The sequence below is a fragment of the Thermobia domestica genome, chromosome 8 (genome assembly GCF_964235325.1).
Source record: "Thermobia domestica chromosome 8, izTheDome1.hap1.1, whole genome shotgun sequence".
In the NCBI taxonomy this organism is placed as follows: domain Eukaryota; kingdom Metazoa; phylum Arthropoda; class Insecta; order Zygentoma; family Lepismatidae; genus Thermobia; species Thermobia domestica.
In genome coordinates this window covers 27,600,219-27,672,307 of record NC_137461.1, presented here as the reverse complement: position 1 = coordinate 27,672,307, position 72,089 = coordinate 27,600,219, and the positions used below count along the sequence as shown (strand labels likewise).

Genomic DNA, 72,089 nt, shown 5'->3' with positions numbered 1-72,089 from the left:
CCCGTCCAGTGCTGGACAAAAGCCGTATATGTGAAGGTTTTGTCAGGGTTCTGCATCCTCCCACTTTCTCTATTCCAATATTTCATTCAATCTCATCAAGTCTTCTTTAGCTTAGCTGGCATAACCACTACTTAAATCAAATTTTCTTATGGCTCTTGTGAGTTCAGTAGCCCTACGTTCTACATGAAATTTGCCTATAAAGGCTTCGTCTAACATTTACCTAGTTGTAGGGACGTACGCAGAGAGTATGTCCTGGTATTCTGGACACTTCTCTTCAATCCCGACTATTTTGTGACTTTCCCTAATGTTAGGGGCGATTTTACAGATTTTAATACAATCTGTTGTCATATGTAATTTGTCTTCCAAAGTATTATTATTATTACTACTGAAGATTACGTCCTATTCTAATGCAAATGATTATACTGAAGTTGATATGAAAAAGGAAAGGAAATCGATTTGTGCCCTGTCTAGGATTAATTACCTTAGAAGAAGTACTTTGGAAGAATTAGTGTCTGGAAGGAAAAGAGGGGAAAAGAGAGGTGTTGTCAGCTCCTGGACAATAAGAAAATCGAAACATCGGATGCCTTAACAGAAACTAAGTAGGATTTGTCTTCATGACGATACATAGTAACACCATTTCTTTGGGGAACAGACTTTGGATTGTGCATGCGTTATATTGATATTTTAACAAAATATACATACAAATATAAAAAAGATTAGTTCCTATTTATTAATTTTGGTTGAACGGATGTATGAAACGTCGGAAATGGCGAACGAAAATATTATATCTAGTAAGAGTGGAAGAAGTTAAAAACAATTCCAAAATGAAACAACGACGTTCCAGTCACATTTATGACTCATATTAGGCCCTAAGGATAACCTCTATTTATTCACGAATTATTTGCCAAACATGTTACGTTCTCAGACAGTACGAATCAAGACAGTACATATGTGATGTCATGTTGTCAGTTTTTCCTCTGGGAAGAAAGTCGTTTTAACTAACTTGTAAGACCAAGAGAAATTGAATATTTTCATGTTATAATACATAAGAAGTATCAACATTGCAAATGATAAGAATTTCCTTAATTGCCTCACCGGGAATCGAACCCAAGATCCCTAAATTACGAAACGAATGCTCAAGTCATTGCCCTAAGAGTACTCTGTTAAGTCAGACTTAAAAACACTCGTGTATGAAGCAAATTGCTCACGTTTACAATTGCAATATTGTATTAACAATGAAATACTCTGATTTCGGTCATCATAAAATACTGTAGTCCAGTGAATTCAAATTCAAATTTAAAAAAAGACATACAAATAAACAAGGACATGAAGGAAAAATTGGTGTTAAGAGTAATTCGAACTCTTAACTCGAACCTGGTGACACAGAGAACTTTTTTCTGATTCATCGAAAGTATCTTCGTAACTTGTCTCTATTATACTCGGTTATACTCGCTTCACAGTTATTTCCAGTCACTTTGAACGACAGGGACACGAATACATACATCGATGACATTAAAAATTCTGAAGGCTTTTCCAGCGGGAATCGAACCCGGCAACCCAACCACTGAACTATCTAATGGATGGGGTATCTGGTTAGTTCCCATGGCACGTAAGCTATAGACGGACAACATTGTGCTCACGGGTTTTCTCGGGACACTCCCACATTTTCAATCCAACAATTCGTCCATCATAATTCACTTGCTTTAATCATGGTCTTCCTCAACCTAACAGGCATAATCGTGGCACATTAAACTAAAAGATTTAATTTAATTTCATTTTCAAACTGTTAACCCAAACCGAACGGAATCGGAAAACAGTTGTATTTTCTATTGCTCATTAACATGTTCTCACAAAAATACATAGAGAAATAAACATGGGAATTGTAATTCCATTCAAAAGTGAAACACCAGGTTCACAATACCTTAAGCTAAAACGAAATCATTACAGTATCTTTCGGAACTTTTCGAATAATTGTATGAATATTCTGAAAAGTGACAATATAGTGTATATTTTCAAACAAAACTTTACCAAATTACGATTCAGTTTCTGAAATAAAGGGACACATTCTGTTTCAACCTTAAACAAAACTCAAACAACCAGGTAATCTGCTTTTCGATCAAATTTAGTGGCTTGATTGTAGTTGATATTACTATAGTCTCGTGAAATCAACTGCTATTATGCAATTCAAATTTGGAGATAAAATTCCTATAGTCCTCAATTTCGGCCCGTATATATATATATATATATATATATATATATATATATATATATATATATATATATATATATATATATAGCTTGTTCCATATATTCGTGTAATTTTCAACAGCATTGGAAGAAGAAGAAATTTTCATACTATTAATGTGAAATTTGGCATTCTTATTGAAAAAGAGTGAATTTTTCAAATTTGAATAGTGAATGTGAGAAAGTCATTTTGTAGCACTTCATTCATTTTTTAGTAAGCACAAAAATTCATTTTCGTTATGGGAGATTCAATGTTAAATTTTTGAAGTAATTTCGCCAATAATTATTGGTAAGTAATTTGGAACACATGAGTAATATTTGCTACAAAATACAATAACACTCATCCGAAATGTTAGTATAGTCCTCTGGAACATTATTTTTGGTAAGGCTTTTCTTGTTGGGGGGCAAGGAGCGTAAAAAGGTGGTGGATGGAGTGTTACCGAAATCCCAAATTGCATTTTGGGATTGCCGGTAAGCGTCAGATAAACACAGAATTAATATTCCAATGTACCTTGCGTGTGCCAGTGACTGATATTGGACTATAGTTCTCGTCCAAAATTCACATAAGAATTCGGCTTAAATATCCTTAGCAGGGACATACCGGAAGAAACTTTTTTGTCAATTAATGTGAAAATTGGCATTCTTGTAGTAAAAAAGGTAAGTGCTTTTGAAATCTGGATTGCTCTGTTGGTATGGCAGCGCCTTAGGGGACAAAACAGGCATGATTTTTTTTTTTTTTACATAAAATACTAGTTTCTTCTAGAAATGAAAATGAGCGACTGATAGTGAATCTTTTAAGAAAAAGCTTCTAGTTTTATTTTGGAGAATAGAGTGGGTGTCAGATTAATCACAAATGTCATAGGATTAATACTCCGATGCTCCTTGGTTGTGCCAGTGACTAATGTAAGGCTACAGCCTCTCTTCTAAAAATACATGAGCAATTTACCATAAATATCCTTAGCAGGGACATACCAAAAGAAGTTATTTTTGGATCAATTAATGAGATATTTGGTGGTATCATACTAAGATTGTATGAGTTTTTCAAATTTGGAATGTTATTTTGGTAACGCACAGCCTTAGAGGGACACATTTTTTAAAAATATAAAATGCCAAAGTTTATTCTAGAAATGATAATGAGCGTCAGATTAATTACATATGTCGCAGAATTAATATTCTGATGCTCAGTGCATGTGTCATGACTGATATGGGGCTACGCTCCCCCGTTCCAAAGGGCACATCAAAATGCATGATCAATATTCTTAGCATGGATATACGGGAAGAATGTAGATGTCTTATGTATTTTATCTTTATTGCAGAGAAATGTCGTGATTTTCTTTAAAAATCTCAAATCTACTGTAAATGATTATCTTCTATCAGTGTAACAGATTTTATAGCTTTGTTGTCATGGTGTCACTGGAATATAATCAAGGAACTTGAATTTGTTAAAAAATCAATTGCGACTCTTCTTATAGCACAAAATCACACACACAAGTCACCAACGTGTTGTCTGCACACTTAAGCAAAATCAGCTCGAAATAGAAATTAAAATGACAATGGAAGATGTTGCAGGAACTACGAACACACACACAATCGTAATGAAAAGTAACATTTTAAAAATTGCAAGCTTAGTAGGTTAGCTTTACATTTCAATATTGTCTTCTTTATTCCTTAAAAAGGGCGTACCTTTTCCATACTTCTTACACAATAACCGTATGATCCCACTTTCTATAGAACGTCTCACCCTTAGATTGCAGTACAGAAGTAAATGGCAATGCTTTCCCTTATGCCAGTTGTTACCAAACTTAGCTTAAATTTTAGAAATAGCTCTTTTTAACTAGATATGGATAGATTATTGTAGAACATTGTATTCTCTATCAAATAATCTGTTTTTTCTCATATAAAGAAGAAGTTTCAAGCATTGAAATAAATTGAAATAGTGAAATCTTGTTAATGGCAGATTCTAACGCCGCGTTCAATATATCACGTCGTAAGTTCGGAACTATAAGAGATACAACGTTGAAATTTATACAGCTATTAACACCATATTTGGTTCCAATATTAGAAATGCTTGCATTCCAAAAAGTTTTTGAATTTTAAAATAAAAAATAAAATGTAAAAGAAAGTCCATATACTATTGCAATGCAATATGTAAAAAGACTATTATACACTGTAACTGAACAGACTATTATACCTTGAATATTTCAGTTTTATTCCTTCTGGTGACTGATTTGAAAAAATATTACCGTTGAATTGATTTCGAATTTAACGTCCTTTTCAGGAGCGAGGATATATGAGGCGGGACCTACTGATTAACGTGGAATCCGAACGACATGGGCTCCCACCAGGAATCGAACCCGGGTCTCCCAAATTATTACAGTTTTCCTTAATAGTAAGAAATGAGTTGGTATATATATATACAGGGTGGACCATTTTAATCAATCCACGGAAATATCTGAAAAATGATAAAACATAGAAGACATGTTTGAAGTACACGTTATATATTGCTAAGGGGGAAAACCAATTCCGCCAAAAGTACCCCTCTCCGCCCCCCGTAAATGGGGGTAACCGGGGGTAACTTTGAAATGTCAAATGGGAACATGGGTCGAGTAATACCTCGTTCGAAAGATCTTGGGAAACTAAGTAACGCTGTACCAAAGATTTTCCATATGGAGCACCAGTTTCAAAATGGCCGCCATGATATGGTTCGGAAACTTCAGTACCCGTAGTATGAAAACCATGGAAGGTAAATGAATGGAACAAAATTGAAATACGTAAATATCATAGGGCATATTGATCCCTGTGATCATATCGTTGTGATCCCAGTGATCCCAGTGGCCTCCCTGAAGGGGTCTTGGGGGCTAACTTCAAACTTTCAAATAGTAACATGAGTCGAGTGGTACCTCGTTCGATAAATCTTTCAAAATCAAACATCTTGCAGTTGAAAACGATTGAGGTGAAATGACACTGTTCTCGAAAGTCCGCCGAAACATAGTATCCGTGTCAGAGAAGAGGTTTAGTACCCGTAGTATGAAAGCGATTGGAGATAAATCAACAGAAGAAAAACTGGAGTAGGTAACTGACGTACGGCACATCGAAAGGTTTGTCGGGGTGACTCCAAGGGCCAACTGAAGGGTATCCGGGCCAACTTGAAAATTTCAAATAGCAACTTGAAGCGAGAAACATCACGTTAGATAGACAAATTAATATTAAACAGCTTCTGTAAGAATATTTTCGACATGAGACACCGTTTTCAAAATGATCGCCAGGACATGATGCTTGTGTCTAAGAAAACGTCTAGTGTCCACAGTATGAATACGGTTAGAGATAAAACGAAAATTAAATAGGAAAACCACGGACGGCATTCCATGGATCGAGAATGATACAACCGAGATAAAACTGTTAGAGTAAAATTGCCATAATGTATAGAGAGAAACCCAAGTCCTGCAAAATAATCTCTCCCTGCGCTCTGTATGTGAGTGGAGTGGAAAGTAACAGTGAAAGTTCAAATGAGAACTCTACTTTAATTCGCAAATTAAGGCTACCTTACAAATAGGTATGGTGTGGTTGAAACATTTGTTTGTAAGAATGAGGCTGTAGTGACTACAAAAGGTGAAATTTTATTTGAATGGTAACGCATATCTGTATGGCTGAGTATGATTTGATGCGAAAACAGAAGGAACGTTATACGAAAGAAGTTGTCGAATAATGCAGCTGCTGGAACTTACAAATGTGTGAATTTGCTAATCTCCGTCGCCACAGAAACTTTTATGCAATGCGTGCTGGTTATTCGGAAAGCATTTTGGGGATATACGTACGCACCGTTTCATCCCTGAAGCTCACAATATGACATGTGTGCTAATAGTTAATCAAAATATGTAAATGTGGCCATCTGCATCAAGTCAGTGTACCAATTCTCTATCAATGAAGTCTGCCTTCCAAACAGCATTGAGTAGGTCAAGCGTACGCCCGAACCGTTGCCCGGTCGGACATTCAAATTTTGAAGTTAGCCCACAGGACCCCTTCAGGGAGGCCACTGGGATGACAGGGATCACAACACTCGATATGCCCTATGATATTTACGTATTTCAATTTTGTTCCATTCATTTACCTTCCATGGTTTTCATACTACGGGTACTGAAGTTTCCGAACCATATCATGGCGGCCATTTTGAAACTGGTGCTCCATATAGAACATCTTTTGGTACAGCGTTACTTAGTTTCCCAAGACCTTTCGAACGAGGTATTACTCGACCCATGTTCCCATTTGACATTTCAAAGTTACCCCCCGTTACCCCCATTTACGGGGGGAGGGGAGGAGTACATTTGGCGGAATTGGTTTTCCCCCTTAGCAATATATAACGTGTACTTCAAATATGTATTTTATGTTTTATCATTTTTCAGATATTTCCGTGGATTGATTAAAATGGCCCACCCTGTATATATATATCAGTTATACCATAGAAATATGATTTTATTTTTAGGTTCTGATTCACAAAATAAGTTAATAATGAAATGGTCTTTCAAGAAACACGTGTCTAATATTTTCAGATGTATAATGACAAAACGTAGTTAATAGCTCCTAACTGTTTGGTACTTTTAAATACAAAGGAAAATCTCGTATTCATAACACCATCATACAGTAAATAGTGGATATTCTACAATCTTAATATCGTTTAACGAAAAAAATCCTTGATAACTCGAATTTTTCACATTCCTTTGCATTCTCTATAACACTTAATGTTAAAATAACCTCTGTAAGTCGAGTGGTTAAAAATTAAACCTCGATAAGTCGAATTTTAAGGGCTTCATAATCATATTTAAAAACCTCGGTTGCTCGAAGTTTCGTATTTGCGAACCTCTACAAGTCGAAGTTTATCTCTATAACTCGAATTTCTCTTGATGTGACCTCGATAACTCGAAGCCAACTCTATGGTTTTACGTAGGCCTTATTGTCATTGTTGTTAACGTGTACTGTAATCGTGTTTTGTTCATATCTAGACATGAAAGCCCCACTTCCCAAACAATATATGTAAAGTATTTTGTTTTTACTAGCTATCTTATTTAATTTAAGGAACTTTTACAACTTCGAGTTCTGGAGTTTGCACTAATAAACCTTCGAGTTCTAGAGGTTGAACGAATAAACCTTCGAGTTCTAGAGGTTTGACGAATAAACCTTCGAGTTCTAATAAACCTTCGAGTTCTAATAAACCTTCGAGTTCTAATAAACCTTCGAGTTCTAATAAACCTTCGAGTTCTATAGGTTGAACGAATAAACCTTCGTGTTCTAGAGGTTGAACGAATAAACCTTCGAGTTCTAGAGGTTGAACGAATAAACCTTCGAGTTCTAGAGGTTGAACGAATAAACCTTCGAGTTCTAGAGGTTGAACTAATAAAACTTCGAGCTATGGAGGTCATTTAGACACCTTTAATCAGGAACGCAGAACCTTGGTATTTCAACTTTTTGTTGTGGCCACCTTGATAATTCAAACGTTGATTATTCGAAAGAAAATATTCAATAACTCGAATTGTTGTCTATTCCCTTCAGCTTCCAGTTATCAATGTCCCACTGTATTATGTAAATAATAGAAAAGTCATGATGTTAAATTTTCACATTATCTTTTAAGTTTTACGCTATTTTGAAAAGTCTAAAAATTTTCTGCAATATTAAAAAAAAACAGCGTGACCAGTGTGAACAAATAAATAAGATAAAGAGAAATAAAATTATTTTATTAATTAATTTAATGATATTTTCTTACAGTGGTGGATTCTGAAGGTAATACTGAGGACAAGAGTATGAAAACATTATCTCGTGTAAGTAATGGACAGCATTTAAGAAGAACCTTAGATCAAACAGGAACAATTTATTTTGATTTAATGACTGCCATTGCAAAATGTACTAGGAACCTTCCTTTGTCTTGTATACGGGTAAGAGACGATTCAGATTTACCAAGAGGTAGATATTCTGAAACGAAAAGAAGAAGAAGAAGAAGCATGACACCTACATTGATCCCACTTGCGCACCTCGGGGTAATTTCGATCACTAATACTCCCGTAATAACAACTAATGAATAAAAATAAAACAAATGGTTTCTTTTTAACTATAGGACTCGTCGATTGCTGTAATACTTTAGATCAGTGGTTCTCAACCTAATTCCTATCGCGATCCCCTTATAATTTCTGGTTTGTAATAATCTTGTGTGGTGTTTTTAATATACCCATTGGCGAAGATCTCCCGGTATCCATCTATTTCTATAGTACTAGAATCTATTTCTTATATATAGTTGATACATTAGTAACTTCCCTAAGAGCGAATGGATTAAAACTAAATTTGGTCAGTTCATTCATATTACACATATCGAATCCTATCCTTCTTACTGTTTCAAAATGGAGGCCGTTTGAAAATTTTAAAACTTCGTAAGTCCCTTAATTTGCGGTCATATGATAAAAATAATAACGTTACTTTTAATTTGATTTAAAAACTTGGACAGTTGCTTTAAAAGTTATTGAGTAGGCCTATTTTATTTTTTAAGAGGCCGCCACTTTGAGTTACATCATATTGTTGTGAGTTTCATATCGTATCTCTTTCATTTAAATTGATTTTTAAACAATTCTGCACCTGTTGAAAATGTTTAGTAGACCTAATTTTTGTTATATAAAAATAAAAAACTATGCTTATCGGAAAAAATTCAAAATAATATTTAAAAATATTATTCGGTATTAGATCATAATCATATTTATCTCTTCTGCTTATTCGCGACCCTCATGAAACCCTCTGGCAACCCCTAGGGTTCGCGATCTCCAAGTTGAGAAACCCTGCCCTATCTCTAGTTAAGCCTTATATGACGAAAAACCACATTTGTTTTTTCAGTTTCACGTTCCACGATTACGCTTGTAGGCTAAGGAAGACGGTGAAGAAAAGAGTGGAATGAAGAACATGGAAGAATCCCGAATAACCATGCACATGGTGTTTGTCTATCCCAAAGCACTCCTGACGAGAAGTGGGGTTGAACCAGGGACCTTACGCACAAGAGATACCAAGTGTTATACACACACACAAACACACACACCAACACACGGAGTTCTTATATAGCCATATTGGCTACAAACTTTTCGTCCCTCCTGGTTACGCCCATGTCCAGTTTACTCCCACTTTATTGTATATACCTTACTTCTTTTGTTTTAAAAAAAACAAACGGTAAATTCAAGTTCTCCCCTATTTCGCTTCTAGGATATAGGAAGTAGACACAGACTCTCAACAGGTACAGTATTGAGTTTAGTACTTATCTTTAAAATAACTGATCAAACTGTAAGACTATCCTGGTAATCTTGATGATGTAATAGAAACGCCAGCCAGAAGGTGCTCCATTGTGGCTAAATGTTTAGCACACCCGACTTTGGATTGAGAGTTTCGGCTTGGATTCATGGTGGGGAGTCACCAGGGACATTGTTTTGGGGGCAGGGGGCCTGCCCCTGAGTTTAAGAAACACTGGTAAATGCTTTTTGAAATGAAATGAAATCTGTCAGTTTAACGTCCTAAGTTTATGTCCTTTAGGCTAAAGGAGACAATGATTAAGGCAAGTGAATAATGATGGAAGCGTTAGTGGAATGAGAATGTGGGAGGAAATGGGAGTACCCAGAGAAAACCCATGGACACAATGTTGTCCAACAGAAACTTACTCGGCGTGGAATCAAACTAGGGACTCTACGCAGCAGAGGTAAGTGCTCAACTGCTGAGCTACCGTGCTCCTACATGCTTTTTAATAAATTGTATAGGGTCTACTAATATACTAAGAAAAAATACAAACCTCTAGTATCGGTAGACAATGTTGCACCTTTCCACGCATGGTAACATCTAAAATGACGCAACTAGAGCTCATGTGGTTCGAATCCTATGTTAAGCTTAGGTGCACGTCACATATAGCACCGCTGCTGAAAGTGATGCAAAACTTTAATTCAACCAGGAGGCCAGTAGGTGGTGCTCTGTACAGTCACCGAAATTTTTAGTCGAAGGCTGCACTTGATTCTCAGTTTAGCGTCCTTTCACCAGCGAGGCTACATGAGACATGGATGTTTAGCTTAACCCTTTTAGAATTTTTGGTAACTTTTGTGACCATGGCGTAGTATCGTCTTTGACCGCTTATTTAGGTTCTATAACAGGATTTTTTTTATTAATCAACTAAAAGATGGACCATAGAATACCCCAGATGCATTTTGGAACCTGATGGTCAACTTGGCGGCGCCAAGTGGGGGCGGAGGGGCGTGACTTTTTAAATTTCTTCTCAAGGCAAATTAAAAAAAAATTCACAATACCAGATTGAAACTTTGCATACGAATTGTGTCTACCTTCGCGTATTTCTCATTTTTTTTGAGATTCCTACGTGAAACCAGGGGACGCAAGTGTTCCGAGGGGATTATTTTTCCAGAAAAATTTTCGGTTTTTCCAGATTTTTCCAGTTCAGGTATATGATACGGACATGTAAATAATACCATTTGAAAGTGCTCGTTATACTGAAGAAAATAACGTTTGAACCATGACTCTAGGCCAAACAGTAATGACGAAGTGTGTGTGTGTGTGTGTGTGTGTGTGTGTATAGAGAGCCTAAATTCAGACTTTCAACAATTTTTTCCACCCTTTGTTTTCAAGATACAAGATTAAAATTTTCCACACGTAATAAGCACTTAAGAACGTATTTTTACACAAAAATATCAGATCCCTACGTCAACCCAGGCCTGGGCCAGAAGGGCAAAATGTTTTGGTGGGATTAAAAATAAAAAATAATAAAAAAAACCGCCGGGTTCTTTTCCTAATTTTCCGGTTTAGGTGTACGATACGGACATGTGAGTGGTACCGCTGACAAGGGCTCGTTATAGTGAAGAAACTGGAGTTTGAGCCATGACTGTATGACTGTAGGTCAAATAGGAAAAGCGCAGTACATTCCTGAAGTGTATCTATCTATCTATCTATCTATCTATCTATCTATCTATCTATCTATCTATCTATCTATCTATCTATATATATATATATATATATATATATATATATATATATATATATATATATCTGAAGAAATGGGTCAACTTCAGACTTTCAAAAATTTCTCCGACCTCAGTTTTCAAGATTGAAGAATGAAATTTTGCACACGTATTATGTACATAACAACGTATTTTTTTAAAAATTATATTTCTACGTTAACCCAGAAACGGCCCAGAGGGGTACAAAAACTACGAAAAAAATTTCTTCAGAAAATCGTGTATTTTTTTTTCGATTTTCCCGTTTCTGATGTATAATAGGACAAGTAAGTGATATCATTGGAAAGTATGATCTATCCTTAAAAAAAAAAAAAAAAAAGTTTTGAACCATGATCCTGCAATAAATAGTAAGGAAGCAGTAGCTGTTTGAGTGAAAGTCTAAAATTTACCTTAAAAAATGGAAATCCTAAAAGGGTTAGTGTAGGATCCGCCGCCAGGAATCCAACCCGAATCCGCCACGCTACAGACTGCACTTAAACGATACCGTACCTTAAGTATATCCACATTATCATATTTCTTTGTCCACTTACGAATACATCCACTTACTTTTATGGTTACTATATAACGATTCTGTTGGAGATAGATTACATTGTAGTGTATTGTAGTTAGTATGTATTATCAAGTAAAGCTAGTTCAAGATAAAATGCTATTTCAGGTAACTCGAGATGAAGAACAGAACAAACAAAAGCAAAATGAAACCAAGGAACCTGTTGTGCTGAACAAGCATATTCGTCAGCCAATTAAAGTTAAAAAAGAAGATCAAGAGAATAAAAGTAAAGAAGACAAACAAGAAGAGAATCAAAAAGAGAATCATAACAACGGAAACGATGAACACAGTCGTAACTAAAACAGAATGAAAAAGTAATTTCTTGTGGTGTAAGAACGAAATAAATAGTTAATGAGAGTACAAGGGTTCTTTCTTTCTTTTCTTTTTTTTTTTTAAAGAAGCAGGTAGCAGCACGTGTACGCCACGTGAAGGAGTTTGGTTTATATGGGTAATATTTTATCAATTAATATTGAAACCGGAAGTATATTTCAACCATTTCCGGTTTTACCAGAAATTAGAGTGGAGTTGGAATATATCCTTGGAGCACTTAATTGATTGTAAAACTCCGTTTCTCGCCATCGACTACAGTTTCTAATGTATAGCGAGCAACATTAAAAGCAGAAGTGGTTGATATCTGGCACTTCCGGTTTAATAGAAGTTTATGACAGAAGATGGTGCCTATTCTTAGAATGCTAAATGGATTTTAAAAAGCGATACTTGCTATCTTTTATCTTTTTTTGCTCTATGTGGATTAAAATTGAAAACCGGAAGTGGTAGTGGATTTCTATCGTTTCCGGTTTTAGTAAAGAATAAAGGGCGGACATGGAATGTATTCTTGGGGCACTTAATGAATAGGAACAAACAGCTTCTAGCTGTTTGTTACTGTTTCTGCTCTATAGTGATCACTGTCGTATTTAGGGGGACTTCCGGGCTTAAGCTCCCCCCGAAATCTTACTTACTATAGTCAAGTATATGAAATATCTTGCAGAATTTTCACATTTTCAGGCAAAGCCCCACTCCCGAAACTTAGCAAAGCCCCTCCCGAAAAAAATCGTAAATACGCCACTGATAGTGATTACCACGAAAACAAGAAATGGTTGACCGTTTCTTACCTTTTGTAGGTGGAAGGGTGGTTTGGAAGCCGTCCTAGACGCTGATCTCGATTAAACTGTTGTTCTGAATGTTTACGATTGATGTAATAGATTCAGTTTTAATGAACAATGGCAATCTGAAGCACAAAACCTCCCCGGTTATTCTATAGACTCAGAGAGCTGCAATCCCAGGACAGAACCTCATCTATGTTAAAAATTTGATCGAAATCGGTCGGGTGGCTCAAGAGATATAATGACGCAAACATAGTCATTTTCATTTATATATATTTCCAAAGCATGCATTAGAATTTTTCTTGTCATTATTTTAATGCAACTATATGTTATTACTAAATATATACATATAGCAATATATAGAATATTCTACATCGAATAAATCTTCGTGACGAGGTTTTATACTGTCGACATTTCTTCCCAGGAGAGATTACGTCCCGCGTAGTTTAGGTCAGGTGAGATTCTGTCACGAGATCAATGACCACGAGGTTTAGACCAAGCGAGATTTTGAGTATGGCAAGATTTTCGAATGCGAAGTTTTGGGGGTGAGGTTTTGGCTCGGTGAGATTTTGATCTGCGAGGTTTTGGCCAGGCGAGGTTTCGGGCTGCAAGATTTTGGGCGGCAAGGTTTTTGTACCCAAACGGCCGGTGACAAACCTCGACGTTGAGAAACCCGAATTCCGCACAGGTATGTCCACCGTGGTAGCCAATGATGCGAATGCAGTAATTGTCAGAGCACAAAATTCCAGAAGAGCTTCCTCGTGGTTAAGCGGTAAATGCACGCTCCTTTAGCGAGGGTACGATCAGGGTTCGATTCCATAGTAAGGCCTATGATGTAAATATGAGAGCAACCTATGTATATTAAATTTTATAATTTTTTGTAAATATAATTTTTAGCATCTAAACAGAAAATAGCCAAAGCTAGTTTCCTGGAAGATCAAAATAAAAGGTAACAAGCATGAAAGTATGAAAACCGACTTCAGAGAAAACAAATCTCAACACTTTTCGTCCCAATTTCGGCTCACTTAATCACTGTCGAGCAGGAATCTTGGCAGTTGGCACGAGCATAATGGCTATCTAAGATCTAGGATTAGCAACCTGTATATCGTCAGTATAACCTTTTTCCTATTGTTATGTTGAACAGTATAAGACAAGAAGTTCTTTGAAGACGAAGGTGTTCCGTAGGCAGGATTATTCTTATTCTCAAACTTCTCAAAAGTCTTTAAGTATCATGTTCACAATTCACTTATTCATTATTTAGTAATTCATTAATGTGTATTATGTAAATTATATTGAATTAGCTTATTAAAAGATGCATCTGTATTTATTTTGTTTTTCTATACTACCGTCTGTTATAGATAGTATTCGATTCCGTAGTTTTCTCGATTTGATACGTGTTAATAAAGACTTCCTTTGTTTCCATTTAATCTACATGATCAATAGACACAATAAGCATTAGTGCATATTCTTGAAGTTTTTATAATTTCCAAAACAATAGGTTTACAAAGTGGCTAAGCTGATTGGAATAGTTTCTGAAATGATCAGAATTATCTTTCACGATCTATCATTTCTCAAGATAGTCGTTTCAGTAATATTATTTTAGTTCTATTTTCCCTGGAAGTAATATGTACAAAGGAGTATATTGTGATATGTCCCTAATTCTCTGACGTATCCTTATTTAAATATGATTACTTTATGTATCTTTCTTTCGTGATTTACAGAAGAAAAATTCAGAGTAAAGTTATCCATATTACCTTTAGTGTTGAATATTTCCTCGCTAGATGGCACAACTGACTTTCAACTAAGTAGAGATTACTCAAACGTTCCTGCAACACAGGTTCAATGCACATCTTATTTTTCAAATATCAATAATGCATTATTAATATGATTAATAAAGAAAGGGACTATGAAGGAAGATGTATATATAAACGCTCGATTCAAAGCGGGAGACCTGGGTTCGATTCTTGGTGGAAACTCATGTGGTTTAGGTGCCATTGTAAGCTATAAGTCCACGTCTTGTATAGCTTCAGTGCTGGATGACTCCAAATCAATCAAGGAGAATTATAGTGTAATATCTCCAAGACAGTGTGTATCCCCTTGACAAGATGAAAAGAGAAAAGCAATATCGACCTATTTGTGTGTTTAGGTTTGACGTTTGATGCTCATTACCAGCGCGATAATCGAGTCCAAATATGCCAATGGAACCATAAATTTCTTGAGAGGTTGACGTTTTGTTAATTTTCATCCCAGGTCCTGTTGTGAACTAGAATTTATCTATAGTATATGTTGTCACAGCGAAAATAAACTATTTCCACTCATCAGTCCCACCACCAATGGCTGCACCAATCTGGCCAAAAATTCAGCTATTGCAGGAATTTGTCCATAAGAAAGTTTTTCTCGTGAGTAACAATGATTTCTTTCAAAATCTCGTTGAAAATAATACCAAATATCACAAGATGTCCGCAATAAATACATCAACCAAAATCTGCAATCTCTATTACAGCTTGGAAAGCCTGGTAGACCGAAAAAAATCGAACCGCAGACTACTTCTTAAGCAACCTGACCTAGTTTTTCGTCTCCTGACATTAGAGCGAGGGGTGTGTTAGTGTGATACCAACAGTAGTAGGTGATTGCGTGCTACAACTGACTTAAAGTAAATAATATAAGTAGAATAGCCTTATGTTGTTATTTTAACAAATTAGATATTAATGTATTAGCAAAACGTCAATATTCTTACCGAAAATCATAAATTGCTACATATCCTGCCCGGCTAACTACCAGGTTATCATAAAACAAGTATCGCTGTTCAGAGAATTCTGGAGACGTAACCACTTGACAGAATACAACCAAACTTGGTAAGAGTACATTTGGGAACATGCAGAAAGCGAATGGTATAGAAAATAAAATTAGTTCCATTTTTCGCCGCCAGAGGTAACTGTGGCGCTGTATAACACCAAGTAAGTGTAAAGTGGAAGAAAAATGACACTAGTGATGCTAAATGATAAGAAAGGCTGTATTTACCTCTCCTGTGGGTCTCGTGGCATTGATTACCAATGCTATTAATATCCCGTGGTCAGTGGTGGATTTACGGGAGGAGGGGGGTTTTGAGCTCAATCGTCCCCTTAAAATTCTTGGATATCTTACGAAAACGAAGTTAAATGTTAGTCTTTCCTGTGCCCATAAAATGCAAGCTCCCTCGAAAATTCCAGGAAAAGATTAGTGTCAAATCTCGCATCCAGAGGTTATTGTGTTTCTGTTCAATGTTAAGTACGGTAAGTGTGGTATGGAAGACAAATGATATTATTGATATTCAATGAAAGTCCGTAATTATGGCCCCGTGCGACGCATGGTATTGATTTGTACTCTTATTAATAATACCGTGGTGTAGTGATGTGTTATGGGCGATATTGATGATGATGTGGGGTTCTGCCCAAAGGCAAGTCTTTGACGTGAAGGTCCTTGGGCAAGGAAAACCCACGGTGACTAGTACCGTATGAGGTGATGATGACGTTATAAATACGAGACCTGCAGATTAACATGGGATTCGACTCACGTGTGTCTTCACTAGAAATGAACCCGGGTCCGCTTGATCACAAGGCAAAGAATGTGAAAAGAAAAAAGAAACAAACACCGAATCAGCATCCATTCACCTCTTGCACATTGTGGCGCACAAACCCGTATCACTGAAACACACGCAGGCGTGAGTAAGCACTTGGGAGAGATAACTACAACCTTTCTTATCATTTAGCATCAGTCAATTTTCTTCCACGCTGCACTTACTTGGCGTTGTACAGCTCCACAACTACCTCTGGTGGCGAAAATTGGAACTGATTTTGTTTTCTACACCAATCGTTTCTGCATATTCCCAAATATACTTTCGTTGCATTTTGTCGAGTAGTTACGTCTCCAGAGGTGCCTGAACAGCGATACTTAAGTATTATTTTATGATAAGCTGGTATATACAGTACATACAAATTTTGCTAAATTGCCCATCATGATATCTAGCGTTTAGATTCGTTTTTCTCTCATTGTAAAAATAATTTCCACCGCCATTGAAAGCTATATTACTTGTAGGGACAGACAACGTAAGGGGTCAGATGTAGCATCACATGATTAATAAAGAAGGAATAGGCCGTTGGCGTCAATATTTCATACTTGAAGTGAAGCCATGATCATCAGAAGTAGTAAGAGTTGTGTTTAGCGAAAAGCTATAGTATAGAAACATCAAAACTTTTAAGTTATCAAAGCATACTTAGCAAGTGGAATATAATTATTACTATTATTTTATGCCATCATAGATCTTGTAATGCTTTATGATCACCATAGATACAGCAGTAATAAGCATATGTTTGAAAAGCTTGTCTAATACACTTTTGAAGTGGTGTATGTTGGGGTGAGTGATACTAACTGGTTGGATATTTTGAGAACTATTCATTTCAACGAAATAGGCGCAAACTAGGCTAAAACAGATGACGTGATTTGCTGCTACTATATAGAATATTCAAAAGTCGTTGCGAAGACCGAAACTATCCTTTTTTATCCAGAAGTCAAATGTAACCACATCACGATCCAGTACTGTACATCCAGAGATATTGCAATACTTCCAATCGATTCAAAACCATGTCAATTAAATACACAGGTTATATTACAGGATGAAAGAATCAGAAACCAATGATTCTCAAAGTGATTAGATTTCCTCCCCCCAGTCTTTTCAGTATAAAGGCCATAAATGCCCAAAAGAGAATTAAGAGGTGAACTCATCACCAACGAAAAAAATATTGAGAAAATGAAGTCTGGTGATCTGGGAAAGAATGCCTACTAATATAGACGTAGTAAGTACAGTGCGTTCCACTAGCTTTCGAACCCGAAAAAAAGTTATAATTTCCGAACAAATATACATAGGAAAATGAAATTCACAATACACGTACTTTGTTTTATGCTGAATACATGACCATCACAGCAGGTGCTGAAAGTGTCCTTCCTGGACGTCAAGACATGTTTGTACACGGCGTTCCATATTGTGAAAAGTCCGATGTAGAATCTCCGGTGTGATCTCATGAATCGCATTCTCAATGTTGTTTCGCAACTCTTGTAGTGATCGTGGGTTGTTTCTGTAAACACAACCTTTAAGAAAACCCCATAAGAAGAAATCAGGTGGTGACAAATCTGGGGATCTTGGCGGCCACAATCCTTTGGAGATTATCCTGTCACCAAAAAAGGACTAAATTTCTGCCATGGCCACGTTGGAAGTATGGCATGATGCTTCGTCTTGTTGGAAATAACCGCGACGCAGTTCTTGATCGTCCAGCTGATTCACAAATTCACTGAAGATGTGTAAGTAAACTGGTGTGTTTACTGTATCTTCAAAGAAGATGGGTCCAATGATACGCTGTCGGGAAATTGCACACCAAACTCCCACCTTCAAGGGATGAAGTGGAATCTCATGGTACACATGCAGATTTTCGGCGGCCCACACCCGAGTATTCTGCGAGTTCACATAACCGGAGAGATGGAACCAAGCTTCATCTGTGAACCAAGTATAGTCTAGGATTCCTGGATTGTCATGCAACAAAGCTTGCAACCAACGACAATACATCACGCGCTTATCCCAATCTGTAGTCTTCAACTCCTGGGCAACTGTAACGCGATATGGAAACAGCTTGGCTCTTTTGGCGGCTCTTTGCATAGTTGACTTTGACATTCCTACCTCTTGTGATAATCGACGCAGGCTCTTCTTAGGGGACTGCAAAATACGTTGCCGCACATTCTGTACTGTCTCCTCGGACATCCGTGGACGCGCGCCTCCATGTTCCGTAAGCAACGTTCCTGTTGTCTCGAACTTGTTCACCACATGATGTATTGATGATTTCGATGGCCCTTTACGGCATCCAAATTCACGGCAAAATTCACGTTGAACGGTCTGATACGATCCCGATATCCAATATTTTTTAACAATGAACACGAGTTCCTGTACGGTGTACAGAACCATCCTCGTGATGCAGCGACTCGAGTCACACTAACGTACGCGAACCACGCCAAGCAGCACTTCCCCTGGCGCCACCTATCGTCTTTGTTTTGACGTGTGCGCTTCTGTTCCACCCTTTCTCGTGTTTAGCATGAAACAAGGTACGTGTATTGTGAATTTCATTTCCTTATGTACGTTTGTTCGGAAATTATAACGTTTTTTTTTTCGGGTTCGAAAGCTAGTGGACGCACTGTACTATCTTTTAATCATTATCTGGATCTCCCACTTACGTTATCTCACAACAGTAATTCCATTACAGACTTTAAAACGAGTTCCTGGATTTATATGAAGGAAATATCTACTGCAGTTTTGATAAAATATCAAATACTTTGATGAAGTTTGTTCACTTTATCCAGACAAGTTTTCAGTATATAGAAGCGTAGAAGACAGACAACTACAGACCGCCAAGAAGAAGTTGTAGTATAATAAATTGTTCTTTTCAAATAATTTATTCATTGCACCATCTGTCCTATCCTGTTGAGGGAATAGCTGAAAATATATATATATATATATATATATATATATATATATATATATATATATATATATATATATATATATATATATATATATATATTTAAAAAAAGCTGGATTGTCGAGCCATTATGACTGACAATTTAACAATTTTACGTTTTCTTTGTTCTATAAAGTCTGAAATAGAATGTAATTTGCGTTGCAGAGTAATAAAGCAATAAATGAACAGATTGCTTTTGTGACCAAAATGCTTGACTTTGTGCCGAGCAGTTATAATTGAGAAATTAACAATTTTACATCTCTTTTACGTCCATGTTCTTCAAAAATTCTGTTCTTCAAGAAAACTTGCTGTGATCTGGGTTGCAAGGTAATGAAGGACTAAATTTTGCCGGCCCCCCTAAATTTTTGCTGGCCCCCCTAAAATTTTCACGGTAGGCTTGCAAATAAACTATATTATGGTGATAAACTATAGTAACGTTGGATTGGGCCCCCCTAACTTCAGCCGGGCTCCCCCTACATTTTTGGGCTGGCTACCGGCCTGCATCTGTTCCCACTTTACTCTGCTTTTGGAAGCTTGAAATGACAGCTGAATATCGTATTCCAATTACTTTCAAACATCCATGAGCTAATGATGTTTTAAAATATTTCATAACAAAATAAACATGAAGCAAGTGTTAACGAAAGAATGTCTTTATTTAGTACTGTACATTGGCAGGAACTATGAAGTATTCTTGACTAGATTTTTACGTACCAGACAGACTTAAATGTAGGAAGTTAAGTGCATAGGATTTTCTAAAGATATTTCTACATGATGGACGATGTTCATTATTCACCTGTAAATAAATAATAAGGAAAATCAATAAATTTATTCCATCTTAAGGAAACTATATCAATTAAATTAAGATAATTAGACATACATTCATAACATATAGTCTAGTCTAGTCTAGTCTTGCATACTTTACGTAGTGAGTGCCACATATTCCTGCAGCCGTAAGTAGAAAAAAAAATAATACTTAAAACTTCAACTAAAGATTTCAGTTGGGAAAAGAGAATTCATATTTGTTACATTTAATTTCATCCATAGGATAAAGCTGCCTTCACACCAGGATCTCGTGAGCCGCTCACGTGAACATGTAGTATGAAAGCATTGAATACTTTTGAGCCGCACAGAAGATCGTGATACTAAAATGGCAGCCATGATAGAGCCAGAAGAAGCTACAGTTTTAATCTTGGCGATAAATTGCAAGAAAAAAAGGAAAAGAAGATATACAACAATGTGGATTCATCCTATAAATCGATAAGAACTGGAAGAATGTTCATTTTACAATCTGTTTTCTGAAGATGAAAGAAAACTTTTCAATTACTTCAGGATGTCTATATCTTCGTTTGACGAACTGCATAATACACTTTGTTTCAAAAAGAATATACGTATTTCGAATGCATATATTTATTAAACTTTGAGACATACGAATATGAAATTTTACACAAGTATTTATGAAACTCTCAAGTTCAAATTACAGTTCAAAGTTCAAATTACAGATATTCAATATGTCCTCCATCAGCGACACGAACAATATCACATCAATACTCAAATTCCTCCCACAGTCGGGCAAGAATGTCCTGCGCCACTGATGTAATGGCATTACGGATCTGGTTCTTCAACTCTTCCAGGTTCTGTGGGAGTGATGATACATAAACATTGTCTTACAGGAAGAAGTCACTCTACAGGAAGATGTCACAGGGTGCAAAATCCGGTGACCTTGGAGGCCAGCTGAGACATGCTAAGTCGCCAGCTCCTTGACGACCAATCCAACGATTCGGTAGAGTTTCATTCAGATATTCACGCACTTGGCAACTCCAGTGAGGGGGTACCCTGTCTTGTTGAAAAATAAAGTTGTCTTCGTGCAGCCTCGGAAACAACAAGTTTTGTAACATAGCGAGATACTGCTGACTGTTAACCGTGTTTCCATTAAAGAAGAATGGGCCGTAAACAGATGATCGGGATCTCGCACAAAACACATTGACTTTGGGCGAATCTCGTACATGTTCAATGACTGCATGTGGGTTCTATAGGCCCCAAATTCGAACATTTTGTTTGTTTACCTGATCACTAACAAGGAACACCTGATCACTGAACAGGGTGCATTGTACAAAAGTGTTATCATAGTCAATAGCATCCAGAATCTCGTTACAAAATGCCACACGTTTGCGTTTGTCATCAGGACGCAGAGCTTGTAACAGCTGTAACTTGTACGGCTTCATAACCAACCGACGTTTCAAAACACGCCAAATTGTTGTTGTCGGCACCCGTAACTCCTGACTGGCACGACGAGTTGATTTTGAAGAACTACGTTGAAAAGCAGTTTGAATTCGTGCAACATTTTCTTCAGGAACACGAGGGCGGCCAGGACCCTTTCCTTTACATACACATCCTGTATCTACAAACTGTCGATACCATCAGCAAATGCTCCACCCATTCGGAGGATCAGTTTGGTACCTCAACCTGAAACGTCTTTGCACTGTAATGACGGAATTGCACTTCGCAAACTCGAGAACACAAAATGATTTCTGCTGCGGAGTAGCCATTTTAAACATATGACGGTTACCAAGCAAAACAGAAGACAACTGACAGCTATCGGCTATTAATATAAACTAGACTATGTATTCGTTTCTCCAATAGCCGAGCCGAGGCGCAGCGATCGATAGTTTGGACAAAATAATTCTTCGTAATATGCATATTCTTTTTGAAACAGGGTGTAGTATAAAATGTGCATTTCATTAGAGTAACACCAAAATGATAAAATTTTCAACATCAAATATACCGCATGTACACTTTTCTTCATTCCAACTGAGTTCAGGCTCACGTGTCAAGGGCTCTCATAACATTGAGTGTTATTTTCTTCCCCGTCATCAGCCTGCTTGAGCCAGCTACCGGCGGAGTGATCTTTATAGCAGCTCAGAGCTGCAGCTCACTTACATGTGGGAAGGCGTACATTCAAGACATTGTAAAGCTAAAAGCTGCAATTCACGCTAGCGCCTCATAGGATCCTAGTGTGAAGGCTACCTAAGGATACAGAGCTTTCGAAAACGAAGTAGGTGCTCGGATTTTTTAAAACAAGACTGTACATAGATGCAATAAATTTAGATGCACTAATCAGGATAATGTGTGCATAAAAATAGATGTGGTGGAACCAAAACGAAAATCAACAAAGATACGAAAATAAAAAAAGGAAACGGTACGGTAAATGAAATAGAAATAATAAGAATAAAAGTTTGTGCCATACCGCTGATTGGACTAGCTTATATTTTATTATTCAATTTCAACAACCATCTAATTACTTATTTTATCAATAGTTTACCCTAACTTATATTACAATACACATTGATAACAACAGTATTAAAATTTCTACAATGTAATTAGCGTCTAACAGAAAAAAATATCTAAAGGTTTAGAAATAGTAGAACTAAATCGTGCCTTGCATCCACTAAAAAATTTCATCATCTTCAGGATTAATACGACTCTAAATAAAGGACACGTTTTCATGACATCACCATGGATGTCATTGGTATTTTGCAACGGAATATTTCATGAGATCTACTTGAATGTCACTGGAACGCAAGGAGTTAAGATCAGGGGTAAAAGTGAGGGAGAATGCGGCGAGACGCCGTCCCTTCACTTCCAGAAAATATCTGTGTCGTCCCCCCACTTTGTAAAAGATTACAATGGGCAAAGATAGGCACGGGGGACCACTGGCGTCTCTGGCATGTAATTTTTTGGGGGAGGGGGGCATCAAAGGAATTGATTTAAATGGTACTGCCTAGCCCAACCTGTTTATTAATTGCGATTCCATTTGTTACCTTTCTGCTTACCTTCACTGACCCCCTAAGGTATATCAAGAACTCGATTACAATCGTTTAACAGCCTGAATATTATATTGCAAATAAATATAATTATTATTATTATTATTTATATGATATTCTGTCGTTAGTAAATAAATTAAATTAGAATAAAATATTGAATATTTTGTACTTCAAAATATTGGAGGGACGCGTTCCTCTCGTCCCCTCGCTAGAGACGCCCGTGCGGGGAACGGAGTGATGTCATGCGTCCCCCTACCTTTTCAGATTTACTTTTGCCCCTGGTTAAGATGAACCTCATACTGAAGGATACGCTAATTAAGCGTTGTTGTGTTATGGCACCAGGAAGAGGACAATCTAATGAGATATAGATCAAGAGTATAATCAACTGTTAAAGAATTTACTTTTTATAAAATCATTATAATGTACAAGGATAAAACTTTCACCAATAGATAGGTGACATCAAGCTGAACGAAACTGGTGTTTGGAAATATATTCTGATGCGTAGTTTTTGAGAAAAATGAATTTGATACCGTCAAATAGCATGTTGTTCATTGGCATTATGATGCAAGTTGATGAAAAATTATTCTGCTGAATAGTTTGTTTTAATTATTTATTTACGGACTGTATATGAAAATATATTGTTAAGTACTAAATTGTATCTTTTTCTTGTTTGATTGCTTTTAACAGTGACCCTGATACTACTTATAATATGTAAAGAAATAAACATTGCATGATTAGTCATAATTATAGTTGTGCGTTACTCACCTGTTTCACCCTGTTCAATGGCACCGCCAATTTATCAACCTCATCCTTCAGTACCATAATCATAGTTACTACCTCCAGGACCTTGCTCACCAGGAACTTGACCGCCAGGACTTTGTCCGCCAGGGCCTTGCCCACCAGGACTTTGTCCACCAGGACCTTGCCCGCCAGGATTTTGCCCTCCAAAAGATCCATCATCATAGTTTGGACCACCTTCGCCTCCTGGACCTCCTTCTGGGTAGTCACCTCCTTCTCCTGGGCGACCACCATTCGGTCCACAAGTGCATCCTTCACCTGGAGGTGGTGGAGGAGGACCTCCTTTGCGGCCCCCAGGTGGACCATGACCCCTACCTTTACCTCGTCCACCCTTACCGCGTCCACGTCCACCTGGTGGCCCTCCTCGCCCACCTGGTGGTCCTCCTCGTCCACCCTGTCCTCCTCCGCCACCCTGCCCACCTTCCTCGTCTTCGTCAAACTCAGATTGACCTTGTGGTCTACAAATACTCAGATCAACCTACAAAAAAGAAACCAGTTATGTACTCCAAATTCTTTTAAAGCCTGTGACAAACATCTTGGCATTTCAGCTAAACGAATAAAACGCAAGCTCTGACGCGATGTTGCCGAGTGCTAAGAGGTGTGGCTATGGCTAAGCAGACGAACTACAGCGCGATCAGGTGGCAGAGGATAGGCGTGGATGTGTACAAAATAAACGTGGCAATACCGCTGGACTCTCATTTGCTAGCAGTATTTAAAGGATACTTGGAGCGCCGCCTTCAAATGCCAAGATGTTTGTCACGCCGTTCAGTTCAATAAGACAAGACAATAAAATTATGTACGAATTAATAAAACCATTGTAGCATCGTCAAGACGCGTTCAACTGAGGAGTACAAGATTGAAATCTGATTGCGTCATGTAATATTATTGATGGACAAAAATTACTGTATGTTGCCTTTCCTCATAGTACAATCCCATTGATTACCATTTGATCATCATTTCTCAAATTATTCTATTTGAGGGACTCAACTCACAGGAAAATCCTATCTGGCCTATGGCCTGCCCTACTCATTAGGGTGCATCGAATTTCCACTTTTTTAAAATTCAGCTTACCCTTAGTGATATTTTTTTGCAAAATGGGCTCCATATAACGTGTAAAAAATTGCAAGTCGATTGGTCAATATCTTTAGGTGTCACCAACGGTCGAAAATTTTTAAATTTTGTTAAAAAATAAATGTTATTTTTTAAAATGTCAAATATGTACTTTTATGAAATATGGTTATTTTATGTGGTTTTATTTCTGTAAAAAGTGTATATTTTACGTGAAAAAAATTTCAGCTTGATCAGTCAAGTCATTCAGGTGCTACTAGTGGCTTAAAATATGGACAAATGTGTCCCTACTTTTTCATTTTTTTAAATTAAGTTGCATTGTTTGTGATTCATCTGGATCGTTAATTAGATAAGAAAGATTTTGTTTTACATCTGCAGCTCTTTGCTTATTTCCAAACATTAATGATGGAGATAACCCAGAACTCACCACCAGAAGGTGGTTGCAGTTCGAGTTCCGCCCACCCATATATACTAACTAGCAGCGTTCACCCCGCTTCGCTGCGGTCACCCCGGAACGCAATAAACTTTGTTACTTAGATAATTTTTACTTTTTCGCTTTCAAGTGATATGATAAAAACCATAGAAGATTGCAGTAAATGTTAACATTATATCGCCTGTCATTTATGTTAACCCGCTACGCTTCGCTGCGGTCACCCCCGAACGCAATAAACTTTGTTACTTAGATAATTTTTACTTTTTCGCTTTCAAGTGATATGATAAAAACCATTATAACGCCTGTCATTTATGTTAACCCGCCGAGTGACACGGTCATGCGGGTTGCATATACATACGTTTATTTTTATACCTATGATGAACTAACAAAGGATTTGTACGTAATGGACACCTGAATGGTCAATTATCTCAAGACACTGGTAATTGAAAATTAAAGTGATATGATAAAAACCATCTAGGGTCCAAATCCTAATAACCCCCCAAAAATAAAAGAAATTGGTTCAGCCGTATTAGCGTGATGAGCGGACAAAGGATTTGTACGTTCTCTTTTATATATATAGAATGTTGCATATGGTAGTGCAAGTTCATATCGTTACTCTTTTACCTCAAATTGTCTTCCAAATTAAATTCTGGTATGTTTCTTCTTGATTGTAGTGTTGCTAGGACAAATCTATGTCGTGCTTCTTGCTCACATACCGCTGATGCCGCTTGTGTCACCAACTTCATTCTTTCTACAGCAGGAGTGTGACAGGGTAAGGATGTAATAGATTCATCAGCCATTGGAACCGTCTTTACATTTTCTCTTAGCTTCTGCAGGCTCAAGTGTTTTGTCGGTGGTGGCTCCATCAGCGTGCATGTTGACCAATTAATCATATCAACATAGTTTGTCGCTTCTAAGTTGATTTCAGGGACGACGAATTCTCGTACCGGTACGCGATCACCAGATTGGGTCATTTGTCTTGCTTTCAGGACTCGCCTTCAGCCAAGCTCTCGTACTTTTAGCATCTTGGTCAGTCAACATTCATAGAAGTAGGTTCTCAGGATGGCAGTACCACGCATTTTTACGGATCACTGGATCAATTATTTTCCTGTATTTCGCTTCCATGTGGCAAGTCGTGATGAGCTGCCACAAATGACGAGCTCCTTCTGCAAACGATGGATTACGGATCACAGCAAACCAGAGTGGCGCGTAGACCATCATGATGTATTGGACGATGTTTTTTTAAGTTCATTAGTGGATTCTTCTGTTCCTACGTACAAACGTAAGACTCTACTTGCTGTAGTTAGCCATCTGGCTTGATGAATTTTACCAGGCTTCATGTGAGCTAACACAACGGGGCATTCTCCTGAAGAAACCGCTTGGCAGATATTCAGCAAATATTTTTGATCTGTGCTTAATGAATCCTCAGTGAAGTTGAGGTCCCAGTCTACTAGAACGGGCTGAAAACTCTGGAGTGGCAATTCTTCGCAGGTTGGAAGTGCTGATCCTATCGGTCCTCTAAATGTATTTGGTCCAGTAGACTTGTCATCTATAAATTCAATCAAATGTCGAAATGGGAGTTCATTCGTGTGAATCATACAGACGATTCTCTGAAGGGGTTTGTTCAGGAAGACTTCAATATGTGCCATCGCACCATTCTTCCGACCAGTGTTGGTAGCAGTACCATCGCAACTCAAAACAACCAGATCTGACAGGGGGATATTTTGATCAACAAAGAACTTTGTGATGGCAGCCCGTATGCTCTCTTCTCTTCCTGTCGGCAACCTAACTCTCATTTGTTTAGAATGGCTAGTCTTCTCTCTTTCAAGCACAGGAAGAAACTCGACAGTGGAATCTGACTCTTTTCCCGATTTATTTTGTAAAGAAACACTATCGTTTTGTCTTCCGGAACTACTAATTTCATTGATCTTTGGTTGATTTTTCTGATCTCGATTTTTCCGCAATAAAAGTTTGACACGTTTCTGTGTCTCCTTTCTATCAAGTCCTGCCATACCCATCTGGTTCTTTGGTCAATTAAAAATGAAACCTCCAATTTAGGCACTTTCTTCTCCCTCGCACCAAGTGCAAGCAACCGGGTCGATGCATTTACAAAAAGCGATATCAAACAAAGTTTTGCTGGCGAACGCCTGGAATTCTGCAACTTTGGAAGCAAAGGAAACGGGTTTGTCCTAGAACTTTTGCAGCTGACGGACCTTTTTGTGATAATGTAAAATCAACTCTATAACCCGTTGCTCCCTCAAAATAGCTGCACCGCTGATTGATGTCTTTCCCCAAATTTGAATTACTTTCCTTGCCACTGAATGAGCTAGCACTTTAGCAGAGGGGCTGAGATGCTGCTTCCCATTTCGTGTTCTCTCTTTCCCACAAAAATTGCTTAAGAAAATCAGCGATTGTTGGAAGCTGACTAAAAGTGAATTCCACATTGAATCCAATGACCTTATGGACAACGTTCCTTACATTCAAACGTGACTTCTTTTTAGGTAACATCTTTACGGACACTTCACAGTTTATTCACCGAAACCAATTTTGAACAGTTAGACACTTTTGTCAACACAAGACTTCAACAAACTTGCCGCACCAAAAGCAATGCCGAACTGACACATTCAATGACTGCCGACAAACACAAGTAGGACGAAATCCTTCAAAAATGCACACAAATGCACACGTATTTTCACTCAAACACAATCAGCAACGTAAACAGTTTCCACATCAAACACTACTTTTTCTGTCTAGAAAGCAACACAAAATTACTCCTAATCTCATCTACAGACACACTAACAATGAGTCACTTTTTTTTCTTTTCCCTCGATGCTACTCCACTTTTCATTTTACAACAAACTCGCTTTTGGGCGACTGCATTCTATGCAGTGCAGGTGTTTTATCGAAAGGAATTCTATCTACAAAAATAATCACTTGTTATTTTTTTCGCGCTACGAACATAAGCTGGACAACTACCGGTATGCGTCTTATTTGATAACATTCATTCTACTATAAAGTCTATTTTTCTTTTACCTCGATTGCCCCATTTCTTACCTAATCTGCTGTTTATAAGAGACGAAAACTCGATTTTTTTTTTACAAAACACTGAATAACATCTATTTTTGGGCGTTTTGTTCGAATTTTAGGACGCTGGTGGCACCTGAAGGACTTGACTGATCAAGCGGAATTTTTTTCACGTAAAATATGTACATTTCTGACAAAAGTAACTACTAAAAATAAAACGTTTTCGTAAAAGTAAATGTGTATAATTTGTTTCTAAAAAATGTATTTCTTAACACATTTTTGAAACTTTAGGCCGTTAGTGGTACCTAAAGAAATTAACTAATCGGCGTGCGATTTTCTATATGACATATAGAAACCATTTCACAAAAAAATTTCGCTAAGGGTAAGCTGATTTCAAAAAAAGTGGAAATTCGATGCACCCTACTACTCATCTAAAAAAAATAAAATAAAAAATAAATTATGTAATTAATTTCTTTTTATCTATTGTATCCTACCGAGTAACTCACCTCCGAACACTTCCAAAAAATTACGTTTTAAAATCCCTCAATATCAAACCTCCCCTAGTGAGAAACAAAACCTCTGACCTAGTATTTTTGCATGAAATTGTAAATGGCCACATATCATGTGAAAAGTTATTAAGTTAGATCAATTTTCGCGTACCCTCTAGAACAACACTGTCTAGTGATCTCTTTTACACTCAAGCTGCGAGGGTAAATATTGTCCAAAGGTCCCTTCTAAACCGAATTGTTAGTACGTGTAATCAGTTACCAGAAACTGTAGACGTTTTTTTCTAAGAGTATACTTTCAGATACTCTATAACGAAGCTATCTTTGTAATGTTGCCAGTGTACTGTACCATCTTGAGCTCAAATTGTTATTCTATCGTTACGTTGCATAAATGTTAAAATGTTTCAGTGTAAAATGGCCTAGTGCTGTATCTGAAACCTATTATAAATAAATAAATAAAATCCAATACACGATGTGCTAATATTTTTATGCGTGGGTCTTAACCCTTAGATTCACTTGGCATTTTTCCTACGTAATTACACTTGGTGGGTCAAAATGACCCGGTGCTCTTTTTGATGTTTAATCTTTAGGAAATTGGAGATTTTGCTTCGGAAATGATGTTTGCTATATCCCTAGTTTCTCACATGGTTCTAATGTGCTTGAAGTTTGTACAAGGGCTTATGTGTACAAGAACTTATTTGTACAAGGCCATATGTGTACCTGTTCACAGGCTTACTATTGTAATCAAAGAAGTTGGAATTTTTATTCAGAATTTGTTTGGTTCATCGCTATTTTCTCACACGGTCGTAATGTGCTTGAAGGTTGTAGAAGAGATTATGTGTACAAGGAAATGTCTACTTGTTCATAGGCATGCTATTGTAGTAAAAATACACTATTGATTGCAATTCAGAATAATATTTCATTATTCATATCGTAACATGTTGTACAAAGGTGAATTTTAATGCTATTAGAAATTATTAGCAACAAGTAATAACGTACTTTAACTACAGAAGTACTCTACATTCTCACCCTACGCACATTCTTCACACAAAGACACAGTATGAACTGTGCAGATGAATCTTTGACATTTATAGCAGACAGTAGATGTTTTCTTATCCGCTCCCGTAGGACAAACTGAGCATCGCTTCCTTTTCCTTGAAATTCCGGCACGGTCTTCTTGTGGTCCTCGTGTTATACCACATCTTCTCAAAGCATCCACTACACTCCTCTTCAAGTCAGGAATCAGCACACGCCTTTCCATCTGAGGCTCCAACATGTCATGCACAAGCTCTTTCAGGAATTTTCTGCGGCGGTCAGCAGCATTTCCTTCGTAGTCAGGATTGCAAGCTATGTACGTTATATATGCGTTACTTCCTCCGACATCTAGCATGTTGAAAAACAAGGTCATAGGCCACCGCCTGGCTTGCCTCTTTGTTGTGTATGTGCGTACCAATTTATCCATAGTATCGACACCACCCTTGGTTTTGTTATAAAATGTTATTATTTCTGGCTTTTTTTGGCACTTTCAGAATCTATTGAAGCATCTCCATGCATAGAAGATAATAAAATAACAGCTTTATTTTTCTTCGTTACAAAACTGACCATTGTCGCTTGTGGAATGAAAACAAATTCAGACGAATAAATTTGTCGATTTTTAGCTGGTAGCATAATTGTAGGCACTTCCCTCCTGTGTTTCCTAATTGTTCCAACTAAAGTAATCTTATTACGTAACAACTATTTAGCAAGAGATAAACTTGTGAAATAATTGTCTGTTGTAATATTTCTCCCTGGAAAGTTCTTCAAAGATTCAGATAGCTTTAGAACAACATATTGTGATAGGTTAGTTTGTACTTGCTGCCCAGGTTTGCGACCTGTGTACACCATTCCAATGTATGCATAACCAGATTTAGCAGAACACATCCAGAATATTTTGATTCCGTATTTCCCTGGCTTTTGGGGCATATACTGAATAAAACTACATCGACCTCTGTATGGCAGCAACTGTTCATCAATGGTTAAATAAATGTCTGGAATCATAGCTTCGGAGCAATTCTTCATGAACATATCCCATACAAAACTTATGGCAGCAAGGCGGTCAGTTTTTAGCCTAGTATCCCGTGTACGCTTGTCATCAAATCTCATTACTCGCAGTATATTCAAGAATGTGTTTACCGACATGGTAGCTCGATAAAGTGGATTTGCATACGGGGTATGTTTAGTACAAGGGGTCCAGAAGCACATAAAAAACACAAAATTCACAGAAGAAATGAGTGATGCAAGTACTTAGACGTAACATTACGTAACCAAATCTAACCTAACCTAACATAAACTAACGTAAGCTAACCTGAACTAACCTAAACTACCGTAATATTAGTAGAAATAATTGAAATTCTATCATTTTATGGAAAATTATGCGGGACTCCTACACTAATATAACATAAACTAAACTAACCTAACGTAATCTAAACTAGCCTAACCTAACTTAAAGTAACCAACCCTACCATAAACTAACCGAATATGAACAGAAATTACCAAAATTGTAACATTTTTTAGAGAAAAGAGCTGGACCCTTTCTGCTAAACATAGGCCTTGCATACATGTCAAGAAACAATTCTTTTACCGGTACATCCCAATTTCTTTCTAGGCCAGCAAGAAGAAGTAATCCAAGAAAAGCAGTAAGTTCCACCATATCAACTTCTTTCTACGTAGTTCTTTTTTCTCGAGCAACGAGTTTGCCTTCTAGATTTGTACACAGTCTAATTTCTTCCAACAAGTCTGGTGAAAAGAACATATCAAACGCAGCTTTAGGTGAAGTGAGATGAATGTTTTTGACAGGTCCAGGATTATGTCTTACAACATTATGTACAAGGGTTTGACTTGAAGTACGGGGATTCGTGTTCCAAATAGTACCGTCTTTAGAAATATATCGACCATTTATATCATGACTACAAGAGGGAATGGGCACATCGTTAATAGTTTCACTTTCACTGTCGTCCGTAGATTTACTTTCATTATAGGAATGCTCTTCATTACTCTCGGGAATAACAGTTACTCTTTCTGCCTGTAGCTGTCCAGTATCTTCCGTGACACTATCGTCATCCTCACTTGCATCTAACAGAAGTTCATCTCTTATAGCCTCATCTGAAAGTCCGCTCATTTTCGCAGTCTAAATTTCACCTCACAAATAGACGTACTAATACACAAGCTGACAACAATTTTCAATAAATCAAATTCACAGAAAAATATTTTCTTCTTCTTCTTCTTCTTCTCTACATTTCCGCATTGTTGACCTTATGTTGCTTTAGAGAATACAAGTGTTCGAAAGTGAAATATATTACTGAAAATAAAGCAAACTAAATTACGGGTCAATTTGACCCACCAAATGTAATTACTTAGCAAAGAGAGAAATCAGTTTTCCCCCACTCCATATTTGGTGATACTAAAAAACTAAATATCAGGTATTGTAGACAAAAGATGAATATGAGATGTCACAAAGACTGGTTTTATAAAAACATCATTGACTCGTTTAGAAAAACAAAAGAAACAGGTACCGGGTCAATTTGACCCACCAAGTGTATCTAAAGGTTAAGTATGCCAGAAAATAGCTTTCGAATATTTTTTTTTTTCAGTTTTAATCTGTTTTCGAAATGTATGGACTTTGTGTGCGTCTCACTGAGGAAGTATCTGACTGCCATCTTTTGTTTCATCCACTCAAAAGAAGTGTCCTTGGGTTTCTTCGGGACACTTCCATTTCCTCTCATTCTCATTCGACCAATTCTTCCATTATCAGTCAATTCCATTAATCATCCGTGTCCCTTAGCATAATGGACATAATCGTGTGATCTTAAACTAAAAGATTTAACTTGATTTCAATATACAAAAAGGTTAAAAATGAGCAGAAATTATGGGCGCCGATCCCCGGGGAAGCCCCGTCCCCCAAAGCTCATGTGGCCCCCCTATTGTATTTATGAATATACAATATTTGGCATAATTTGAATGTAATTTGTCTTAAAATCCTCATATATATATATATATATATATATATATATATATATATATATATATATATATATATATATATATATATATATATATATATATATATATATACACCTTCTGCATCTGAATGCCTCCCCCCCCCCAATTTACAGAGAAATCGGCAGAAATTACTGGTTTGGCAGAACAATTCGATAAAACAGCAAGAAACAATTACAGGTAATGTAATTTCAGTGCAATTTACAATATTATGTGTAGGCTTCGGATTTTTAGCTCCCAAAAAATTCAAATTAGGATTTTAAAAACTGCATTTTAGGATTTTATAGGTTTTTAATAACACGGTTTAGGATTTTTAGCGTTATATTACTGAAAACGGAATATTACTACACTTTAAACACTTTGTTAGCTATTTCATACTTAAATGGTAACCTTATTTTAGTAAGCTTTATGCTAACTAGTCTTCTGCGTAATAAAAATAATAAAACTCTTCTTAGCTTGGACTCTTTTTGATAGCTGAAATATAGTTTAACATATGTATGGCCTGTCGTACTATAGTACTAGTAGTAGTAGTTGTTTTCTTATATTTGAAATTTTATACAACACCACAAATATCACTTCACTTTTCTAACGATACGCTGAGGAAATACGAATGTTCAAATATTGTTTTTCCGGCACTTTTCATCTTTTCTATAGCTCAAAAAGTGGTCACTTCACTCTCTGTAATGGTACTGAACAACAAAATATTTGGCAAGATTTTCTGTTGTGAACTTTTTCCTTTCGTCTGACAAAATTCTCTTGAATGCAGAAAAACTGCGTTCCACATCACACGATGTAAGAGGCGCATACGTCATACTGGCTAATTCCTCGGGATTCCATAGCAAATTTTCTTGGACATTGTCTCCACGAAGAATTTGGCCCACTAGTTGTATCTGTGTGAAATCAGAACTGCGTTTCAAAACCGCCTCCAACTTGTCCGCAGTTTTTGTTCCAACTTCCCCAGGTACTTTTTTTTTTCTTTCACTTCTTGAAGAATTTGAAGAGCTTCTGTTAGTGGAAGAGACTTCTCCAATTCAGTGGTGGCTTGAGGCAGATGAGAAAAGTTCGCTTTAATGTAACTTAGTTGTTGTACAGCAAACAGTGACTTCAGTTCTTTTTTTGCAGACGTGAATGAAGCGGCTTCAATCTCGTCGAGCGAATCGATGACCTGAACAATGCTTTCAAAATTATCTGCATAGTACAGTACTGCTGAGAGCCACGTTCCCCAACGGGACACACGGGCTGTGGTGGCACTGGTTTACTTGGAAGCATATCCTTGAAGGTAGCCACTCTGTTAGGAGCTTTCAAGAAAACCTTCTTTACAGATGAAATTATGCCGTTGACGATTGAGTACGTGTTTGAAAGTATTTTTCAAGTTAAAAATAACTATAAAGAATCATTTAGGACGTTATAGGTTCTAAAAGCTAATTTAGGATTTTTTAGGTCCTAACCCCCCAATTAAGACATTTTAGGTCCTATAAAACTAATATAGTTCTACTTATAGCAACTTGAAATGTAAAGAAAACACGAATTTTTTTCATTCACTGTACAGGAATAAAATAGGTTCGAACCTAAGAATCCGGAGCCTAATTATGTGGTAGTGGAGGCTGCTCGATTTTCATGAGTATTGTAATAAGAAAGATCAGAGATAGAAGATAGAAATTAAGATTTACTGACTATCCAACACAACTTTAGATGCAGACACAATCTGCCGTATAAAAATAAATAAAATGATGTATGTAAAAATTGTACAACACGCGTTATTCATGGTTTCTCTAGGAAAATTTGAAGCACACTGGAAAATCACTTTTGGTGAAAAGAACATTGTTATTATGATAACGAATTTAAACCGGGCTTTAGCTTCGCAAATTATAACATCATTTAGCTTTTTTTCTATTCCATTCCTTACTATCACATTTCTTTTCTTTTCTTTTTTTATTTTCTCTTTGCATATTCTACTTCCTTACTCTCGCCATAATAAATTTTGATAACTTATCTTTTATTATGCTTTATTGTTAATTTCAATGATTGTTTTACAGTAATCGCGTATAATGTATAAAATTTACTATACATTAAAAATTCTAAATATCTTGATCTGTTTATTAATATTTTATGCAACCAGTTCCTTTCACATTTATTGAACTTTCTACTCAATGTACTGTAAAGAGACATGCTTTACTCGAGCCAGTTTTTGTTTCTACCACCTTAGAGGTGCATATATATATAAACGGAAAATAAAAGATACTACCGAAAAGTACAGAAAATGCTCACATTCAAGAGGTACACATAACATAACAATATAGTGTCGATTTCTTGCATACTATTCATTGTTGGCGGAAAGTTTTCTTCTTCTTTTCCTTTTTCTCTTTTCTCTACATCAAAGGATTACACCGAAAAGTTTACAGAAATAAAAATAAGCTTTTCATTGTTGCGTTGTCATGTTCTCAATGATTTTACATTGTAAATATTGGTTTTAAAAATTTTAATATAGTATGTTAAACTTGCAGTTAAACAGAATTTTTCAAGAATTGTGCTATATATTTTAAATTACGCTTTATGCTCTATTTTCTAAAATTATGCTTTCTTATGCTTTAAAATTAGTTTCTTCTATACCCTTAGACAATCACAACGATGTTCAAGGTACCAACCATATGTCTAAATTGCTATTATGCTTTTTATGCTTTTGGGTTGCCCTACTTATCACATAAGTTTTGGTAAACCCAACGCCTCAAAAATGAAGCTTAAGAGGCCTCATCACTGCGAAATTAAAATACCGCTAATTTTACAGTACTTATGTGATATCTTCAAATAAATAAAAGATAATCGAAAAGTGCAACAAGACCTCCCTAGCCAAAATTATTTTGCGTGAGATACCGTTATCATGACTCATTTATCTGCTTTCGATTTCCAGCCATTTAGAAAATCGGCATTTATTTTCGCGTTTCTAAATAACTGCAAACGGGAAGCTACTAGGTGACTCGTGATAACGGTACCTCATGCAAAATAACATCGTCTAAGATCTTGATCCACTTTTCGATTATGTTTTATCTATTTGAAGATATCACATAATTACTGTAAATTTAGCGGTATTTTAATTTCGCAGTGATAGGGACTCTTAACTACAATTGACAAAGAAGATACATGCTATGCAGTCATATTTGTTAATTATTGTTTGATTAGTTTGTATTCACGTCCCTTGTGAACGGAGAAGCTTGTGTTCGATACTTCACCACATGGAAAATTGATCCCGGGACATTGTTCACAAAATTCACGTGCTTTAACCATTAGGTTATAGAGGATGGACGACCAATAGTTTGGTTATATTATCGACGTAAACACTAAAGATTGTAAACACTATAACTGTTAAAGTTAATTTTTAAAACATCAATTTATAACTAACTTACCAACAGGATGATCACAGCTAAAACGATTAATCCTTTATTCCAGTCCATTGATCTGTAATGACGATTAAAAAAGAAATCAGAAAATATCAGCTACCAGATTCGTCACGAGCATTATTAAAATTACAAGTACTAATACATAGAGTGTGATAAAAGAAAAAAAAAGTCATGAAACTCAAATTTCAATAAATTGTTAAAATGGCAGTCGCTGAATCATTTGTTCAAAAATGAAAAAAATGAAATGAAATCTTTAAGTTTAATGTCCCACGGCTATGCCGGTTAGGCTAAAGGAGATGGTGATAATGAGAAATGAGTGAAACGGTGGAATGAAGAAAGTGGGAGGAAACAGGAGAACCCCGAGAAAACCCACGAGCACGGTGTTTGTCCTTGTTCAAAAATATTGAAGATTGATAAATTAATATTTTAAAAATTATTTGCTTTGCTTCTCATCCAGGAGTTTCCTACCATTATTCAATTTTAGCATCAAATACTTTACCTGTATCATTCAGACGTTAACTAGAAAATAAATAGGTGTTAGAATCTTTATTTCTAAGCTACGTATCTCAGTACTCAGTACTCTTTTCTTTCGTGTTATTTTTTCTATTCTCCATTCCACATTTTTATTTTATTTTCTATCATTCTCTGAAAAAATCTTAGATTTTTCTTTCACCCAAACGAAAGAATAAGGTATATTCCATCCTTACCTAATACCCTTTGATTCATTGTCAAGATTGAATTAGGATAACTTTTTAGAAAGGATCGAAACTTTGTAGAAATTTGAAAATTTAGGAAGTTATATAGTGACTATAGATTTAAACAAGTAACGAAATTAACTGAACTGAGAAAGCAGACAAGAAATTCAAGAAAACTATTTATATGAAGCTTTCCTGAATTTCGTTTTCACGTATGGTCTACTGTGGAAGAAACTCATTTGGGAAGTAATACTAAACAATTTTCATTAAATTAGGGATAATTATCGTTTTCGTGCATGGAGAAACTATTGATTTACTTAAATCTTCATTTTCGGAAACATTTTTTTTTAATGGCTTGCGTCTTATTTATTTTATTTATGAACATTTGGGGTTGTAGGAACTTGTGATTTAGGTTTGCAGGACACTTGAGGAAAACTCAGGAAGATTCTAAGAAAACGCATTGCTGTAGAGGTATTAATTAGTGATTTTGGATAAATCAATTGCGTTGATGCAAGGTGTTTTAGCTATGTTTCAAGTTTCGAAAACTTCGTTCCAGAAACTAAGTATTTACATTAGTACGCGAACAGGGTGAAATGGAAGTGGACGTTCCCTCTCCTCTTTAGTTTCAACAGTATAGTGTTAGTTATGGTAGAATGTCTGTAGTACACAGTTGCCTTGAAGTCTTAAGAGTTTTAAGAGTCACAACACGGCTGAATTCTTGTGGGGAAGGTCTTTCACACTGCCAATAGCAAATGCACATTATTTCCACCCCAACATTGTTGCTTTTCTTGGTGGATTAATACTAAAGCGGACTGTAAATTTCGCTTGAACATATTCCATGGTGTGACCTGTGTAACGCCATTCGTGAAGCCAAACCGCAACAACCAATCTTTGTTCATTGCTATATGGACTTTTTTTTTTTTTATCACATATTGTATATTACTCCAACTTCACTGCAAATAACTATTACCAGTGGCGTATTTACGATTTTGTTTCGGGGGGGCTTTGCTAATTTTCGGGGGGAGTTTTGCCTGAAAATGTTAAAATTCTGCAAGACATTTCATATCCTTTACTATAGTAAGTAAGATTTCGGGGAGGCTTAAGCCCGGAAGCCCTCCCTAAATACGCCACTGACTGTTACCAAGCAGAACACAGCAGAAAACAAATGAACATGGACAACAATGTTGCTAGACAATGCCTAGCAATGTTATGAGATAATGCCAAGCAATATTTTAGGAGAATTTATTGCTTATACAAACTATTCCGAGTGAGCTGCATTCAATTTATTTCAAGACATATATATGGATCATGATTTAAAACTCATATTTGTTATTCTTATTGTTTTCAGTGTGAAATACTTATGGTATTTTGTATCTACATCTTTGTTAGTATGTAAATAAATTTCACATTAGATATTGTCCTGTATGGATGTAAAGACACGTAAGGACTTTAAGACCCAAAATTATACTTGAACTTGACGATTAGCGTTTTGCCTTTCCAGTAGAGGACCTGCATTCAATTAGAGGGAAGCTTATGTGGTTCAAGTCCTACATTTAAGTTATGTGCTTACATTATATCATGATCTCAAGTAAGTGTTAAAATGCGACGCAGAATCTCCCCCATGCCGTAAAAGTCGCCAACACCCAATGGCCCACTTGCTGGTAAATGTCGATTGTCGCTATGGCGACGCGTCGAAGGATTGCCGCTAGTGTGCCACTGCGGCAGGATTTCGTCGAGTCGAAACAGATACCTATAGAGTCGGAGTGTTGAAGTTACCATCGCGCAGCAGCAAGGACTTCATTTTCGTCCGCGCTCCTTCGATTCGTCGCGGAGAATCGCGAAGGGACCAATACGAACTATCGCCAGTCATGTGCATGCGGTTATTATTATATATTACTTTTTCCTGATGAATTGTTCATAAACTGAGCTCCAGATGTCAAGAGTAACCCCTGGCTCTACATCATGAAGTGAAAAATCTTGAGATGAGTGCGTATAATTGTATGAATTTAGATGACAATTGTCACCGATCATTTGAAAGTGAATATGGGGGAACCATGAAATAATGGTATACGCGCATCATTTTGTTATAAAATTACATAGCGAGCGGATTTTTATCTGATCCCGAACGGTTATCGTCGAATATACACGGTTACAGGAGTACTCTGATTAGCCAAATTAAAAAGTCCTGAACGATTTACCCGGTTACAAACGACATTTTTTCCACCGCGTCCGTGTCGAAGTCGGAAGAGCACGCGCCTAGTAATCAACAGGTTGTTGGTTCGCGCCTATCACAGGGTATTTTTTTTTTACTTCTTTTTAGTGTTTTTTTAGACCCACCTTCATTTAAACAAATTACGCATATAGGCGATTTAACATATTTTGGGAGAGTAATTTTTGGTACATTGGCGTTTCGTTGCGTCTCTGCCGCTGGTGGTAAAATTTTCAAAACGGAAATGGGGCCACCACATATCTTCGCTGCGGGGCCGCCAATTTTTGGCAATATGTCGCTTGTTGCCCATCGGTGGTCTACCGGCGCTTACGCATGGGGTCTCATAAAAGAAAACTCACAAAATAATATTTGCAATATATACTTTGAAATGGTAGTTTCTAACTATATGTTTTTTCTTTATCAAAATCGCGAAGAAAATAAAAAAAAAACAACTGAAATTAGGATAAAATGTTACATAATTATCAAACCCAATGACGTTAGGTAAGTTATTGTTTTGTAATATAAAGAAACAATATTATTTTTCTTCATCCACGACAAAGAGAGAAGTAATTCGTTCCAATAACAAAATTTCCATAAAACGGTATAGAAAGGAATGTGTTTTGATCAAGGCTGTACGAGGAAAGAGGGTATAGCAGTTCAACCATGAAGGAATTTTGGAAGTAGTTATTGCAGTTCTCGCTGAGGACATGGCAAGATAATTTAACTTATCGTTCGTCCCGTTTTTTTTTTTAATGGCTGGTTTTGTTAACCTTGTTTCAGTATTTTTTTTCTTTAGATAGGTTTGGAGTTGCCCTTATGATCCTGGGTGAATTTCACATTATGAACAGCCTTTTCTTTTTTCCTGCAATGATTACTCATCTAAATACTTTCTAGAACTGATATTGCAATATATTGGAAAATTTTGATGAATTATAGATTTGTAAAAGATTACAAGTGGGAACAATACACATTTGATAAGAATAATTAATATCATTTGCAATTCATTGAGCATATATTTGAGGGATTCTTTCCTTATGCTGCATCCACTTTTCAACTTGAAATATTTTGCAAGGAGATACCCCGCCACCAGAATCCTCCACTCTTCTTTTGCTTTTAGATAGGATTTGCAGTGTGTTAACCACAAAATTTAGGGGGTTTGTTATGTTTTATACGATTTGTCTTTCCTAATTCGGAGGCTAGCATACACGATATATTTATAATACAGTGAAACCTGTGTATATCGTCCACCATCGGTTCCATTCAAAAATGGCCAACTTACAGAAAATGGAGTATTTTTAGTATAGGATTTTTAGTATTACTTGATTGTAAAATTTTAATAAGCAATGGTACGACAGTTACTTTTAAATAGGGATGGTATCGAGACGAGACGAGACGAGACTTTGTACAGTCTCGGTCTCGTCTCGGTTGATAAATAACGGTCTCGGTCTCGGTCTCGTCTCGAGTAAAAAATCACCGTCTCGGTCTCGGTCTCGTCTCGGTCAACAGATGCTTGTCTCGATCTCGGTCTCGGTCTCGAGTACCAAGTCTCGGTCTCGTCTCGAAAGTCTCGAAAGTCTCGAAATAAATAGCTTGAAATTAAAATAATAAAAGTATTATTCTCGTGCAGTCTGTTGTTTCCGCTTATTTTTTCCTTTCATTTTTGACTTAGAATTATGGTATGGTGTATCTCTTCATAGATAATTTGCTAGTGCTAATGTTTTCCATGCGTGTATTCCAGGTTCAATGATCAGTGGGTATATCACCCTAAAACCCTAAAAGTAGCCCATATTTCACTTTCAGCAATAGTTTGTCTCATATAGCCTCAGTACTGCCTATACAATTAAACTCTATTAAAATTAACTCCAGTACTATAGTCCAGTTATAGTATACTCCAGTACTATACTCCTATTACTCCAGTTTATTTCCTTCCTTTGAATCAAAATTGTTCAATACCTCTTAACGGATAACGCAACACATACCAGCACGAATGTATTTATTTGTACTGAAATTGAAACTTTACAATTTCTCATTTATTATTCAATACATTCTGCTTTGACTGTCATTTTCAAAACAGAATATAACGTTCATATCTTAACAAATAGGGTAAATTATTACTACAATATACGTATTTTGTTTCAAATTGATGAAATGCTTTATTACCGTTTCACATCTCCGTGTTTAATTGACACTTTATAACACGAACGTCCTGAACCTTGTGGTGGGAGCTACTACACTCATCTTTGCTATGTGAGGTATCGAGATAGATCACAAAACAAGTTAGATTCAAAGTCCGATGTTTCACATAGTTCGCGTCTTATTTTAAGTGCATTCTGTTTTTTATACAAGTTCATAAGGTCGTAATGCAATACATAAGCACATATCCAGTGCCGTAGCATAGATTAATCTTATTCCTGAGCTCTCAGCAGTGCATGCAATCTTTATTCGAGAAAACTAATCGTGTGTTCATTACGTTGAAATTTTATGTTGATCGAAAATTACTTGCGAAACATGGACATACATATTATATAAGTTGTAATATACCATTACAGTTGAAAGTAATGGCAATTTTTTTTTTTTACGCACCCTGTACCTAGTAATTTTTTTTTTTAATTCAATTTCGGTTTAGTTACACAATTTATTTACTCTCTCTACTTCGAATTAAATATAATGAACCCAAAGGTTTCGTTAGTAACCATATTCCCACTGTATAATATATTTATTTATATTTTGATTAAGTGTAAATCCCATTTACGGATATATAACTTGAATAGTTACAAGGTTTACCATTCTGACGTCATACCGAAACATAGTTCCGTTATTGGATATAAATTTCCTTAATTTCAGACCAATGTAGATTTTGGCCAGGTACCTAATCTTTCCCTCACCCCCTCTCACTAGTCCATAGTCACTTTCAGATCCGGTTATATCTGGATTTGCCAAATTTCTATTTGCTTTGTAATTTCCGCGGCAAAAGTTTTCGTTCTGATTGGAGGAATTCTCTTACCTCTGGCTTTTTCGGCGCAATGTTATCAGAATAATAGAAGACACACTACGAGGAGCAGCCCGTGATTTCTTCTTCTACATATCTGCGGTAAAAGGATGGAAATTCTAACTATCTCAAGGTAATATCCAGTTAATTTCATTGATAAACGCCGTATAATGATTTAGGAGCTGACAAACTTACATTTTTCGTGAAGTGAACTGTAAAAAATAAAGGAGAAATGGGAACCAGCTTTACAGACGCCATATTGCTCGTTATCCAAGCCAAAGAATAGACAATATAGGAAAGTGATTTTTGATCTGTTAAAACTCAGTTAGGGATTAGGGACAATACGACCTGGTTTCGTACATATATTATAGTGTGTATAGTAAATGTGATTTTTTTTTATTAGTCAGTAAGTGCATGTACACAGTAGGTTTCATAGTTGCAATGTTAACTTTCGGAATGGCAGCTTAAGCTAACAAAAAGGGGCTCCTATCCCCTTTTCTGAATTGAACCAATTCTAGCGGGGGAATGGGTTAGTTATTGTTTGTTTTAGGGCCTTTTCCCCTCTCAGGGGAAGGGTCCCTCCATAAACCTCGTTAAGGTGCCCCCAGGGCATCAATTTTTGGCAATCATTATGTAAACAATTGGTCAGGTCAATTAGACCTAGTGTTACTTTTCTCATTTTTGACCCCCTTTAAATTAAATAGAGCCGACTGTATATATCGACGAGGGAGTAATGTATTTTAAATCTAATGTGTTAAGTTATTTTCGTCAACATGCATGTAACTAAATGGTGCATGTTTAGTTTAGTTAGTTGTCTTTATGTATAGTACTAACAGTGGTGTATGTAGTTAGTAGTTTTGTGTGAGTGTGTGAATTTTCGATTTGGACAGTGTATAAATATATGTTAATTTAGTCCCATTTTTCTAACATAAATAAACCAGAGTAAATATTAAATTTCTGATTAATAAGTACAAGTATAGATTTCAGTACACGGTAAATTATGCCTCCACTACAGCGCCACAGCGTCCGGTTTCGGTACTCAATAGTTTGTTGACAGTACGACATCGCATGACTTAGTGATTTAGATTGTTTGATTTTGGACAGTTATTCTCAAATTACTTCCCGTGGACATGGTTTTCGGTTCGGATGAGTATACCTTCGTATAAAATAGCATGAGATCTTACTGTACTGAAAATTTCAGCTTGCTAGGTCCAGTAGTTAATGAATAATCCGCTGAAATAAAGAACACCTATTTTCTTAATAGAAGTAAAGTCCATATGCTGTTACTGTTCGTTTAAAAATGTAGTATTAAATTCTCTTTTCCCGTAGCTGTAGAAAATTCCATTGTTGCTTCAGTTTTATCAACAAATCAGAAATAGATTAATCGTTGACAATTTAACTTTCCGTAAATACATGTATGATTTTTTTTTTAAACCTGCAAGGTAAATACAATTTGGGTGCTTCGAAATAAAGAGTACGTGGTTCGATGAATGTGATCGTGTGGTGGTTTGAGCGTGATAGATTGTGATAGTTATATATATATATTTATTACTGCGTAATGTAAATATGTGTATGGCCTGCGTGTAAAATGTACGAAATAGGGTGTTTATAAAATATTACTTCGTGCGAAAATTAGTAGATAATGAATGAATGTAATGATATGTTAATAATATGATATATAATATGAATGAAATGATGACCCCTATATTTAAATGGATAGGCCTAGTGAATTTTATATAGTGAAAATACGAATATGTTTACGAAGAAAGAAAGAGAAAAAAAAAATCTCTCGCGTTTTGACTTCCACACCAGTGCATTCATCCAACCGAGTTTGCTACTTGGATAGTAAATTATAGTTGGGAATTGTGTGTTACTTTGCATTTATGTACCTCATAATAACAGCCCCAGATCTTAAGCCTTTCAATAGATAGAGTAGTATCATGTGGGAATTACTTCTAAAGGTTGACAGAAATGATAATTAAGAAAACCAACTGCTATATTCTGTGATCATCGAAAAGTACAGGTTTTGGTCATTTGTACCTTTAACATTCATAGCCTCTCCGAGATTTTTTTTGTTGCTTACCTTATTTATTTATTGTGCAGTGTTCATATAACTCAGTTCGGACTATCCGATTAAATTAACTGCTACTAAATTTAGCGTACCCGGATGTCGACCCCTAGTCCCCTTAAGTATTTTTCATGTCCTTTCTTAGTTTAATTAGATGAGGGAAATTAACGACATCCCAGACGGTGGCATGTCTGCGCTGGGTAGCCATCGGTGATGTTTCGGTAATTGAAATCACCGATCCAAAATTCAGTTTATTTATTTAATTTTTTTTTTATTTTTGGCGAATTACTAATTAGGGATACCTTAGCTATTACTCTAATTTCATCCCTATTCTGGAATCTTCTAGTTTCCAAGAGGTCGGATGATTTTTTTTTTCTTGAAATTCTAAATTAGCGCCTTCTCTAACCTTCCGGACGATTTCCGGGAACCTGCTGGTTTGGGCCGGATACGGGGATCGGATTTCAATCTTACAACCAAACTCTTGTGGGATTGGGATCTGATGGACACAGAACTTGCATCCTTGGCAGCAGGGCGTTCCTTGAGTCTACGTATTTGAGTAGACCACCCTTTTGGCATGTTAAGAATATTTTGGCTATGGATTTTGTTGAGAGCGAAATTCGATTTCTGTCTTTGTAGCGTTAGTTATTTCCCACTTAAGTCTTTGGCGCCACTATTTCTTCGTCTTCCTTCTTCTCTATCTCTCTCTGTCTTCATTACTTCGAGATTTTTTTTTTTTAAATTTCAACCTCCCCCCCCCCCGGTTTCTGAAACTCATGAAAATGTACAATATTCCATATTACTTATTTCGATCGTATGTACTAACTGAGACATCGAGGGATGCAATTCGTGGAGGTATTGCAGCACAACTCAGGACCATTTTCGCGATATTCAATCCACCACGGGAGAAATTGACGGGAAGGTACACTATGCTTTCAGATTCCTAGAAACCTTCGTTATTCATTGATCATACAACTTATATCAATTGATTACTGATTTCTGGTTTTTATTTCTATTGATTGGTCATATAGTGTGTATGTATTAATAGTTTGGGCCCACTAGTTTCGAATAACATTGATTTTTTTTTTCTGTATATACATCTATATATGTACTTACATAGTGTTAAAAGTTACGTGCCTGCTCTATTTGTTGCATTTTCCACCTCTTATGTCAACTCATTAAATAACACCAGCTATTTTTTTTTTTATATACGCGGATCTTTAGTAAACTGAAAATGATTATTGATTATCGGGTTTATTCATATGAAATACAATGTTGCAACCTTATGAAGGAAAAAGGTGAATGTTGATAGTCAGGGTTTTTGTTTTGTCTTTGAGCCAAATAAATATAAATATTTATAAAATATGAATACTTGTCGAATATGAACGGTGATGTAGAATTTAAACGTCGATGAAATATTAAGATAGATATTAAAGTGAAATTTATTGTATTGATTAATATGAATACATATATATATATATATGAGTATGTATGTAATGGGCTCGATATTTACCCTGGTCTTGTTAGGTTGCCATAGATTTTAGACACCCGGTATTAACTAACTATTTGTGATATATAGTATTCCCGCGTAAATTGTCATAAATTACTTTTTGTTGAGTTGTTATTAATTTTTGTAACTATTAAAGTGGAACATAATGTTAACTACTGCATGTGAATAAAACAAGTAGCGGGTCGTAAGATAAATAAGAATAACCCTAATCCTTACCCAAATTTACTTTGCGAGTGAAATTAGCAACCTACGAAACAGTGCGCCCCTCCAACGACTTTTTCCATCAGTAAACCATGAAACAAATCCTTCCCCTACGATCGGAAACCAAACTATTCAATATTTAGAATCTTTTGACTATAAGATCTATATTAGGAAAAAAATTAGTGATCTTAAATTCAACTAACTGAAATCTGTTTAATAAGTTAATATGAATACCGGAATATGGAAATATGTTCCCAATATCTGTGACTGGATTTGATAATTTTTTCTCTAATATTAACAAACTTTGAAATTTTAGATCAAGTGTGTCGAGTGACAAAATGAAAAATATAAACATATATGTGATATGAAGCAATTAGTTGTTTATAGTTAAAACAAAACCAATTGAATACTCTCATGGACACAAACCACAGTGCAAAAGAGAGTTGGAAAAAGGAGCTATTATCGATGTGAGAACAAAGACTCATAAAATCGTCGAAATGTCTCCTCTTGGGACAGAGACCTAATAAAATGTTACTAAAGTGCTTTTTTTTTTTTTTTTTAAGGATGATTAACCAATTATATTTTTTTTCTTTCTTTTCCGCAACGATATATATATATTCATTACATTGAATCCTAAATGTATTGATCTTTGAATTTTTTTATTTTTGTCTTTCATTTTTTTTTTTTTTTTTTGTCAAATTCTCTTTCATGTAATTCAACTTTTAATATATATATATAGGAAGAGAAATGTGTTATTTGATCTTGTTGCAAGTAGCGAATTTCTATGCATGTTAATGAAACATTCTTTCCATGTATTAAATTTTTCCATGTTATGTCCAACTAATTTTTCTTCTATTGAAATGTAATAAATGTATATAGTAATGTAGTTAGGTTAGTTTAATTTAACTAAATACAACCCGAAGTATACATTGTCCTGTATGAATGGGTGTGTGAGTGAAATGTAGGTTTAGTATTAAGTGCATCCATTATTTTGACATATATGTGTGATTTATTATAATTAATGGTAGTTATCAATTAAACTCATTGAATGTTAATACTAATTTAAGTTGGCTCTATGAAGGAAGTAAAAAGGACTGAAGTAGCCTGAACGAATGATCATCATGAGAGAACTGTGAAAGTCAAAATCTTCGACAAATATGTGATATTCTGATTTTTTTTTCTGTGGTCGTTTCTAACATGCCATCAACTTCGTCGTTCATTTTTCAAATATTGAATATTAGTCTAAAACTTCTGGAAATATTGAATAAACGGTAAAATTAAACTTTCTCATCTATCTCCGAGCTATATTGGGATAATTCGGTAGTTGGGGTCAAATGGATCTAGATCGGGGATGTATGAGTTAACATGTGTCTACCTTTGATCACCCTAATACCAGACATTCACCCAATAGCTATTGGAAATGATCACAATTAGATAATTATTCACTTTCCTTTACCATATTCCTCAAAATATCCAGTAACAGTTTCCTCTTTATCACCTTCTTACTTTACCTTTTTCCTCTTCTATCTTCCTCTTCCTTTCTTCATCTTCTTCTTCTATTTTTAATAAAACTGAAAGGGGGGTCGTGACTGGGAATTCTATATGTAATAAACACGGTCATGTATTTATTTGATTTTATTTTCTTTAGAAGTCCGATAAAAGGTTTTCTCTTTTCGATCGAACCTAGTATGTTCGAAATTAAGAAATTAAGAAATGGAAATTATATTCCAATATAATTAGGCATAAGCTGATAGCTTCATGAACATCCCCACCAGGGGTGAAGGGTTCCCACTCACGACTTATTCTGTGCATCACATTTGTTGCCCTTTTTCCTCAATCAGTCTTAGATTGACGAACGGTGACAGGATTCGTTGTTATGGCAACAGTGGTTGCTGTGGCAACGGCCCCCTTTTTCCAGTTTTAGAATGGCGACACGTGACAAGATTGTTGCCATGGTAACCATGTTTACTGTGGTAACGGATCTGAAAATGCTTATTGAATAATACCAGTTATCATGCCAATTAGTTTGAATTGGTGAACCGCGACAAGAATGTTTGTCATGGCAACGTTTGTTCCCATGGCAACGGATCTCCGTTTAAATGGCGACCGATAGATTTGAAATTTTTTAAGAATGTTAAAGAGTGAGGTTGAAGGCATGTTGAATTGATTACAACATTGAAATTAATACGAGAAATTTTATAGTCGAGTGAAACAAGTAGAGTCGTTGGCTACTTTGTCATTTTTGTTTCCTTTTCTAAGGGGGAAAAAGAGAAGGAGTGTCAAAATTTTTCTAAAATAGAACTAAACGCTAGAAGGGTTTCAAGGAAGGAAAGAGAATGGGAGTCCTTTAATTTATGAATAATACTTGTCTGGATAGCGAATAAGTATTTTATAGTATATGTGTATTTCTGATATATATCTTGTCTTTTGTAAAGTGTAAAGTGTCTCAAAACTATGGCAACAAAAAAGGTTGTTGTGTCACAGGACGAGTGTGATGTCACGTGCACTCAATGCACATTAAACGAAAAAGAGAAAAGATCTCGCGCCCCGCGGAGACTTATAAGGTGTACCGGTTGTGGACTAAAATGGATCCACTTTGCTTGTTCCAATTTAGATGATACTGCGGAAAATGCAGAAAAGGTGCAAACCGGCGAAATAGAAAAATATTGTGAGGAGTGTGAAAGGGACCGAGGCCAAATATCTCCAGCGGAGATATCTGACCTCGACGATGAGGAAAAGAGTGGAAATCAAAGTGATTCTCGGGATCAGACGGCAAACCCGAAGGAAGGAATGTCATCTGGAGGGTCTGACACGTCTGCATTAATTCGCCAGATGATGGAGATGATGAACGAAAGATTCACGATGATGAACGAAAGATTCACTAACATGGAACAAAATAATACAGAAATGAGGCGTGAGAATGCAGAAATGAGACGTGAAATAAATGAGAAGTTTGATACCTCGAAACGAGAGACCGACGCTCGATTCGAGGTATTAAACGATAAAATTGACCAGATCTGTTTAGACTTTGCTTCTTCGATGAGCAAATTGAAAGAGCAAACATCTACTGAACTGGAGCAGGTTAGATACCGGGCCCAACAGTCCACCGAGCAGCTCAGAGACGAAACAAATGAGAAATTCAACGAAATAGATATAAGGTTTGAGAGTACAAACAAAAGATTTGGTGACATCGAACAAAAAGTTGAACAGCAGCAGGCTGAAATAAGTAGATTGAATGTTGTAATATCCGACCTATCAATAGAAACTAAACTAGAGTCGGTTGACCAAAGAATTAGTCGAATTCAAACCGAAGTAGACAGTATTAAGGGGAATATTACTAAATTGCAAATCGCCAAGTCTGATATCTCCTATCCTTTTCCTGATGGCGATTCTCCAGGGAAAATTCTCCCAGAAACAAGTAACGTCCTCCCGGGAAAGAGTCAAGTGTTGCCTGATGCACGGGACACAGCAATGTATTGCCCCCCGCATCAGCCAACCTCGAAATCATGGTTGAGTAATTTCGATGTACCGATGCAGTCGAGTGTTGTGACTACAACAGTCACTAGCGTAAATGCTCACTCTACCTTTGGAATGGTACAATCTTACAGCGTGCTGCCAGGAGGGGAAAGGAGATGTGCCGGACCGTCGGTTACTACCGTGGTGGGTCCTAAGTTTGAACCTTACATGGTCAACACAAATTACAAAACCTCTCTTGGTCATATGGGAGCGTTCAGTTCAGTGACCACTCCGTCGGTGGCAAATCCGGTGACAACCCCAACTGCTCAGGATAACGCGTTGATTCCACTGGATTATTTTCCTGCCCCGTATAGTATGAGCTCTAAAGTTTCCCTCCGGGATATTGAACGTTTTCCCACTTTCGATGGGAACATTACTAACTGGTTACATCGTGTTTTCCTGCTACCTAAAAGGTGAACTCACAATTTTCGAAATTTAAAGATTTTCAATTGTACAGAAGATAAACGTAGTGAACTACTTGCGCAATACCCCAAGTAGATATAATACACTGTCCTAGAGTGACTGGTAACGTTTGAATGGGATGAATGAGTGTGTTAACTTAACAAGCATCATTAGTTAGTATTCCCAATTAGCAAAATTTTGTTATTCTAACAAAATTTTGTTAATGGGCCGGGGAAAACTGTAATATACCATTACAGTTGAAAGTAATGGCAATTTTTTTTTTTACGCACCCTGTACCTAGTAATTTTTTTTTTAATTCAATTTCGGTTTAGTTACACAATTTATTTACTCTCTCTACTTCGAATTAAATATAATGAACCCAAAGGTTTCGTTAGTAACCATATTCCCACTGTATAATATATTTATTTATATTTTGATTAAGTGTAAATCCCATTTACGGATATATAACTTGAATAGTTACAAGGTTTACCATTCTGACGTCATACCGAAACATAGTTCCGTTATTGGATATAAATTTCCTTAATTTCAGACCAATGTAGATTTTGGCCAGGTACCTAATCTTTCCCTCACCCCCTCTCACTAGTCCATAGTCACTTTCAGATCCGGTTATATCTGGATTTGCCAAATTTCTATTTGCTTTGTAATTTCCGCGGCAAAAGTTTTCGTTCTGATTGGAGGAATTCTCTTACCTCTGGCTTTTTCGGCGCAATGTTATCAGAATAATAGAAGACACACTACGAGGAGCAGCCCGTGATTTCTTCTTCTACATATCTGCGGTAAAAGGATGGAAATTCTAACTATCTCAAGGTAATATCCAGTTAATTTCATTGATAAACGCCGTATAATGATTTAGGAGCTGACAAACTTACATTTTTCGTGAAGTGAACTGTAAAAAATAAAGGAGAAATGGGAACCAGCTTTACAGACGCCATATTGCTCGTTATCCAAGCCAAAGAATAGACAATATAGGAAAGTGATTTTTGATCTGTTAAAACTCAGTTAGGGATTAGGGACAATACGACCTGGTTTCGTACATATATTATAGTGTGTATAGTAAATGTGATTTTTTTTTTATTAGTCAGTAAGTGCATGTACACAGTAGGTTTCATAGTTGCAATGTTAACTTTCGGAATGGCAGCTTAAGCTAACAAAAAGGGGCTCCTATCCCCTTTTCTGAATTGAACCAATTCTAGCGGGGGAATGGGTTAGTTATTGTTTGTTTTAGGGCCTTTTCCCCTCTCAGGGGAAGGGTCCCTCCATAAACCTCGTTAAGGTGCCCCCAGGGCATCAATTTTTGGCAATCATTATGTAAACAATTGGTCAGGTCAATTAGACCTAGTGTTACTTTTCTCATTTTTGACCCCCTTTAAATTAAATAGAGCCGACTGTATATATCGACGAGGGAGTAATGTATTTTAAATCTAATGTGTTAAGTTATTTTCGTCAACATGCATGTAACTAAATGGTGCATGTTTAGTTTAGTTAGTTGTCTTTATGTATAGTACTAACAGTGGTGTATGTAGTTAGTAGTTTTGTGTGAGTGTGTGAATTTTCGATTTGGACAGTGTATAAATATATGTTAATTTAGTCCCATTTTTCTAACATAAATAAACCAGAGTAAATATTAAATTTCTGATTAATAAGTACAAGTATAGATTTCAGTACACGGTAAATTATGCCTCCACTACAGCGCCACAGCGTCCGGTTTCGGTACTCAATAGTTTGTTGACAGTACGACATCGCATGACTTAGTGATTTAGATTGTTTGATTTTGGACAGTTATTCTCAAATTACTTCCCGTGGACATGGTTTTCGGTTCGGATGAGTATACCTTCGTATAAAATAGCATGAGATCTTACTGTACTGAAAATTTCAGCTTGCTAGGTCCAGTAGTTAATGAATAATCCGCTGAAATAAAGAACACCTATTTTCTTAATAGAAGTAAAGTCCATATGCTGTTACTGTTCGTTTAAAAATGTAGTATTAAATTCTCTTTTCCCGTAGCTGTAGAAAATTCCATTGTTGCTTCAGTTTTATCAACAAATCAGAAATAGATTAATCGTTGACAATTTAACTTTCCGTAAATACATGTATGATTTTTTTTTTAAACCTGCAAGGTAAATACAATTTGGGTGCTTCGAAATAAAGAGTACGTGGTTCGATGAATGTGATCGTGTGGTGGTTTGAGCGTGATAGATTGTGATAGTTATATATATATATTTATTACTGCGTAATGTAAATATGTGTATGGCCTGCGTGTAAAATGTACGAAATAGGGTGTTTATAAAATATTACTTCGTGCGAAAATTAGTAGATAATGAATGAATGTAATGATATGTTAATAATATGATATATAATATGAATGAAATGATGACCCCTATATTTAAATGGATAGGCCTAGTGAATTTTATATAGTGAAAATACGAATATGTTTACGAAGAAAGAAAGAGAAAAAAAAAATCTCTCGCGTTTTGACTTCCACACCAGTGCATTCATCCAACCGAGTTTGCTACTTGGATAGTAAATTATAGTTGGGAATTGTGTGTTACTTTGCATTTATGTACCTCATAATAACAGCCCCAGATCTTAAGCCTTTCAATAGATAGAGTAGTATCATGTGGGAATTACTTCTAAAGGTTGACAGAAATGATAATTAAGAAAACCAACTGCTATATTCTGTGATCATCGAAAAGTACAGGTTTTGGTCATTTGTACCTTTAACATTCATAGCCTCTCCGAGATTTTTTTTGTTGCTTACCTTATTTATTTATTGTGCAGTGTTCATATAACTCAGTTCGGACTATCCGATTAAATTAACTGCTACTAAATTTAGCGTACCCGGATGTCGACCCCTAGTCCCCTTAAGTATTTTTCATGTCCTTTCTTAGTTTAATTAGATGAGGGAAATTAACGACATCCCAGACGGTGGCATGTCTGCGCTGGGTAGCCATCGGTGATGTTTCGGTAATTGAAATCACCGATCCAAAATTCAGTTTATTTATTTAATTTTTTTTTTATTTTTGGCGAATTACTAATTAGGGATACCTTAGCTATTACTCTAATTTCATCCCTATTCTGGAATCTTCTAGTTTCCAAGAGGTCGGATGATTTTTTTTTTTCTTGAAATTCTAAATTAGCGCCTTCTCTAACCTTCCGGACGATTTCCGGGAACCTGCTGGTTTGGGCCGGATACGGGGATCGGATTTCAATCTTACAACCAAACTCTTGTGGGATTGGGATCTGATGGACACAGAACTTGCATCCTTGGCAGCAGGGCGTTCCTTGAGTCTACGTATTTGAGTAGACCACCCTTTTGGCATGTTAAGAATATTTTGGCTATGGATTTTGTTGAGAGCGAAATTCGATTTCTGTCTTTGTAGCGTTAGTTATTTCCCACTTAAGTCTTTGGCGCCACTATTTCTTCGTCTTCCTTCTTCTCTATCTCTCTCTGTCTTCATTACTTCGAGATTTTTTTTTTTAAAATTTCAACCTCCCCCCCCCCCGGTTTCTGAAACTCATGAAAATGTACAATATTCCATATTACTTATTTCGATCGTATGTACTAACTGAGACATCGAGGGATGCAATTCGTGGAGGTATTGCAGCACAACTCAGGACCATTTTCGCGATATTCAATCCACCACGGGAGAAATTGACGGGAAGGTACACTATGCTTTCAGATTCCTAGAAACCTTCGTTATTCATTGATCATACAACTTATATCAATTGATTACTGATTTCTGGTTTTTATTTCTATTGATTGGTCATATAGTGTGTATGTATTAATAGTTTGGGCCCACTAGTTTCGAATAACATTGATTTTTTTTTTCTGTATATACATCTATATATGTACTTACATAGTGTTAAAAGTTACGTGCCTGCTCTATTTGTTGCATTTTCCACCTCTTATGTCAACTCATTAAATAACACCAGCTATTTTTTTTTTATATACGCGGATCTTTAGTAAACTGAAAATGATTATTGATTATCGGGTTTATTCATATGAAATACAATGTTGCAACCTTATGAAGGAAAAAGGTGAATGTTGATAGTCAGGGTTTTTGTTTTGTCTTTGAGCCAAATAAATATAAATATTTATAAAATATGAATACTTGTCGAATATGAACGGTGATGTAGAATTTAAACGTCGATGAAATATTAAGATAGATATTAAAGTGAAATTTATTGTATTGATTAATATGAATACATATATATATATATATGAGTATGTATGTAATGGGCTCGATATTTACCCTGGTCTTGTTAGGTTGCCATAGATTTTAGACACCCGGTATTAACTAACTATTTGTGATATATAGTATTCCCGCGTAAATTGTCATAAATTACTTTTTGTTGAGTTGTTATTAATTTTTGTAACTATTAAAGTGGAACATAATGTTAACTACTGCATGTGAATAAAACAAGTAGCGGGTCGTAAGATAAATAAGAATAACCCTAATCCTTACCCAAATTTACTTTGCGAGTGAAATTAGCAACCTACGAAACAGTGCGCCCCTCCAACGACTTTTTCCATCAGTAAACCATGAAACAAATCCTTCCCCTACGATCGGAAACCAAACTATTCAATATTTAGAATCTTTTGACTATAAGATCTATATTAGGAAAAAAATTAGTGATCTTAAATTCAACTAACTGAAATCTGTTTAATAAGTTAATATGAATACCGGAATATGGAAATATGTTCCCAATATCTGTGACTGGATTTGATAATTTTTTCTCTAATATTAACAAACTTTGAAATTTTAGATCAAGTGTGTCGAGTGACAAAATGAAAAATATAAACATATATGTGATATGAAGCAATTAGTTGTTTATAGTTAAAACAAAACCAATTGAATACTCTCATGGACACAAACCACAGTGCAAAAGAGAGTTGGAAAAAGGAGCTATTATCGATGTGAGAACAAAGACTCATAAAATCGTCGAAATGTCTCCTCTTGGGACAGAGACCTAATAAAATGTTACTAAAGTGCTTTTTTCTTTTTTTTTAAGGATGATTAACCAATTATATTTTTTTTCTTTCTTTTCCGCAACGATATATATATATTCATTACATTGAATCCTAAATGTATTGATCTTTGAATTTTTTTATTTTTGTCTTTCATTTTTTTTTTTTTTTTTTTGTCAAATTCTCTTTCATGTAATTCAACTTTTAATATATATATATAGGAAGAGAAATGTGTTATTTGATCTTGTTGCAAGTAGCGAATTTCTATGCATGTTAATGAAACATTCTTTCCATGTATTAAATTTTTCCATGTTATGTCCAACTAATTTTTCTTCTATTGAAATGTAATAAATGTATATAGTAATGTAGTTAGGTTAGTTTAATTTAACTAAATACAACCCGAAGTATACATTGTCCTGTATGAATGGGTGTGTGAGTGAAATGTAGGTTTAGTATTAAGTGCATCCATTATTTTGACATATATGTGTGATTTATTATAATTAATGGTAGTTATCAATTAAACTCATTGAATGTTAATACTAATTTAAGTTGGCTCTATGAAGGAAGTAAAAAGGACTGAAGTAGCCTGAACGAATGATCATCATGAGAGAACTGTGAAAGTCAAAATCTTCGACAAATATGTGATATTCTGATTTTTTTTTCTGTGGTCGTTTCTAACATGCCATCAACTTCGTCGTTCATTTTTCAAATATTGAATATTAGTCTAAAACTTCTGGAAATATTGAATAAACGGTAAAATTAAACTTTCTCATCTATCTCCGAGCTATATTGGGATAATTCGGTAGTTGGGGTCAAATGGATCTAGATCGGGGATGTATGAGTTAACATGTGTCTACCTTTGATCACCCTAATACCAGACATTCACCCAATAGCTATTGGAAATGATCACAATTAGATAATTATTCACTTTCCTTTACCATATTCCTCAAAATATCCAGTAACAGTTTCCTCTTTATCACCTTCTTACTTTACCTTTTTCCTCTTCTATCTTCCTCTTCCTTTCTTCATCTTCTTCTTCTATTTTTAATAAAACTGAAAGGGGGGTCGTGACTGGGAATTCTATATGTAATAAACACGGTCATGTATTTATTTGATTTTATTTTCTTTAGAAGTCCGATAAAAGGTTTTCTCTTTTCGATCGAACCTAGTATGTTCGAAATTAAGAAATTAAGAAATGGAAATTATATTCCAATATAATTAGGCATAAGCTGATAGCTTCATGAACATCCCCACCAGGGGTGAAGGGTTCCCACTCACGACTTATTCTGTGCATCACATTTGTTGCCCTTTTTCCTCAATCAGTCTTAGATTGACGAACGGTGACAGGATTCGTTGTTATGGCAACAGTGGTTGCTGTGGCAACGGCCCCCTTTTTCCAGTTTTAAAGTATATAGGTAATTCAAATTATCTGTGTCTATTTTTTTCTCACTCGCCAAAACAAGTGATTCTTAACTTTCCAGTTTTATTTTGTATTAATTTTCGTAGTTTTGCTGCAACATGACGGACTGAATAGTCAAAAATATTTTTTCGCTCTACGACTTTCATTAAATTTTGAATCCATTTTTACCCTACCTTACCTAGTAAAAGTTTTATATATATGACCCATACATATGAACTTTAGAGGTAGACTATGCTAAGTCACTTTTTGGTCGAAATTGAGTTAAGAATGCTTTTTTAATAGACTATGTTCTTTCTAGTGGTGTAATAATGTAAGTTTGAAAGCATCCTACTACTTTGTAACTACTTTGTAAGTTTGGAAAACAGTACTATAGGTCTTGGTTGAGGAACCGGTTTTTCGCTTCTGTAAAATTACGAAATTATGACTTGATTTAGTTTACCTTTGAGGTCGAGATATAATAAAATCATCACCATCATCATAATCAACCATTATCAATCCACTGCTGGATGAAGGTCTTTCCAAGTCTTCTCCACAACTATCTAACTTGGGCAATTGTTTTCCAGGTTACTCCTCAGTGGCTCTTGATTTCATCACACCTTCTTGTATGCGGAGGTTTCCTAGGCTGTTTTTTTCTCGTGGTATCCAGTCTAGAATTGTTTTCGTCCGTCGATCATAATTTCTTCTTGCAATACGTCCAGCACATTTTCCATATTAAATTATTTCATTAGCACCCAGTATTCATTTCTACATATTTGGGCTACAAATAGTTCGAATTCGCTACTTTCGGAGTACAGACACGCTACTTTTTATTCCTTGGATATGGCAACATGACTGAATGATTTAAATCAACACCATGTGAGGACCCCAATTTGGTCTAGCGGATAGCACGCTTGATTTCGGTTCGCGTGGTCCCGAGTTCGATTTCCGGTAGGAGTAATGTTGAACGACAGAAGTGGTTCGGATTCCACTATAATCATTAGCTCCACGTCTCCTTTAGCCGCCCTAACATAACTGTGGGACTTTAAACTAAAACAAACCAAAACAAAAGTGAACACTGTGTATTACTAACTGTAAGTCCTTGAATAATTGCATATAGCTATATGGTATGGATCGAGTTTGAGGTGGTCGGTGGTCAAACTAAAGCAAGTGAAATGTAATAAGGGTTGTAATTAGAACTTTTATTTAAGCAGGGTCTTAATCTAAAGTGTATACCTGGCCTAAGGCTTAGGAAGAACAACTAGTGTTACTGAAAATGTATCAGTTACATTTAATTTCAGTTACAATTTGCATTTACATTTATTGCTGGAGCGAAGAATTAAACATTAACATTATAAGTAGCCCAAAGACTATGAAAAACGTCGTGTCTTCTTGCACCATAAAACAAATTACAAGTAATTTTAAAATATTTTGCAGTTTATCTACGTTATTTGCACATATTTAGAATAATATTTAGCAATTTGTTTAAGTGGGCAACACTGCTTAAAATAATGTAACTGTGACTTGTAATTAAAACCACCAAATACTATTGTTGTAATGTTATAGAAGTATAGGAAATCAATAATCATTATAAAAAATTATTGCAAATACGTCATTTTAAGCAGTATAACAATCACTACCAATGTGTTTGGTATCTCTGAAACGATTTGAAATAACAATTGTTGTAAATGGCGTTATAAGCATTTTAGTCTTTTAGAAGCATCTACATGATGAGACGTGATATGTCAGCGCGTTTTCGAAGTAAAGTCTTTAGAAACATTTAAATTTTCCATTTTTTAAATTTTTTTCCTTCATTCATTCGAAATATACTATATCATGATCATAGTATTTGACGCTAAGATACAGTTCATGCGCATTGCACCGTCCATGCCATTTGAGTTATTAGAGATCTCCAAAATGTTGATGTTAGTGATACTGTGTTGTTCTTTTTTACACTAAATAATGTATGGGCTATTGTGGTTTTGTTAAATAACTAAATTAGAAATATGTAATACTTTACGTAGCGCAATTTGAGAAAATACAACTTTATATTGCTTTAGCAACATTGCTTGTTTATCTAGTGGTATTGGAGAGTATCTAGAAGAATTTTCCAACTTGGTACAAAATTTCAGCATTTTTAAGATATATATATATATATATATATATATATATATATATATATATATATATATATATATATGTATGTATGTATATCGCAGATCCTAGGGGAGGGCTATACGGACTATAGCCCCCCTTAACGCTCAGGTATACTCTGGATAAAATGGACTTCAATCTTACTTTCTTTACACTGGATAAAATGGTAAACCATAGTTTAGCCCCTCCCTTGATCATACACTGGATCCGTGGCTGTATATATATATATATATATATATATATATATATATATATATATATATATATATATATATATATATATATATATATATATATATATATAGAGAGAGAGAGAGAGAGAGAGAGAGAGAGAGAGAGAAAGGATGGGCAATTTTAATCTTTCCACGAAGATATCTCGAAAACGATTGAACATAAAGAACCGAACAAAAACTCAAATAGGAAATGCCATGGGGCACACCGAACGGTGTTGCCGCGGTGCCTCCCGGGGCCGCCCTTCATAGGGTCCCAGGACCAAAATTTAAAATTTTAAATGGAAACATGGGGCGAGTAATACCTCGTTCCATAGATCTTTAAAAAGTAAAAAGCGTTCTGGCAAAAGATTTTTCATATCGTTCACCGTATTCAAGATGGCTGCCAAGAAGCGGTGCCTGTATCTGATAAAACGTCCAGTACCACTAGACCCCTAATATGAAAATAGTTGGAGATAAATGAACAGAATAAAACTCGTATAGGAAAGCACAAAGGGTATTTATCATTCCACACCTCAAGTTAAATGCAACGGAGAAAAAGATTATTAAAGTATAATTGACATAATGCAAAAGAGGAAATGATAGAAAATTATTTTTCCGATCTCTGTCCGTAAGTAGATGAAGCGGGAATGAATGGTAAAATCTCAAATGAGAACCTCACTTTTATTTGCAATAGATATGGTTTGTTTGAAACATTTGTGTGTACAAATTACTGGTACTATAATGAATAAAAATAAGGTGAATAAAAATAAGGTAAAATTTAAGTTTAACAACATTTTACCCGCCGCTTCGACCCTGATAATTTAACGCATTGCGTGCAAGATTTTTGGTACATATCTGCATCAGTATGTACCGTTTCGTTACTAAGGATTACAACTGTAATTACCAAGTTATTCGGAATGTAACTGTGGACAACATCTCAGTGAAACTCTTATTCTATCACATGCAAGAAGACATAGAAGGAAAAGGAGCGAACCAATATCATGCAGACGACTGTTGAACAAAACCAACGTTTGTAAATATTGTTCTAAAATTACATTGTTCGACAAATTTGTTTCGCATTCCAGTTGATTCATTTTTGCATCAAACCATTGCCTGCAATCAAAATGGAAGGTACCATTTAACAAGAATTTTACATACTTTTATCCCATTACAGACACATCTATCTCTCATAAAAACATATTTCAAATAACTTTGTTTCGTAGATACAATTTGCAAAAACTAAGGCTCTCATCTGCAATTCCACCGATCCTTCCCGCTTCACTCACTTACGGAGTGAAGTTGGAGCGATAATTTTCTAGGAGTTAGATTTCTTCCTTACCATTATGGTACTTTCACTCTAATCATCTTTTTGACTGTTGCAACATTCCCGAGATATAGAATGATAAATACCCTCTGTAATTTCCTATTCGAATATTTGTTCTGGTGTTTTCATATTAGTAATACTGGACGTTTTATCTGATGCAGGTACCATGTCTTGGTGGTAATTTTGAAAACGGTGACCCATATGAACAATCTTTTGCAACAGCACTCTTTAGTTTTTAAAGATATGTCGGACGAGGTATCACTCACCCCATGTTTCCATTTACAATTTTGAAGTTGCGCCCTGGGCCCCAATGAAGGGTGGCTCTGGAAGCCTCCGCAACAATATCATTGATGTGCCACATAACATTTTCTATTTGAGTTGTTGTTCGGTTCATTTATGTTCAACCGTTTTCATATTAGTGGTACTGCACGTTTTACTGTATCTGGTAGAGGCAACATGTCTTGGCGGCCATTTTGAATACAGTGCCCGATATGAAAGATCTTTTGCCAGAACGCTTTTTAGTTTTTAAAGATATATCGAACGAGGTACCACTCACCCCTTGCTTCCATTTAAAATTAAAGTTGGGCCCCGGGAACCCATGCAGGGCGGCCCTGGGTGGGTGCGACCATATATATATATATATATATATATATATATATATATATATATATATATATATATATATATATATATAGAGAGAGAGAGAGAGAGAGAGAGAGAATTCTATTTGCATCAGCAGCAGTGGATTTTCTTTCAGGAGAGGCTTGAGGAACGAGTAAGAAACATTTGCGTTGTACGTGCAATGCAAAAAATGATCACAAATCTATTTGGGGAGGGGTTTGAGCCTGAAACCACCCCCTAAATACGTCACTGTGCATCAGTCAACCGTTCTCATATTACCTAACACAGCAACAAAACAAATTTCGAGTGAAGGCAATTTTAGTATATATTAATATCAATATTCGAGACGAGACCGAGACTTTCGAGACTGACCTAAGTCTCGTCTCGGTCTCGTCTCGATTTATAGAGGTCTGTCTCGGTCTCGGTCTCGTCTCGGTATTTAAAAGTCCGTCTCGGTCTCGGTCTCGTCTCGGTATGTAAAAGTCCGTCTCGGTCTCGGTCTCGTCTCGATAATTCGAGACGAGACCGAGACGAGACCGAGACTAGTCTCGGTCTCGGTACCATCCCTACTTTTAAATAATGTATATACAGTAATTATAACACTTGTACAGTACTAGAAAAAATTACTACGGTATGTTTAATATATGTACGGACCTTTCTCTTCCTGAAAACTAATCTGGTACACTGAATTATTCGGATTGAAAACACAATAACTCAAACAACCATAAAATAGAAACATATGTACGCATATTATTGAAATTGATATTGTAGCACACAACTCAAATTGAAAATAAGAAAAGCAAAATTATAAATTCAACAATTTATATACAGTTTGTATGACCTTCTATTACTGCTCTTTTCTATTTCAAAATAGTCCTCTATTCTTGTTTGCTTTCTTTTCATTTTGGTTACAATCCAAGATTCCAATGTGTTTCAGTTCTGTTGTGCAGACGAAACAAATGTATTCATGGTGGTTCATTCTAGACGTATTCCTTTTATCCTTTTTGGCTTGTTAATTAGCTACAAGTGTTTCCCTTGCAGCAAAATATGTTTTGAAAAAATCTTTAGGGAATTCATATCTCAAAACTTCCGCTACCTTTCGATATGCCATTAGGTACCAATAGTTGACAATTGAGATGGTTAGCCTTAACTTTGAGAATTTTCCCGAATTACTAAAGCTCCCACTGATGAAAGGAGCCGATATAGCTAATCGTTTTACCAAAACAGACAGGGTAAACAAATATGTACAATCATTTCCTGAAATCCTGTACGTGCTTTTTCTTATTCACGTCTTCCTTCACCACCCCTTTATCAGGGTAGTGTTCTGGCCATTGATCCCCAAGAACAAATCGCAGGAATCCATGCTTCTTTTTATCCAATCACAAATTCAGAACATCTGCCTTTCATATGGGAATACAAAAGAGTTCAGAAAAATAAGAAACGGTATTTTGCGTGGCCAAGATACGCAGGTAAATTTATCATTATCACCATAGGGTAAACATTGCTTCAATGCGACCAACTTCCAAGATAGAGACATGGCCAACTTACAGAAGTAGTAAGTAACGAATGTTATGGGAAAATACAAGTTCAAGATGAACCAGGTCAAGATACGCAGTTGGCCAACTTAGAGAGGTGGCCAACTTAACAGGTTGTACCGTACAAGAGGATATGTTTACACATAGTTTTGATATAGAAGTAGCAGGCCATAGCTACAATTGCATTAAAAAGAGTTATGAATGCTTGATATACAAAATTATTGTGGATATTTACTACTACTGGATTCTGCTACTGGATTATTGAAGAAAAAAAACTAAGAAAAAATTTTCAGAAACTCTCACAGACACTGTCATAATAACGTTAACCTTACTTCTGAAACTAATTAGAGAAAAGATATAACTGACGAACAGTATCACTGGCACGTAAATTTTTCATAGAAACTTTGTTTTGTCGCTAATTATCAATATACTAGGAGCAAATAAGTTTGAGAAGAGGAAAGCTTATCTCCCTGTATTATTTCATTATAAATGAAATAGGTTGTAGATAACACTGATAAGACATTCGGTTGGAAATCACACGGTCGGTTATTGCACTGATTCATGTTTAATCAATCTTTCACAGAGTTAACCTAGGTTGTCATTCTGCAAGAGTCTTTTAGCTGTCATTAAAAAAAAAAAAATGTTGCAACCCTATTTCTCCAATATTTCTCCATGCATACATAGTCTTGAAAGGGACATGCAACATTTTTTTCATCTTGCAAGGAGTCAAACGATGTGCAACTTTCTGTGTCGTCTTGCTTGCTACTTGCTATCGTCCTCCCACTGACATAAAGAAAAAAAGAACGTTTCGCAGCTTCTGAAACGAGGGATTGTTTTGGACGAGGAGGGGAAGCGCGCCAAAATACACGTTTTTAATGAGGAAGTTCACTATTTGTCCACTAGAGTGCAGTGCTGTATGGGTGGAGATATCTTTCTTGATTTCAGGAAGTTGTAAAGTGTTAACAGTAATTAGAAAGATGGGGTTGCAAGATTTTTTAAATTACTGCCACAAGATTCTTGCAGCATGGCAAGCTAGCTTTACACCAATGAAAGCAACTACAAATCATAACATGTTTTCATTGCTGTTCAATACTTTGAGTTTGTTGTTTATACTCCCGCACCCCCCGAAGGTTATATATCAAGTCCTGCTCATAAGATATACTCGTTATTCCGCATTTCCCTCTCAGCAGGTGGGTACCCAGATTCTTGTTGTTGTTGAAATTGTCCAAATTCGAAAGTCTGAACCGTGTGGACAACCCGTGAGTGCGCCCGTGATGTAGACAAATGGTAGGTATATTATTTAAAAAAGAACTAAAGTTTTGGGGAACTCATTCTACGTGTACCGCTCTTGTGGATGCAATTCTGCCCCTCAGTGACAAAGTTAAAAGTTATTAATATTACTTTTCAAAGGTTTACCTGGAGTAAATCCACACTATACACTGCAACAGACCCTCGAAAAATACAAGAGATTTGATCATAAGATGAAACTGTGAGAACTTTCAATCCTATTAAATTACTAAAAAGACTGTTTTTTTTTTCAATGTAATTTAGCAATTTTTAGTTAGAGCGAGTAGATTAGATGAAGACAACAAGAAGTGACCGTAATATGTGTACGAAAATTCGGTTCCTGACATTTAAAGCGAACTCCAAACAGGCAAGAATATTTTAAAGAATTTATAACTTACATGTACAATGTCGAACGCACTGTCCTTACACAGGAAAATTGGTAAAAAAGACCCGTATATATACTATATAGGCTGTTCATCTGGGGAATTCTATTGTTACAAAATATTTAACCTCACACGCATGTATATATAGCTCTTATGTGACAACCACGACGGAAATAAATTGTTATAGCATGCGAACATAATTTATGTTGGACAATCTGACAAGGAATGTGACGTAATTATGGCGGGATTTTACACATAGCTGAAGTATCTCATGTCCGGATATGTCAAGAATTCGTATTATTTTGACGTCTATTCAATATTGTATACGCAATCACAATTTTCCCCAGCTAAACTTGAATGCTAATATTCTAGAAATTCCATTATGTTTTTGTACCATAGTCAAATTCTAGGATCTTGTGAAAACCCACGTACATACTAAAAAAAGTACTTGTATTTACATTTCCCTTTACTAATGCTGAAGGACATGCTTAATAATAGGACAAATTGTCGGAAACCCCTATTAATCATCTGGGATTTTTCTATATTATTATATTGCCGAAGAACGTCAAATCTTGTAAATTAATCTAAATTAGTTTTTATTCTTTAAATTTTAAATCTTGAATTTTGAAAATTGCTTCGCTGGTGTGTTTTGCTAATCCAAAACGGATTAGTTTTATGCTTAGATCTTACTTAGAAATCGTTGTGTCTTTGTTTAAAACTATAGTAGCTAGTCCTTCAGGAATTGGAGATTTCGCAAAGGACAGTTATATTTTCGTCCTCTCTTTAGCGATTTAATGGTTTTAGTCCCACGGAAGACAAGAGTGTACTTGCCTTGTTTGCTTAAGGGTCTTCACTACAGCAAAATTAAACTACCGCTAATTTTAGTGTTTTTCTGTAATATCTTCAAAACAAATAAAAATATTCGAAAAGCAGAAACGTAGTGAACTAGACAATACGATTTTGCATGTGATACCTTTACCACAATTCACCTATCTTTTTTTGCTAGGCCGCTATTTACAGAACCCGCAAAAAATGCTAAATTTATCTAGAGTTGCAAATCAAAAGCAGATAGATGAGTTGTGACAACGGTATCACATGCAAAATCGTATTGTCTAGTTCAATACGTTTCTGCTTTTTGAATATTTTTATTTGTTTTGAAGATATTACAGAAAAACTCTAAAATTAGCAGTACTTTAATTTCGCTGTAGTGAAGACCCTTAATTGGAACTGTGATTGTTTTTCAGGGGGTCTTTGATTGTCGAAATAGATAGATTTTATTGATGACGTTCTGACTGGTAGCTAAAACGTTTTTTTTTCTAATGGAGTGGGGGCGGGGGACACGGTGGTTCTGTGGTAGAGCGCTTATCTCTGATGCGTGGGGGTCCTTGGTTCGATCCTCAGACAATTGAGTCTGTGGTGGAGAACATCGTGTTCGTGGGTGGGTTTCTCGGGATACTCCTCCAGAATTCTCATTCCACCAATCCTTCCATCATCATTCACTTGCCTTGATCATCCGTCTCCCTCAGACTAAAAAGGATGTTAAACTGAAAGATCTTGTTTCATTTTAATTCTCTAATGGAGTGTGCAAAGTGTGCAAGTACTAAATAACTACCTACCTACCTAACTAACTAACTCTATGGCTTACGGAACGCGGAGATTCAATGCCGCGTTCAAAAACGCTCTCCAATTGACTTCTGTCCTTAGCCAAGTGGATCTAGGTTTTACTTTGCACAGAAGGTTGATCCGTCTATATATTTCCAATTTTAAACATTTACCCTCTACTGACAATCGACCGACCCCAATGATTCATACAGAAGGAGGAAATCAAAGGCATCTATATCGCCCCAAGTTCACGCTGTATGGTGTGTGCATTATGGCTTCCACGATTAACCGATTTTTGGGAAGGCTAGGTCGTAGCATTCTTCCACGCCAAGTCTTCGACACAGATTCTAAAACATTGCAGGGAAAATAATATGCATTGTTGTCAACGACCATCAAGAACACAATTGATCGACATAAACACCACGATGTTTCAGCATTTCGTTCATACAGTAAGGGCAATGAATAGAATCCAACCGTGTAGTTCGGAAGTTGCGCCAACTGGCCCTGCTGGAATATCCTCCTACACAGTGTGATTTCAAGACGATTACCCCTTTTAAGATCTTGTTTCTTTTTGGGTATTTTTTAGACTTTCAGTCAAGCAGCTACTACATCGTCGCTATTTATCCTAGGATCATAGTTCATACCTCATTCTCTTCAGAATAGAGCAGGCTTTCAAATGTTATCACCTATATGCCCATACCATATACCAGGAGAAGGAAAAATTGAGGGGAAAGGGGAAATTTCGGGGAAAAATTTATTTTTGTCACACTTTGGTCCCTTCTGGAACGGCCCTGTATGAACGTAGAGATCTGAAAAAATCTGATAAATATTACTCGATAGACTGAATGTGTGTACCAAATTTAAAGCTTCTATCTTGAATAGCAAGGGCGGGGAAAAAGTTATCAAGAATCCCCACAATGCCCCAGATTACCGCAAAACACCCTGATCTCAGGTAAAAAAATTCCTGAGACATCCATATTCATCCTAGAATCATGGATCGCCCATCATTCTCTTCAGAATAGAACTGACTTTCAAACGGTACCATTCACATGTCCCCATCGTGTATCTGAGGCGGGAAAATCGAAAAGAAAGGGATTTTTTCATTAAATATCCCTTTTTTCAACTTTTTGAACCTCTGAACCCCTGTTTTAACGCAGAGATCTTAAAAAAATCTGATAAATACTACTCGGTAAACTGAATGTTTGTGCAAAATTTCAATTTTCTAGGTGCAAAAGTAAAACCGACAAAAAATAATATACTCACAATATCCCATATTCCTGTATAAAAAAGGATCTTGGGTAAAAATTTCCTGAGACATCCCTAATTATCCCAGGGTCATGGTTTGCCCATCATTCTCTTCAGAATAGAACTGCCTTTCAGACGGTACCATTCACATGTCTCCATCATGTATCTGAGGCGTAAAAGTAGTGAAAAAAGGGATTTTTTGGTAAAAATATCCCTTTGTTTTACATTTTTGCCCCTTTGCACCCCCCTTGTGCTAACGCAGAGGTCTGAAAAAATTATAAATACTACTCGGTGGACTGAATGTTTGTGCATAATTTCAGTCTTCTAGGTGCAAAAGTAAGCCCACCAAAAAAATAATGAAAATAGGCCTAACAAACGAAAATATTTTATAAAGTTATGACGTCATCACTTCTTATGTCTCGACGCAGGAAGGCGTGAAGCTATACGTAACGTGTACTACAATGCCTCTAGACCTGAAAAAAAAAAGCAAGAAAAAGCTCAAATAGGAGAGTTATAACGCAAAGTACCATAAAACACACGTATGGTACAAATTGTATTGAAGATCTTAAAAGGGGTTTACACGTGGCACAGTGAACTGTGAACTGCAACCTACGTGGCAAATTAAAACTCCAGATTGTCATTAAAAGTCGTGGATATGCCCTTACTTCGTCCCATCGCAGGGAGAGAAAGATCCACTGCAGGCGTCTTTACGAATGCTATCTATCCGGGGGGAAACGTAGAATTTGTTACCACACTAGGTGAAACATGGATTTATTTGTAAGACTGTGACAAAATTCAAGCCATAACGTACACTACACGAGACGCAAAAACCCACTTGACTTCATACGTCAGTGCAAAGTAAGTTTCTTGAACGGTTTTTCTTGAATTGGATACTAGTATGAAGGGCAAGTTAACGATTTGGAAGGTACTTAAAACTGCAAAAGCAACTCCGCATGTTATCAGCAATATAATCTCACATCAATTTATACAGAAAATCTGCCTCGTTTGTATGAAAATGCAATAAATCAAGTCCGTGTACACTGTGCATATGGATAAGGCCTCATCACAGACATTCCCATTCTACACAGAGATACATGGAGACACTGGTATCCAGGCTATTTCCTTCCAGAGCATACCAGTAAAGTCGTCTGACGCCAATCCTATGGATTTTTGCGAGTTTAGCCTATTGAAAAGAGCACTTGCATCTTGTCGTGCAACCACTGTCCGTGGTCTCTGGAAAGCAAGCCAGGAGTGGCTAATAATCACTGTTCCTGTATTTCAATGAAGCCTTCTACAAAGCTAGTTACAATGCAGTGCTATTGCCAAGACATATGATGCTCCCATCGAGATCAACCGACAGTGGTCCCTTGGTTTTCATAACGTAGGTGAGACTTCAAAATCGGACACATATTGACGGGTCATGCTTCTTTATTCCTATTTCTGCGAGTTCCATTTTAATATTGTCGCCCCTATTTGTACCTAAGTTTTCCTACTTGAAGTTTTCGGATTGGATTTCCAGTTGACATTTTGAAAGAATCACTACTTTCTTCCATTCTGGCTATATGACCTGCCCACATGAGTCTCCTAGACTTAATGACTCTAACAATGTTTGGTAAACAGTATAAATTATGCAGTTCCTCGTTATGAAGATTCAGCCGTTTCCCATTCCCATTCCTCTTGGGTCCGAATATTCGTCTCAGGATTTTATTCTCAAATACTTTCAGTCTGTGTTCTTCCCTCAGAGTAAGCGACAATGTTTCGCAACCATACAGGACAAGAGGCATGATTATAGTTTTATATGTTTTAAGCTTCACATTCCTCGACAGAATTCGCGGCAACAAAGAATTTTGAACTGAATAATAACAATAATTCCTTGCTTTCAGCCAATGTTTAATTTCTTCGGATAAAGTTTTGGCCTGTTAATATTGATCCTAAATATTTGAAAGTATCCACTTTGTCGAAAGTATTATTTGATATTTTGATGCATCCATAATTTGCAGTATTACGATCCCAAAGAACTTCCATGTATTTAGTTTACTCTGCATTTACTTCTAAACCTATTTCCGTGCAAGCGTTCAATAATACCTCTGCATTTCTTTCCATTCGTCCCTCTCGAGACAAACGGGCGTATCTCATTTTCTTAATTTTTCTAGGAGACCAGTTTAAATATTTTCTCCTTGTTTACTTTATCATCTGCTTTTAAAATTTAGTTCGATCTCGTAAGTTATGTACCTGAACGAAGGAAATCAACGAAATGTTAAAAGACGACGATAGAATAAACAATAAGAAAAGATTTAAAGTTGTCTCCTGAAAAAATTAAGAAAATGAGATACGCCCTTTTGTCTCGGGAGGGACGTATTGTTCTCCTATCATCCCCTCTAACTAATGCTTTATGCATTCCAAATTCTGTAAAAATATCGTACAATGGTTTCCTCCTAACCGAACCGTAGGCCTATCTAAAAATATCAATAAATAATTGATGTACCGGGGTATTGAATTCCCAGTTCTTTTTGAGTATTTGTCGAGTGGTGAATATCTAATAGATAATAGACCAATTTCACCTAAATCCGCACTGATAACCTCCAATAGTTACATCTATGTAAAGGCCAATCTTACTAATAGAATATTTGAGTGGATTTTATTGGATGTTGATAGAAGACAGATGCCTCGATAGTTATTAGAATAAGTTTTGCAGCCTTTCTTGTGAATTGGAACAATGTTTGATTCTTTCCACTCTTGGTGCAAATTCCTTCTTGATCCAAATAAGTAGAATGGGTTTGTGTATCTTGTTCCACAATTCTTGCCCTCGAGTTAAAATTAACTCAGCCGGAATTTAGTCTACACCCGGAGATTTGTGTTTCATTAATTTCTTTATAGTGATTTCTATTTCTATTGGGTTAAGCTCTGAAATATACGGTTTTGCTGTATGCATTTTCATTTCTCCACGAACATTAGTTTTTGGCTACGTGTTAATAAAATAGTCAAAGGAATCTTTCCACCTATTCAAGATGCTATTTGTATCAGGGAGAACTGTTCCGTCGGCTTTCTTTAGTATATAAACTCGTGGTTGATATCCTTTCTTAAATTAATTGAAGCCCTTACATATATGTCTCGAATGTTCTTGTTTTTACTATTGTCTTCAAATTCGTACTAAAGGAGAAGGTGATGATGAGAAATAAATGGAATGATGGAATGAAGAAAGTGAGAGGAAACGACAGAACCCCGAGAAAACTCACGCACACGGTGTTTGTCCACCACAAAGCCCACTTTGCTCGAGCTGGAATCGAACCAGGGACCTCATGCACCAGAAGTGAACGCTCTACCACTGAGCCACCGTGGCCTCCCGCAAACATTCGAGAAAATCTTAAAAATTTACAGCATATACCAGGTAATATCATAATATATATATATATATATATATATATATATATATATATATATATATATATATATATATATATATATATATATATATATATATATTTACGGAAGTTACCGTCGAAAACTATTTTGTTATGTATAGCTACGTGAAAACTTGTGGAATCTACACCCTTTTGCTTCATCATTCTTCACGGATTTTAACCCAAGCAATGCGATTATTTCCGAAGGCTAAATAAAAGTACAAGCTGAGATGCATTAAAATTGGAAAGTAATTGCTAAAGTTTTAATGGAATTGGGACACATACACAAACCGAGACACGTCAATATAACTGCTTGTTGAGTGGAATAGTAAACATTCCATTGTTCTCAATTTTTTATACTTAATGTATATCATGAACACTAGAACAAAAATATACATTCATTTGTTTATTGAAATTTTGGATTTCGTTTCAGCATTCAGGCTATATGAGAGATGGACAAACAGTTTCGACTGGAATCCAAACCATTGTGAACAATTTAAATATCAATGTTCTCCCACCGGGAATCGAACACGACACCACGTGGACCTAAGTTGCCCTCGATAGCCATTGGACCAGCGAAGAATTCCTTATGTGATCTACCCTAATAAATATAGCATTGAAGTAACATAAATTAACAGTATTTATTCTTACTCCACATTTGTTATCTGACTTTCCTACTATGTACACTCATGTCCAAAATTATTGTCGCATGTCTATAGATATGTTGTTGTAGGAATATAATTTGATAACGAATTTGCCCGGTATTTCTTATAATGTTAGTATGTGTATAATTGGCAGAGACATGTATGTGGAAAATTTCATGTCAAAAGAGCAGTAAATAAGAACAATAAAACGAAAATAAAACTTTCGTATAGGGATGCATTCGAGTCGAGTCGAGTCGAGATTTAAGCCTGTCTCGACTCGTCTCGAGAAAATGTTGTCTCGACTCGTGTCTCGACTCGAAAATATGTTTCTGTCTCGACTCGTGTCTCGACTCGACAATCTCTGTCTCGACTCGACTCGAATTCGAGTCGAGACGTCTCGAAATTCGAGTCGAGACAAAATGTACTAGTTAAAATATACGCACACATCAGCCAGACCATCATGACTACCTACCTAATTGTCAGTATGTCGACTTTTGGCATGGATAAAAACGGCGACACGTCTTGGCATACACGCAATGATCCTTGATAGGTCGCTGGAGAGAGCTGGCACCACATGTGCTCACTCAGGTCACCTAATTTCCGTAAATTCCGGGAAGGGGGGCGATGTGTTCTGACGTCACGTTCAATCACATGCCACAAGGGACATCACTCAAATGTCCGGCTCCAATTTCAATGAAACTTTTTTGCTGATAGAAGGCATGTATGCATCATTACTTGTGATGACAATTTTTTGCCATGGTGCATGTTTTCTATTTTTTTAAATAACTTTTAGGAGTTGTGATGTGGTTATTAGAGATTACTACAGAATTCCTTTACTTCCCTTTGTAAACGGAGCGTTAATGAAGAAAAGTGAAGAAAAACCATGTGGATACATATAAGTCCTGGGGGGAAGTCGTATGGTAGATATGACCTTGATGGCAGCCATCTTGAAATCCGCCATTTTGAATTAAGGTCAAGTTTTCAAAATGGGAATAGGGTAATATGATACATAATTTCGGGCTAGAATTTAATTAGAAAAATAATGGTGAGGTTAGTTTTCAGATACACCCATTTGGGGGAAAGTTACCGGCATATTAATTGTTTTTACTTACTGTGTGCGTAAGACCCTTCTTACTTTCGTCTCAAGACCTGTAAATCGATCGCAA

At 36.1% G+C, this 72,089-nt stretch overlaps 1 protein-coding gene across 1 annotated transcript; it reads right to left on the bottom strand.

Moving 5' to 3' along the window:
• Nucleotides 1-20,120: 20,120 nt before the first annotated feature.
• Nucleotides 20,121-64,129, bottom strand: LOC145691602 (uncharacterized). Its single transcript, XM_081767005.1, has 4 exons — nucleotides 64,047-64,129; nucleotides 36,549-36,600; nucleotides 24,049-24,559; nucleotides 20,121-20,255 (listed from the first exon to the last, which is right to left on the bottom strand). The coding sequence occupies exons 1-3, from the start codon at nucleotides 64,124-64,126 to the stop codon at nucleotides 24,089-24,091; spliced, it is 603 nt and encodes a 200-aa protein (XP_081623131.1). The 5' UTR covers nucleotides 64,127-64,129; the 3' UTR covers nucleotides 20,121-20,255; nucleotides 24,049-24,088.
• Between the last annotated feature and the right edge of the window lie 7,960 nt (nucleotides 64,130-72,089).

Bases quoted from the DNA above. Each gene is read 5' to 3' on its own strand.
- LOC145691602 (XM_081767005.1), bottom strand. From the start codon at position 64,126: ATGAACAGCCTATATAGTATATATACGGGTCTTTTTTACCAATTTTCC. The intron at 36,601-64,046 runs GTAAGTTATAAA...TCGTCATTACAG, and splicing joins GTGCGTTCGACATTGTACAT to ATCAATGGACTGGAATAAAG. The intron at 24,560-36,548 runs GTAAGTTAGTTA...TCTTTTTTGTAG, and splicing joins TAGCTGTGATCATCCTGTTG to GTTGATCTGAGTATTTGTAG.